The 72089-nt window shown below is 45.4% G+C and overlaps 3 protein-coding genes across 4 annotated transcripts; 1 reads left to right on the top strand and 2 right to left on the bottom strand.

Annotated features, from left to right (window-relative positions):
• Positions 1-30415: 30415 nt before the first annotated feature.
• On the top strand, positions 30416-38315 carry ELF5 (proline-rich family protein). Of its 2 annotated transcripts, XM_087333997.1 has the most exons (9): positions 30416-30547; positions 32637-32730; positions 34976-35061; positions 35171-35220; positions 35323-35386; positions 35513-35594; positions 36160-36554; positions 36897-37466; positions 37740-38315. In XM_087333997.1, the coding sequence occupies exons 1-9, from the start codon at positions 30467-30469 to the stop codon at positions 37941-37943; spliced, it is 1626 nt and encodes a 541-aa protein (XP_087190123.1). In that variant the 5' UTR covers positions 30416-30466; the 3' UTR covers positions 37944-38315. The 2 variants fall into 2 exon arrangements, with proteins under 2 accessions (XP_087190123.1, XP_087190124.1); XM_087333998.1 differs by lacking the exons at positions 30416-30547; positions 32637-32730 and adding an exon at positions 34720-34797.
• Positions 38316-64314: 25999 nt separating this feature from the next.
• Positions 64315-65552, bottom strand: LOC147852415 (galactomannan galactosyltransferase 1-like). Its single transcript, XM_087333771.1, has one exon. It carries the CDS (start codon positions 65535-65537, stop codon positions 64872-64874), a length of 666 nt encoding a protein of 221 aa, XP_087189897.1. The 5' UTR covers positions 65538-65552; the 3' UTR covers positions 64315-64871.
• A 123-nt stretch (positions 65553-65675) lies between these two features.
• Positions 65676-66762, bottom strand: LOC147852414 (uncharacterized). The gene has a single exon (XM_087333899.1). The coding sequence runs from the start codon at positions 66636-66638 to the stop codon at positions 65676-65678; it is 963 nt and encodes a 320-aa protein (XP_087190025.1). The 5' UTR covers positions 66639-66762.
• Positions 66763-72089: the final 5327 nt, after the last annotated feature.

Below are 72089 nucleotides of genomic sequence, written 5' to 3'. Positions count from 1 at the left end.
ACTTTATACCCTCATATCTTGACATCTACTTGTTCGTTTCTCATGTAATAAAGTGCATTCGAAAGCTCTTGAAGACCTCCATCATTTTGTACTTAGATACTTCACTATTATTATTTTATGTGATTCATACTCGATTTTGTACGTTTTATGTGATTTTCACACCATTGCCAAAAATCTTCACGACATCGGCGACGCGTTGTCGCGTTACTACGCGCGTGCATGGAGAAACGAGGCGGGACCACCGGGGTCTTGAACCAAAGAGCATGTGATAGAAGGGGAAAGAGAAAGAGAGAGACTCTCGGTTACGTATGAGCAAAGAAACACAGGGACACGGCCCTGTCAACGCAGAAGACACGAATGGACACAGAGACAGAGAGACACGAATGTTTGTATATTAATGAATGACAAATAAATAATAGAGCACGCGAGCGGTTACAACCGAACAGGCCGGCGAACAGATGCCGATGCCTGCTCGTCTGCGCACGAAAGGGGATAGGATGGAGGTGCTGCCAGAAGCACACAGGCGTTCCTCGAAACAGCGCGAGCCTCCCGAAAACCTGTAGAGAAGAGCGATGGAGAACGAACAGAGGAGAAGCATTCGGTTTCGGTCCGACAACACCTCGTCCTCCTCAATAAATAATAATGCCCTCTTCTCCCCGCATCTCCCTCTCTTTTATAGCTTCAAGAAGGGAGTCGTTTCCCTCATTAACTTCCTACCTACCGAATCTAGCTACCTAGGATATACCTTTGTACCTAATTCTCTATTATATACATTAAAGGGCGCGCACGCGTGAAGAGCCGGTTCACGCGCGCTATGCACTGATTACGCTAAGGGACGGTTTTCTTCACGACATCCACCCCCACCTAACCGCACATCCACCGGTATGCGCCAAATTTGGGTTCTGGTTGGAGAAAACCGGTCCAGGTTCCAGTTCTTCGTCCATCGGTTCATCCTCCGTTTCGAACTGTTCGCTGTCGCTGTCCAGGCCTCTTAGATCCAGTTCGCCGTCGTGGTGCTTCTTGAACGCTTTGATCCGCTTCCCTGCTACCGGTATCGCCATCCTCGTACCGTCAAGTTCCGCCAGGTGATACGTCCCATTGTCGTTGGCGCTCATTACCACGTAGGGCCCGAACCACCACTTTGCAAACTTCCGTGTTGCCCGGTGCTGGTTGTCGAGGTTGCTGTCGTAGACTAGCACCCAGTCGCCTTCCTTGATTTTCTTTGGTCGGAGCCAGTGCGTTCGATCGAACCGGGCTTTGTTCCTCATCCTCGCCGTCCGAAGTCTCTCCGCCGCTCGTTCCACGTCCTCTGGCCTCCGCTCGAGTTGCCGTATACGCGCCGCTAGCAGTTCTTCCCGGCTCATCTCGTCTCTCCAGTCCACTGTCGCCCAAGAGGAGATCGTCTGTTCCATCGGCATGATCACCTTCTGTCCGAACATGAGCTCTGACGGCATGAACCCGGTTACCGAACTGTGGGTTGTCCAGTCCACCCACAAGGCATAAGGTAACAGTCGTGGCCAGTTCCCGACCTGGCCTCCGCACGCCCGGACTAGCGCTTTGACGATCAGTCTGTGTCCGCGCTCCACCTTCCCGTTCGCCTCCGGATTGTACGTTGTGGTGAGCGAGAGCTTGACCTCTAACCAGTCGAACAGCTCCTCGGCTTCTTCGGCGTCCAACTCCCCGCGGTCAGCCACGATCTTCCCGACGCACCCGTACCAGCATATCACGTCCTCGATCAGGAACCGACACACGACTGTAGTCGTTTTGTTCTGCAAGGCTCGGCCTTCCACCTGGTTCGTCAGGTCCTCCCGGGCCAGCACCAGATATCGCATCTGCCCTACGCCCATCGGCATCGTCACCAAATCTACCATCCATTTGAAGTGGATGGTCGGAGGGTATGTAGGGTGAAGCTCATCCCGATGTCGGACTATGGAGTGTATCTGACACCTCTCACAAGTTCTCACGAACCGATGCACGTCCCGGTATAGTCCCGGCCACCAGTACTTCCCCTTTAGTTTCTCGAATGTGGCCCACGTCCCACGGTGTCCAGCCCAGGGGTTGTCGTGGTAGGCCTTCAGCAACTCCTCCTGTTCCTCCTCCATCGCCACTACTCGGAGCGGGATGCCGTTTCTCTTCTTCGGGTGCTTCCACAAGTATCCTTCCCGGAGAAAGAATCGGTATGCTTTCTTCCGGATCCAGTTGGCCTCATTCTTTGTCCATGACGCGTCCGGCGTCATCGTTCTAGAATCCCCCAATCTGTAGCCACTCCCCGTCGTACTTGCTCTCGTTGAAATCGTTAAGCGCCGGAGTGCTCCCCCCCTCGGCTGTCACGTAAGCCGCCTCGAAGAAGTCCACGCCGACTTCCTCATCCTCTGAAACCATGCCGCCCTCGTCGTCGAATCGTGCCCTCGAAAGCATGTCGGCCATGGCATTGTCTTTCCCGGAAATGTGTCATATTTCTCGATCCAGGGACTTGATGTACGCTATCCACCTGAGCATTGCCAGGTCTGGGGTTGCGCATCCGGAAACCATGCCGAGAATCGGCAGGCAGTCCATCTCGATAATCACCTCTGTCCCGATCATATAGTCTTTATCGGCCTTCACCGCCGAAACGATACCCCAGAGTTCGCGTTTAACCTGGGCGTATCCTCGCTGTCGCTCACTGAGGACCTTCACGCCAAACCGGATTGGGAACCAAATGCCATCCTCGTCTTCTTGGTTGACGACCCATCCGATCCCGGTCGGACTTGTATCTACCGTTATGTAGATGGGAGTGCCTTTCTCGTAGACAGCCTTCCAGAGTGCCGGAGCTGCAGCAAGAGCCTCCTTCATCTTTCGGACCGACTCCGTATGCTCGTCTCGCCACTCGAATCTTCGCCCCTTTTTCAGCAACCCGTATAGCGGCTCGACAACGTGGGCGTAATGCGGGATCCATATGTGGTAGAACGCGCATGCTCCTTCGTGACCGAGTTACAGTCGGGCTTCATTGCGGAGATGGCTTCCACCTTAGCCGGAGACGGTTTCCAGCCATACGGTCCGCATAGATGTCCGACGACCATGATCTCTGATTGCCCGAAGGCCGATTTCTCCCCGGAGAAGGTGAGCCTCGCACCCTCTAGCCTCTGCAACACCCTCTCGCAGTCGTCAATGTGTGTCGCCACGAATTTCCGGCATCCGTCCGGTCCGATCGTTTCGTCCTTTTCCTCCACCGAACATCCCTTGATCGGGATGTCGTCCAAAAATGGCATGGTGATGTCCGGGATACAATCCCTCAGCACCTTGTTCATCGCATTCACCATGTGGGCCACCGAGTTTGTCCCTCCTTGTGGCAGGGTACACATCCGCACTAGGCCGAGAGGAGTCCACATCATCGTAATGTCTCTGCTCTCCACGGCTAGTTGGAACTAATCGTACCCCGAGTACAGATCACCGACCGAGTAGATCGACCTTCCGGCGAAGGCCTCTGCGAACTCGTCTATCGTTGGTCCGATTCATGCATTCCGAATGGTCACTCTGTTGACCGGTTGCAGGTCTTGAATGAAGCGCAACGTCCCGTTCTTCTTCGGTACGGTAAACCACCGGTTCGAGTATGGGGCACTCGACGGTTCGAGGATGCCCATATCGACTTTCTGCCTCAACACCTCCATCAGCTCCGGGATGTGAGCTCTCGGTACCGGAATTGGTTTGAGATTCCACGGCACATGCGGTACCGTGAATATCACCATCGGCTTCACGACTGTCGGGTCTACGCACCTGATCTCTTCCGGTGAGAATGCGAAGGCTTTCCCGTGCCTTCCGAGCATTCTCCGAAACCGGTCTTCTTCCGCCGGCAGTAGGAACCCGCCCCCACCGATTTTGAGCTCCCATAGCGTTCTGTCGGTGAAGGTGTGTCCTATGCAGGCCAGATCTCGTAAACTGGGGTCCGACGCGACCCCCTTGATTCGCAACTCGCTGCCCTCCAATAAGGGTGCCGCGACTGGCCTTACCTTCCGGTCCACAGTCTTGTACTTCATGTTAACCCGGGCCATCTGATCCGACTCGAGCCCTCGACTGAAGTCCGCGATGACTTCGTACATCTCTTCTGAACAAACCGGTATCGTCCGGTCCTCTTTAAGGCCCTCTCCGACCACCTCTCGCAGTATTCCCAAGGTATCGTTGAAGGAGACTGCCTCCACGGCTCCGTTGATTTCTTCGCTGGGCCCGAGAACTCCGCACGCCCGAAGTCGCTCTTCCGCCCTTGTCTTTTCTTGGCCAACGACGCCAACTATCGTACACCCTCCGTTGTCGGAGAAACAAAACTTCCTACTTATGGTACAAGGTTTCTTCGGTTTCGCCTCTATCGTACATTTGTGGGGTTTTCCCGGAGTGTCCGGACTATCGCGGCCCCACGCCTTGACAGCCTTCTCTAAAAATCCTCTCGGTTCTCGCCACCGAGGGACTCGCGGTTTCGCTCATGGTTCGGTCGCACCGTCAGGAACTGGACCGAATGACACCCGTCCTGACTCTTGACCCTCGCGTAAGCCGACCCGTTGTCCAGCACCTTGGTCTCCATCCGTGTTGCCGTAATGTACGGTTCTCCTAGTATGACCGAGTGTGAGGACGTCTCCTGCACAAAGAAGTGTTGGTTTATCTCGACGTCGCCGATCTTGACTCGCACGTTTGGGTAGGCCCCGTGTAGTTCCTCAGTGGCGTGCGTCGCCGCCTGTATCTTCCACCCGTGCTTGGTGTTGACCGGCCATTTCCCCTTCTTGTAGAAGTCCATGGACATCAGGTTTATTTCCGAACCGTGGTCCACCAGCGCCACCACCGGTTCCTGAAAACATCTCCGATCTTCACCGGGGTTTCCGTGGTCGCTCGGGCCAAGTGTGGCCTCAAATAGTGGCTCTCCGCCCACTCGTCTTCCAGCACCATGTCCTCTATGTGCGTCGTCCGCACCTCCACCGGCCTTTCCGGTTCTGTCTCCGTCGACAGCCTCTTCCTCTTCACCAAGTCTACGATGGAGTCGTGGAACTCCTTCTTGGCAATTCTGAGCACCTCCCGCAACGACAGTTCCACCTTGCTGTCGAGGATTCGTTCTTCTAGGAACTTTCGTAGGTCCATGGTCCTTTCGATCTCCATGCCCAACCGGTATCCGCCCTTCTTGTGGTTATCCTGGGCACTGATCTCACCGGCCTCGTTCCGTTTCGGCCCGAATCGGGTTTCGTATCTCTGTGAGGGTCCGGCCCCTCCGGTTTTACCTACTTGTTTGTCTTCAACCAGAGCCTCGTAGTTCTAGCAAGTTGCTTCGACGAAACCCGTCTTTTCTTCGACCGGGTTACTCCACCCGGTTACCTCCTGGACCCGCTTCTCCGTTGTCATGAAGAAAACCGTCCACGAGCGGAATCGGTGCACCGGAGCATAGGAACCGGCTCTTCATGCACGAACGCCTTGTGTTGTACATAGGAGAGAATTAGGGACATGGAAGATCCTAGGTAGGCAGATTCGGTAGGTAGGAAGTTAATAGGAAACGGCTCCCTTCTTGCCTATAAAAGGAGGGAGACGAGGAGGAGGAAGGGATCGCGAAGTAAGAGAGGACGAAGTGCTGTCGGATTGTGGGCCGAAGGCTTCTCTCTCTTCCAAACTCCATAGCTTCTTCTGTGCAGGTTTCGGGAGGCTCACGCTGCTCTGAGGAATGCCCGAGTGCTTCTGGCAGCACCTCCAACTTACTCCTTTCTTTCTGTGCGTTTACGAACAGGCATCGGCATCTGTTCGCCGGCCTGTTCGGTTGTAACCGACTTCGTGTTCTTGTTGTTTGTCTTTGTTAATACATACATACATTCGTGTCTCTCTGTGTCGCTGTCCCACTCGCGTCTTTGTGTCGAAGGGCCGTGTCCCGGTGAATCTACGCTCGCACGTAGTGGGTTCCCTTCTCCTCTCTCTCTTGCTCTTCGGTACAAGACCCCCGAGGTCCCGCCTCATTCCACGCATCCGCGAGGAGTACCTCGACATCTTGGTGAACCCGACGTGAAGGAGGCGGCAGAAGAGCAGAAGATGAAGGGGTCGGATCTTGCGGACGCCATGCCTTCAGCAGTGGATCGGATATTGAGCGCACGCGAGGGCTCCGGCACCCTCGACAGAGCCATTGAGGCGGTCGTCGGTACGATCGGCCGGTTCAGCGGAAAGGATGCCACGAAGTATTTGGCGTCCTATGGGGCAGAAATGCTGATGCGGGACATTCCGGAAGAGAGGCGTCTTGCCGGGTTCCCACGAGTGGCAATGCCGAGCATCCATGCGGAGGTGCTCAAGGTGCGGGCGGAGAACCGTACCTGGGAGGAGTTCGAAGGTCGACTCTTAGAAAAATACGGGCTGGACGACACGCTCCGGCTTTCGAAACGGGACTTCATGGAGTGGGTGGAGTCCCCCGGCAAGGGAAGAAACGCGTCGGCACTTCTCCGGGAGTTCGAAGAACGCTTTGTGCGCCTTTCGGCGCTTGACCGAACCGTTCTGGATACGAGCCGGGTCCTACTGTTCGTCAAGTCGGTGGACGAGCGAGACCGGGATCAAGTCGGCTCCTTGCTAGAAACCGAAGACGGGCTGACGACCGACTGAGCTGCGGTTAAGAGAGTCTGTGGCCGTTTCGACAAACGGCGAGAATGGGCTGACAACGGGGTGACCGGTGCGGGCTCTGTCACAGCAAGGAGGCTTGAACCGGCACCGCAAGGGCGAAGGGCAGAAGCCCGGGAGTGGCTCGAAACCGGGTCGGCTCCGATCGGCATGGTCAATGACTCGTCCGAAGGAGCAGCGCTGGAGGAGTTGACGCGGGCGATAAAGGATCTCCAGATCACCCAGACTCGAAGGGAAGGCGGCGAAACGGCTCGTGACCGACAGCCGGTAGCAGGGAACAGGTGCATGTGGTGCGACGAGGTCGGCCACATTCGGAAGGACTGCGGCGATTTCGCAGAGGCGTTGAGGAACCGGGTGGTGTACCTGTGGGAAGGTCGGGTGCACGTCGGCGATACCAGAAGGGCCCTGAACCGGAACGACGGGTGAGGAGGTATGAAGAGACTGATGGAAGAGGCAACGACCCGACACGTGGAGGCCATCCACTACTCGGCGTCGGCCGGCATTCGGGTCGGGGGCAGCGAGGCCCGAAAGGAGAGCAAAGACGGATTCTGGACGGCAATGCTGGAAGGCCTCGCCGGCGCACGGCTGAGGAAAGATGAAGCGGACCGCGCTGAGAGACGGGTCCGCGAAATAACCGGGTGGAGCGACCCGGTCGAGGAGAAGACGTGCTTTGTAGAAGCCGCCTGCCGGAACTACGAGGCTCTGGTAGAAGACAAACGAGTGGGGAAAGCCAAAGCAGCCGGGCCCTCACAACAGTACGAGACCCGATTCGGGCAACGACGGAATGACGCCGGTGGGTCCGGCGCGCAAGATAACCCCAAGAAGGACGGATACCGACAGGGGACGGAAATAGAAAGGACCATGGACCTACGAAAGGTCCTAGAAGAACGGATCCTCGACAGCAAAGTGGAGCTGTCATTACGGGAGGTGCTAGGGATCGCCAAGAAGGAGTTCCACGACTCCATTGTGGACCTGGTGAAACGGAGGAGGCTGTCGACGGAGACGGAACCGGAAAGACCGGTGGAGGTGCGGACGACGCACATCGACAACATGGCGCTGGAAGATGAGTGGGCGGAGAGCCACTATTCAAGGCCGCACTGGGCCCGAGCGACCACGGAGACCCCGGTAAAGATCGGAGATGTTCAGGAACCGGTGGTAGCACTGGTGGACCACGGTTCGGAAATAAACCTAATGTCCATGGACTTCTATAAGAAGGGAAAGTGGCCGATCAACACCAAGCACGGGTGGAAGATACGAGCGGCGACTCGCGCCACCGAGGAACTGCATGGGGCCTGCCCGAATGTGCGAGTCAAGACCGGCAACGTCGAGATTGACCAACACTTCTTCGTACAGGAGACATCCTCGCACCCGGTCATATTAGGGGAACCATACATCACGGCGGCGCGAATGGAGACCAAGGTGCTGGACAACGGTTCGGCCTACGCGAGGGTCAAAAGCCAGGACGGGCGCCATTCGGTCCAATTTCTGACGGTGCGGCCGAACCACGAGCGAAACCGCGAATCCCTCGGTGGTGAGAACCGGGAGGATTTTTAGAGAGGGCTGCCAAGGCATGGGGCCGAGACAGCCCGGACACTCGGGAAAGACCCCACGACTGTACGATAGAACCGAAACCGAAGGAACCCTGTACGATAGGTAGGAAGTTTTGCTTCTCCAACAACGGAGGGTAAATAATAGTCGGCATCATTGGCTGAGAAAAGACAAGGGCGGAAGTGCGACTTCGAGCGTGCGGAGTTCTCGGCCCAGACGAGGAAATCAGCGGAGCCGTGGAGGCGGTCTCCTTCGACGACACCTTGGGAATGCTGAGGGAGGTAACCGGAGAAGACCTTAACGAAGACCGGACGATACCAGTATGTTCCAAAGAGATGTACGAAGTCATCGCGAACTTCAGTCGAGGGCTCGGGTCGGATCGGATGGCCCGAGTTAGCACAAAGTACAAGACTGTGGACCGGAAGGTAAGGCCAGTCGCGGCACCCTTACCGGAGGGCAGCGAGTCCTGGATCAGAGGGGTTGCGTCGGACCCCAGTTTGCGAGATCCGGTCTGCATAGAACACACCTTCACCGACGGAACGCTCCGGGAGCTCAAAATCGGTGGGGGCGGGTTCCTACTGCCGGCGGAGGAAGACCGGTTTCGGAGGATGCTCGGAAGGCACGGGAAAGCCTTCGCATTCTCACCGGAAGAGATCGGGTGCGTAGACCCGACGATCGTGGAGCTGATGGTGATATTCACGGTACCGCATGTGTCGTGGAATCTCAAGCCGATTCTAGTACCGAGAGCTCACATCCCGAAGTTGATGGAGCTATTGAGGCAAAAAGTCGATATGAGCATTCTCGAACCGTCAAGTGCCCCATACTCGAACCGATGGTTTACCGTACCAAAGAAAAACGGAACATTGCGCTTCATTCAAGACCTGCAGCCGGTCAACAGAGTGACCATTCGGAACGCAGGAATCGGACCGACCATAGACGAGTTCGCGGAGGCCTTCGCCGGAAGGTCGATTTACTCGGTTGGAGATCTGTACTCGGGGTACGACCAGTTCCAGCTAGCCGTGGAGAGCAAAGACATTACGACGATGCGAACTCCCCTCGGCCTAGTGCGAATGTGTACCCTGCCACAAGGAGGGACCAACTCGGTGGCCCACATGGTGAATGCAATGAACAAAGTACTGAGGGATTGCATCCCGGACATCACCATGCCGTTTCTAGACGATATCCCGATAAAGGGGTGCCCGGTGGAAGAGAAGGACGAGACACTCGGGCCGGACGGATGCCGGCGATTCGTGGCAACACACATCGACTGCGAGAGGGTGCTACAAAGGCTAGAGGGTGTGAGGCTCACCTTCTCCGGGGAGAAATCGGCCTTCGGGCAATCAGAAATCCTGGTGGTTGGACACCTATGTGGACCATATGGCCGGAAGCCATCTCCGGCAAAGGTAGAAGCCATCTCCGCGATGAAAACCGATTGTAGCTGGGGTATCGTTTCGGCAGTAAAGGCCGACAAAGACTACTTGATCGGGACAGAAGTGATTATCGAGACGGATTGCCTGCCAATTCTCGGCATGATTTCCAGATGCGCGACACCGGACCTGGCGATGCTCAGGTGGATAGCGTACATCAAGTCCTTGGACCCGGAAATACGGCACATTTCCGGAAAGGACAATGCCATGGCCGACATGCTTTCGAGGGCGAGGTTTGATGACGAAGGCGGCATGGTTTCGCTTACCACTGCATACAATCCGGAGGCGAATGGAAAGGTGGAGCGCGGACACGGACCGATCGTCAAGGCGTTAGTTCGGGCATGCGGAGGTCAAGTCGGGAACTGGCCGCGGCTGCTGCCTTACGCGTTGTGGGCTGACCGAACTACGCACAGTTCGGTAACCGGATTCATGTTGGCAGAGCTCATGTTTGGGCAGAAGCCGATCATGCCGATGGAAAGTACAATCTTCTCATGGGCAACCATGGACTGGAGAGACGAGATGAGCCGGGAGGAACTATTGGCGGCGCGCATACGTCAGCTCGAGCGAAGGCCGGAAGACGTGGAGCAGGCTGCGGGAAAGCTTCGGGAAGCAAGGATGAGGAACAAATCCCGGTTCGACCGAACGCACCGGCTCCAACCGAAGAAGGTCAAGGAAGGCGACTGGGTGCTAGTCTACGACAGCAGCCTCGACAACCAGCACCGAGCGACACGGAAGTTCGCAAGAAGGTGGTTCGGGCCTTACGTGGTACAAAGCACCAACAACAACGGGACGTACCATCTGGCGGAACTCGACGGCACGAGAATGGCGATACCTGTAGCTGGGAAGCGGATCAAAGCGTTCAAGAAGCGTCACGACGACGAGCCGGATTCGGATAACCTGGACCGGGACGACGAGCGATCCGAAACCGAAGAAGAACCGACGGGCGGGGAATAAAGGCTGGACCGGTTTTCTCTGTCCCAACTCAATTTGGCGCATGCCAGTGGATGCGCGGTTAGTTGGGGGCGGATGTCGTGAAGAAAACCGTCCACGAGCGGAATCGGTGCGCCGGAGCATAGGAACCGGCTCTTCATGCACGAACGCCTTGTGTTGTACATAGGAGAGAATTAGGGACATGGAAGATCCTAGGTAGGCAGATTCGGTAGGTAGGAAGTTAATAGGAAACGGCTCCCTTCTTGCCTATAAAAGGAGGGAGACGAGGAGGAGGAAGGGATCGCGAAGTAAGAGAGGACGAAGTGCTGTCGGATTGTGGGCCGAAGGCTTCTCTCTCTTCCAAACTCCATAGCTTCTTCTGTGCAGGTTTCGGGAGGCTCACGCTGCTCTGAGGAATGCCCGAGTGCTTCTGGCAGCACCTCCAACTTACTCCTTTCTTTCTGTGCGTTTACGAACAGGCATCGGCATCTGTTCGCCGGCCTGTTCGGTTGTAACCGACTTCGTGTTCTTGTTGTTTGTCTTTGTTAATACATACATACATTCGTGTCTCTCTGTGTCGCTGTCCCACTCGCGTCTTTGTGTCGAAGGGCCGTGTCCCTGTGAATCTACGCTCGCACGTAGTGGGTTCCCTTCTCCTCTCTCTCTTGCTCTTCGGTACAAGACCCCCGAGGTCCCGCCTCATTCCACGCATCCGCGAGGAGTACCTCGACACCGCGCGGTCCACCTCATCTTTCCTTAGTCGGGCACCGGCGAGGCCTTCCAGCATCGTCGGCCAGAACCTGGCTTTGCTCTCCTTCCGGGCCTCGCTGCCTCCGACCCGAATACCGGCTGACGCCGAGTAGTGGACGGTCTCCGCGTGCCGGGCCGCCGCCTCTTCCATCAGCCTTTTCATTCCTCCTCGCCCGTCGTTTCGGTTCAGGGCCCTCCGGGTATCGTTGGCGTGCACCCGACCTTCCCACAGGTACACTACCCGGCTTCTCAAGGCCTCTGCAAAATCCCCGCAGTCTTTCCGGATGTGGCCGACCTCGTCGCACCACATGCACCTATTTCCTGCCGGAGGCCGTCGGTCACGAGCCTGTTCGCCGCCTTCCCTCTGAGCCTGGGCGATCTGGAGATCCTTTACCACCCGTGTCAACTCCTCCAAAGCTGTTCCCCCGAACGAGCCTCTGACCACGCCGGTCGAAGCCGAATCAGTTTCGAGCCACTCCTGGGTCTCTTCCCTTCGCGCCTGTGGTATCGGTTCGAGCTTCCTTGCTGCGATAGGACCCGCCCCTGTATCAGCCCACTCCCACCGCTTGTCAAAACGGCCGCAGACTCTGTTTACCGCGGTCCAGTCGGCCGTTAGCCCGTCTTCGGTTTCCAGTAAGGAGCCCACTTGCTCCCGATCCCGTGCGTCAACCGATTTGACAAATAGTAGGACACGACTTGTGTCCAGAACGGTCCGATCGAGCGCCGAAAGGCACGCAAAGTGTTCCTCAAACTCCCGGAGGAGTACCGACGCATTTCTTCCTTTGTTGGGGAACTCTACCCACTCCATGAAGCCCCACTTCGAAAGCCGAAGCGCGTCATCCAGCCCGTATTTCTCCAGGAGCCGTACTTCGAACTCCTCATCTTCTGCTCCTCTGCTGCCTTGTTCACGTCGGGTTCACCAAAGATGTCGTGTTACTACCCGCGTGCGTGGAGAAACGAGGCGGGACCACCGGGGTCTTGAACCAAAGAGCAGGTGATAGAAGGGGAAAGAGAAAGAGAGAGACTCTCGGTTACGTATGAGCAAAGAAACACAGGGACACGGCCCTGTCAACGCAGAAGACATGAATGGACACAGAGACAGAGAGACACAAATGTTTGTATATTAATGAATGACAAATAAACAACAGAGCACGTGAGCGGTTACAACTGAACAGGCAGGCGAACAGATGTCGATGCCTGCTCGTCTGCGCACGAAAGGGGATAGGATGGAGGTGCTGCCGGAAGCACACGGTGTCGACGTATTCCTCGCGGATGCATGGAATGAGGCGGGACTTCGGGGGCCTTGTACCGAAGAGCAAGAGAGAAAGGAGAGGGGAAGGGACCCACTACGTGCGAGCGTAGATCCATAGGGACACGACCCTTCGACACAAAGACGCGAGCGGGAAACCGACACAGAGAGACACGAAGGTATGTATGTATATATTAACAGAGACAAACAACAAGAAGCACGAAGTCGGTTACAACCGAACAGGCCGGCGAACAGATGTCGATGCCTGTTCGTAAACGCTCAGAAAGAAAGGAGTAGGTTGGAGGTGCTGCCGGAAGCACTCGGGCATTCCTCAGAGCAGCGCGAGCCTCCCGAAAACCTGCACAGAAAGAAGCTACGGAGTATGGAAGAGAGAGAAGCCTTCGACCGATAACCCGACAGCACTTCGTCCTCTCTGAATCCGCGCTCTCTTCCCCCCCTCCTCGTCTCCCTCCTTTTATAGGCAACGAAGGAGCCGTTTCCTATTAACTTCCTACCTACCGAATCTACCTACCTAGGATCTTCTATGTACAACATAAGGCGTACATGCATGAAGAGCCGGTTCCTACGCTCCGGTGCACCGATTCCGCTTGTGGACAGTTTTCTTCACGACAACGGGCGTTCCTCGAAGCAGCGCGAGCCTCCCGAAAACCTGCAGAGAAGAGCAGGTGATAGAAGAAAGAGCAGGTGATAGAAGGGGAAAGAGAAAGAGAGAGACTCTCGGTTACGTATGAGCAAAGAAACACAGGGACACGGCCCTGTCAACGCAGAAGACACGAATGGACACAGAGACAGAGAGACACGAATGTTTGTATATTAATGAATGACAAATAAACAATAGAGCACGCGAGCGGTTACAACCAAACAGGCCGGCGAACAGATGCCGATGCCTGCTCGTCTGCGCACGAAAGGGGATAGGATGGAGGTGCTGCCAGAAGCACACGGGCGTTCCTCGAAGCAGCGCGAGCCTCCCGAAAACCTGCAGAGAAGAGCGATGGAGAACGAACAGAGGAGAAGCGTTCGGTTTCGGTCCGACAGCACCTCGTCCTCCTCAATAAATAATAATGCCCTCTTCTCCCCGCATCTCCCTCTCTTTTATAGCTTCAAGAAGGGAGCCGTTTCCCTCATTAACTTCCTACCTACCGAATCTAACTACCTAGGATATACCTTTGTACCTAATTCTCTATTATATACATTAAAGGGCGCGCACGCGTGAAGAGCCGGTTCACGCACGCTATGCACCGATTACGCTAAGGGACGGTTTTCTTCACGACAGCGTGCTACGGAGGAGTTCATGGTGCGTGCTCGAATGTACGCGTAAAGATCGGTGACGTCGAGATAGATCAACATTTCTTCGTGCAGGAAACATCCTCGCACCCGGTGATTCTCGGCGAACCGTACATTACGACAGCATGCATGGAGACGAAGGTGATGGACAACGGTTCGGTGTACACGCACATTAAGAGCCAAGACGGTTGGCATTCCGTCCAGCTCATGATTGTATGTCCGAACCATGAGAGGAATCGCGAGACCCTCGGCGACAACAACCGAGGGGATTTTTAGAGAGGGCTATCAAGGCATGGGGCCGCGGTAGTCCGGACGTACCGGAAGAACCCCACACATGTACAGTAGGTAGGAAGTTTTGGTTCGCCGGAAATGGAGGTTGTACTATAGCCGGCGTCATGGGCCGGTAGAGGAAGCGAGCGGAGGAGCGGCTCAGGGGATGCAGAGTCCTCTCCCCCGACGAAAAAATCAGCGGTGTCGTGGAGGCGGTCTCTTTTGACGACACCTTGGGCGAGTTGCAAAAGGTGATCGGTGAAGACCTTAGAGAAGACCGGACCGTTCCGGTTAGTTCGATGGGAACTATTCAGTATGGAAGTCAAAGATGAGGGACATGCTCGTGGTTAAAGATCTTTGGTTGCCGGTTTAGTTCGGGGACAAGAGGCCGGACAAGATCAACGCCACGATATGGGAGGTGATGCACATGAAGACAACAGCGTACATACGGTGCTTCATCGACATGAGCCTATACAACAACTTCAATGAAGAGAGCAAGGCTCATGAGCTCTGGGAGAAGATTGACATTATGTTTCAAAACAAAAATGTTGTTAATCAGGTTTCGGTGTTCCGGAAGCTAGTAAGACTCCGGTACCAAGATGGCTCCAGCATGGCGGAGCACATGAATGCCTTCCAGGGGCTGATACACCAAGCAACTTCATTGGAAGTGCCTCTCGCTGATGAGGTACTAGCGCTACTCTTGCTCGGTTCCCTCCCGGATAGCTGGGAGACGTTGGTTGTCACTTTGGGCAACGCCAGGCCGAAAGGGAAACAGTTATCCCTAGCAAGAGTGAAGTCGAGCTTGCTAGATGAGGAGGCGCGTCGGAAAGATAAGGATACGAGCTCCGACTCCAAAGCGCTCCTTACCGAATCGGAACGCGGAAGACATAGGAACCGTAGTCCCCAGAACCGGGAAAAGTCAGGGACACGGTCAAAGTCAAGGGGGAGGCCTACTTGCTTCTATTGTGGCAAGCCAGGACACTTCCAGAAGAACTGTCGGCATTTCCGAAAAGACAAGGAAACCGACGGTACCGATTCGAAGCGGACACCAGACCGGAATGGTAAAGACCGGAGGGGGTCGGACCGGAAGGGAACGGCGGCAATCACGGCAAGTGAAGAAGAGTTGATGCTCATCACCGAGGAGAGTGAGCTAAACCTTGCCGGCGATGAGATGACCTGGGTGGTCGACTCTGGAGAGTCATTCCACCTTACCTCGAACCGGAAATGCTTCTCATCCTACTCAGTCGGTGATCACGGCTGTGTCCGGATGGGGAATGAAGGTACATGCCGAATTGTCGGCATAGGAGACGTGTGGTTGACAACACCAACCGGATGCAAGCTGCTGTTGAAGGATGTCCGACACGTTCCGGAGGTTCGTCTGAACCTGATATCAGCCGGTCGGCTAGATGATGAAGGCTACATGGGTAGCATCCGGAACGAGGTTATGAAGTTCAGCAAAGGGAGCCTGATTATGGCTCGGGCTCGAAAGGTCAACACATTGTACATAATGAATGCCCGGTTATGTCCAGAGGAAGTGAACATGGCATCCGACACTACCGGTGAGCTGTGGCACAAGAGGTTGTGTCACATGAGCGAGAAGGGGATGAAGAGGCTTGCAGACAACAACCTCATTCCATTGAAGAACGTGCACTTGGAGAAGTGCACTGATTGTCTGGCCGGTAAGCAAAACCGAACCTCCTTCCGATCGAGGCCACCGATGAGACGTAATGCACCACTGGAGTTGGTGCATACTGATTTGTTTCAAGTGGACACGAAGTCACATGCAGGATCGCAGTACTTCATGACGTTCATAGATGACCACAGCCAGAAGTTGTGGGCCACACCGTTGAAGACGAAGGATCAGGTGTTATCTGTCTTCAAAGAGCTCCACGCGAGAGTGGAAAGAGAAACCGGCCGGAAGTTGAAGGTGGTTCGAGCAGATAACGGAGGAGAATACCGGGGGCAGTTCGAGGAGTACTACCGCTCGAAGGGAATCCGGCTCAAATTTACCGTGCCGAAGACATCGGAACTAAACGGGTTGGCCGAGAGGATGAACCGGACCATAATGGAGAGGGTCCAGAGTATGCTGGCGCATGCAAAATTACCCAAGAAGTTTTGGGCTGAGGCACTTTCGACGGCGACATATTTGATAAACAGATCACCCTCAGTACCCTTGGACGGAGACACGCCACAGAGAGTCTGGACCGGTAAGGAAGTGTCCTACCGGCATCTGAAGGTGTTCGGGTGTCTCACGTACGTGCATGTAGCTAAGGACCGGAGAGGAAAGTTAGATCCAAAGACCCGGCCATGCATATTCCTCGGTTACGGCGACGATGAGTTCGGCTACCGAGTGTGGGACCCGGTTGACAAGAAGGTATTCCGGAGTCGAGATATTATCTTCATGGAGGACAAGACGCTCACCGACTGGGAGTCGGAGAAGAAGATAATGAACTACGAGTCGACTGGTAAGGATCGATTCTACGATCAACAGACCCAACCGACAAGAGACCGGTCAGCACTCGAGGAACCAGCCGGTTACAGTGAGGATGCCGAACTGGCAGAAGAAGAAGTAGAGGAAGATGAAATCGGATTCGGATGAAGAGCAAATGGAGGAGCCGGTTACCGAAGCCCAAAGATGGAGATATCCTCTCAGAGAGAGAAGGCCCCCCCGGAGATTTCCGGATGCAGAGCATGTGCTGCTAACCGATGAGGGGGAGCCAGAAAGCTTCGAAGAAGTGAAGGATGACACCCACAACCGCAAATGGTTAAGTGCCATGCACGATGAGATGGATTCCCTGCATGAGAACCATACATACGAATTGGTGGAGTTGCCGAAAGGAAAGCGGGCACTCCGTAACAAATTGGTGTACAAGTTGAAACCGGGATATGCCGGCAACCCCCCAAGATACAAAGCCAGGATTGTGGTGAAGGGGTTCCAGCAAAAGAAGGGCGTGGACTTCGACGAGATATTTGCCCCGGTAGTAAAGATGACCTCCATCCGGACGGTGCTGAGTATAGTGGCAAGCATGAACCTCGACGTAGAGCAGTTGGACGTGAAGACGACATTCCTTCACGGTGACCTCGAAGAGGAGATCTACATGCAGCTACCGGAAGGATTCGTGGAGAAAGGGAAGGAGCACCTGGTTTGCCGGTTGAAGAAGAGCCTCTACGGGTTGAAGCAGGCCCCCCGGCAATGGTACCGGAAGTTCGACTCCTTCATGACCGATCAAGGGTACCACAAGATGCAAGCCGATCACTGCGTGTTTGTGAAGAAGTTCGAAGGAGGCGACTTCCTAATGCTCCTTCTGTACGTGGACGACATGTTGATCGTCGGACGGGACCAAGCCAAAATACGGATGCTGAAGAAGGCTCTCACCCGAACCTTCGCGATGAAAGACTTGGGTCCGGCGAGATAGATGTTGGGGATGCATATCATCCGGAACTGGCCAACGAAGCAGTTGTGGCTGTCACAGGAGAAATACGTGACAAAGGTGCTTCAACGGTTCAACATGTCAAATGCGAAACCAGTCGGATCGACACTTTCGGCAAACTGCAGGTTATCCGGTAAGCAAAGCCCGAAGACGAAAGCAGAGAAGGCTGATATGATGAAGGTTCCATATGCCTCTACCGTCGGGAGCCTAATGTACGCAATGGTGTGTACCCGACCGGATATAGGATACGCAGTCGGAGTGGTGAGCCGGTTCATGAGCAATCCCGACAAGGAGCACTGGAACGCGGTCAAATGGATACTCCGGTACTTGAACGGCACTTCGAACATGTGTCTCTGATTCGGCTCCGGTAAACCTCAACTTGACAGTTTTACCGATTCGGACATGTCGACTGATGTGGATACTAGCCGGTCTACATCCGGGTATGTAATGACATATGCAGGGGGAGCTGTTTCGTGGCAGTCGAGGCTGCAGAAGACGGTTGCGTTGTCAACCACAGAGGCGGAGTACATGGCGGTTTTGGAAGCTGGCAAGGAAATATTATGGATGAAGGACTTCATCAGAGAGCTCGGTATCCAGCAAGATGAATACCGGCTCTATTGCGACAGTCAAACTGCCATCCACCTTGCTAAGAATGCGGCCTACCATTCCCAAACGAAGCATATCCAACGAAGGTATCACTAGATCCGGGAAAGAGTAGATGATCAGGAGTTCGCGTTGACGAAGATCCGCACGACCGAGAACGGGTCAGATATGCTGACCAAAGTACTGATACTCGACAAGCTGGATGCATGCCGGAAGCGGATCGGACTAGTAAGACATCCCATGCCGGAGTGAAGGGGGAGTTTGTTAGGAAACAGGTCCCTCCGGATGGGAAGTGAGAAGAACAGTACCAAAACCGGATGTGGTAGACCCGGCTATAGAAGACCCAGTGGGAACCGGATGAAGAGTACCCGGCAAGAGCCGGATGGTGAAGACCCGATGTGAAACCAGATGAAGAGTACCCGGCTACGGAAGACCCGGTGGGAACCGGATGAGGAGTACCCGGCAAGAGCCGGATGGTGAAGGCCCGGTGAGAAGTGCTCACCGGATGAAGAGACATATTCGTAAATATGTTTCTGAGAGTCCATCGAGGCTATATTTGTAAATAGCCGAAAAGTCATATTAGTATAAATATGACTTAGGGCAAATAGATGAAACAGTTGTTGTCATTCTTGTTGGTGCAAGAATAGAGAGCGCGTAACAGTGTACAGAGAGAGAAAGAGGTCGTTGCCTCTGTTGTAACCGCCGCCTATGGCGAAGATTGTGAGCACGAGGTCGTTGCCTCCGTGAGCTCACTGTTGTAATCATTGTGACATAGTGATAGTTTGGAGTTTGTGGACTCCCATGGTTTTTCCCTCTCAGGGTTTTCCACGTTAAACATCCCGTGTACTCTTCTCTCCTTTGTGTCGCGCGTTTCATTACTCGTTTTCTGTGTTTGATTTTAGACTCGGTTGTGGCCGAGCGTTGTTCATCGGGAACGTGAAGTTCCTGTCACCGTGGAATCTCAAACCAATTCCAGTGCCGAGAGCTCACATCCCGAAGTTGATGGAGCTCCTGAAGCAAAGGGTGGAGATGGGCATCCTCGAACCGTCCAGTGCCCCGTATTCGAATTGGTGGTTTACGGTGCCGAAGAAGAACGGCATGCTGCGCTTCATTCAGGACCTGCAACCGGTCAACAGGGTGACCATCCGTAATGCAGGAATCGGACCGACCATAGACGAGTTCGCGGAGGCCTTCGCTGGAAGGTCGATCTATTCAGTCGGTGACTTATACTCGGGGTACGACCAGTTCCAGCTAGCCGTGGAGAGCAGGGATATCACGACAATGCGAACTCCTCTCGGCCTAGTACGGATGTGTACCCGACCACAAGGCGGGACGAATTCGGTGGCGCATATGGTGAACACAATGAACAAGGTGCTAAGGGACTGCATCCCGGACATCACCATGCCATTCTTGGAAGACATCCCGATAAAGGGGTGTCCGGTGGAAGATGCGGACGAGACTATTGGGCCAGACGGATGCCGGAGGTTCGTCGTGAACCACATCAGCGACTGCGAGAAGGTGTTGCAGAGGCTCGGGAGTGCACAACTCACCTTCTCCGGAGAAAAATCGGCGTTCGGGCAGTCGGAGATCTTGGTGGTCGGACACCTGTGCGGGTCTTACGGTAGGAAACCGTCTCTGGCAAAGGTAGAAGCCATCTCCACAATGAGGGACGACTGCGGGTCGGTACGGAGGTCCGCAGATTCTTGGGGGCATGCATGGTCTACCACATCTGGATTCTGCACTATGCGCATGTTGTGGAGCCGCTCTACGGGCTATTGAAGAAAGGGCGTAGGTTTGAGTGGAGGACGGAGCACACGGAGTCGGTTCAGAGACTAAAGGAGGCGCTTACGGTAGCACTGGCCCTCCGAAAAGCGGTTTACGGCAAGGATGTCCCCATTTGCATGACGGTGGACACGAGCCCGACCGGGATCGAGTGGGTAATTAGTCAGGAGGACAAGGACGGCGTACGATTCCCGATCCGGTTTGGGGCAAAGGTATTGAGCGAGCGGCAGCAAGGATACGCCCAAGTTAAGCACAAGCTTTGGGGTATCGTTTCGGTAGTCAAGGCCGACAAGGACTATCTAATCGGGACGGAAGTGATCATCGAGACGGACTGCCTGCCGATACTCGGCATGGTTTCCAGATGCGTGACGTCGGACCTAGCAATGCTCCGGTGGACAGCGTACATTAAGTCCCTGAACCCGGAGATACGACACATCTCCGAAAAAGATAACGCCATGCCCGACATGCTTTCGAGAGCAAGGTTCAACGACGAAGACGGCATGGTTTCGGATGACGAAGAAGTCGGCGAGGACTTCTTCGGGTCGGCTAACGTGACGATGAGGAAAGGGGACACTCCAACGCTTAACGAATTCGACGAAAGCAGGTACGACGGGGAGTGGCTCCAAATCGGGAGGTTCCTACGGGCGATGACGCGGGACGTAGCGTGGACGAGAGAAGAGGTGAGCCGGGTACGGAAGAAGGCGTACCGATTCTTCCTACGGGACGGGTGCATATGGAGGCACCCAAAGAAAAGAAACGACATCCCACTCCGAGTAGTGGTAAAGAAAGAAGAACATGAGGAATTACTGGCGGCATTTCACGAGAGTCCCTGGGACGAGCACCGCGGAACATGGGCCACATTCGAGAAGCTGAAGGAGAAGTACTGGTGGTCGGGGCTGTACCGGGACGTGCATCGGTTCGTAACGACTTGCGAAAGCTGTTAGATGCACTCCGTAGTCCGACATCGGGAAGAGCTACACACGACCTACCCGCGTACGGTCCATTTCAAGTGGATGGTAGACTTGGTGACAATGTCGATGGGAGTAGGACAGATGCGATACCTGGTGCTTGCGCGGCAAGACTTAACGAACTAGGTGGAAGGTCGTGCACTGCAGAACAAGACAACCGCAGCAGTATGCCGGTTCCTAATCGAAGAGGTAGTGTGTCGGTACGGGTGCGTCGGGAGGATCGTGGCGGACTAGGGAGAGCTAGATGCGCGGGAAGCTGAGGAGCTATTCGACCGGCTAGGGGTCAAACTCTCCCTCACTACGGCATACAACCCGGAGGTGAACGGGAAGGTAGAACGTGGGCACGGGCCAATCGTAAAGGCGTTAGTGCGTGCATGCGGAGGGCAGGTCGGGAATTGGCCACGGCTCCTTCCTTACGCACTATGGGCGGACCAAACTACGCACAGTTCGGTGACAGGGTTTATGCCGGCAGAGCTTATGTATGGACAGAAGCCGATCATGCCGGTGGAACGGACGGTATCTTCGTGGGCGGCAGTAGATTGGAAGGACGAGATGAGCCGGGAGGAGTTGCTGGCGGTGCGGATTCGGCAACTCGAGCGGAGGCTGGAGGAGATGAAAAGGGCGAAGGAAAAGTTGCGGGCGGCAAGGGAGCGGAATAAGACCCGATTCAACCGGACCGCTTGCGACCAAAGAAGATCGAGGAAGGTGATTGGGTCTTGGTGTAGAACAGCAGCCTTGACAATCAGCACAAGGCGGTGCGAAAGTTCGCGAGGAGATGATTCGGGCCCTACACGGTGACGAGCGCAAACGACAACGGCACGTACCACCTCGCGGAACTCGACGGGACACGGTTAGCGGTACCAGTGGCCGGGAAGCGGATCAAAGTGTTCAAGAAGCGGTTTGAAGACAAGCTGGAGCCGGCGAGCGAGAGCGACGACGACGATCGGTTCGGGCCTGGTGAAGAATCGGAGACCGACGAGTGAAGCCGATTTCTTCGGTATCTACCCGTCTCTGGCGCATGCTGGTGGATGCGCGGTTTGGTGGGGGTGGATGTCGTGAAGAAAACCGGCCATAGGCAGAATCGGAGAAAAAGGCACATGAACCGGCTCTTACATGGGAGGACGCGAGAATTGATATTTTGTACATGATTCATAACTAGGTCGGCTGATGTAAATACTAGGTAGTACACATCTATTAGGGATTTTGTGCGTATCTCTATGGAGAGGGGGCAGGGAATAGACTATTTAAGGAGGGAGAGAAGGGAGAAAAAGGGATCGCGCGTTGGCGAGGAGGAAGTGCTGCTGCAGAACCGAGTGTTGAGCTCTCTCTCCTCTGACCGTTGTTCTCTGTGGGTGCCGGGAGTTCGCTGCCTCTGCTTTGTGGACAGCCCGTGTGATTCCAGCAGAGGCTCCCCCCCCCCCTTTGTTTCTTTGAGTCGAGTGGCTGTCGTCTGTGTGCGTGAGTAGGACCCTGTGTTAGGTCCATTACCGGTTTGCCGGTTGTAACCGTTCGATTTGTAAGCTACTGATTATAGTAATCGGATTCCTGTTTCTTGCTCTTGTTTTCCTTCTATGTATCTGCAAATCTGTCTCTCTCTCTCACTCTCTCCTTGGTCCAAGTCCCCCGTGGTCCCGCCTCTTCCTACACACGAACGCGAAACTTCGCAACAACGCGCGGACCCGGAAATACCATGCATAGATTATCCCTATCCGTTCAGTTTGTTTCAGTGACAACATTCCTACCTTTACCACCTCCTCTCATACATGCGGGTGCAATTACCATGTCGTCAACCGATTGAAACTCTAATATTATCTCTTCTGACCCTGTTGGAGGAGGGGACCCTATCTTATACTATCATCCTTCTCGGTTCCCCGTTTATCTAGAGGTTCATACTTTTATTCCGTCAGGACTTGGTATCATTAGTTATATCGTCTCCACTCTCCCCAGAAAACCTGTCTTTGGTTATTCAAGCGCTAGGCCACATGAGTGAAAAGGGAATGCATATCCTAGCCAACCATGAACTTCTCCCAGAAGTGAAAGGAGTACACTTGGAGAAGTGTGTCGACTGCTTCGTTGGAAAGCAGAACATAACCGCATTCCACAGAAGACCACCAAGAAGAAGATAAGTCACACTGGAACTAGTACACACGAATGTGTGCTACGTAGATGCTCCATCGCATCGAGGTGGACAATACTTGGTAACGTTTATTGATTACTATAGTCGGAAGCAATGGGCCTTCGCATTGAAGTCGAAGGATCAAGTATTGTCAATGTTCAAGGAGTTCCAGGCAAGAACTGAATGAGAGTCGAGCCGGAAGTTGAAGGTTGTCCAAACTGACAATTGTGGCGAATATAAAGGGCAGTTCAAAGAATATTGCAAGGCCCAAGGTATTCTAATCAAATATAGTGTACCAAAGACCCCTGATCTAAACAAGCTTGCAGGGAGGATGAATCGGACGATAATGGAAAGAGTGCATGCTAAGCTGCCAGAAACATACTAGGCGAAGGCGATGTATACAACTATTTATCTAATAAAACAAGTCTCCCTCAGTACCATTGAAAGGTAATGTCCCACAGAGGGTGTGGACAAGAAAAGAAGTCTCCTACCAACACTTGAGGGTGTTCGGATGCTTAGTGTATATGCATGTGGCTAAGGATGAGAGGTCGAAGCTCGACAATAAGTTGAAACCACGCATATTCATGGGATACTCAAAGTACGAGTTCGGCTATAGGTTGTGGGACTTAGTCGATAAGAAAGTAGTGAGGAGTTGAGATGTAGTCTTCTTGGAAGATGAGAGGATTGAGGATTGGAAGCAACAGAAGTCAGAATCGACTTCCCAGTCAACTCCCACTACCACCGACATAAGGCCAAGTGAACCGACACAGTCGGCACAGCTGAATCCAAGTCGATCGACTTGGAGCAACCGACTAACACAGATGAGTCGAAGTTGGCGGACCTATTGAAGTCAATCGAGGAATACGAGTTGGAATCAACTAACCCTCAACGACCGATTGACACATATGAAGCTGAGCCAAGAGAAGAGTCAGCAAAGATGTCTAAATTGGAACCGACAACGAGTGGAAGGAGATACCCACTCAAAGAAAGGAGAGCACCTACAACATATGCCAGTCAATACATTCTCTTGACTAATGAAGGTGAGCGTGAGTGCTATGATGAAGTCATTGCCGACGAGCATAAGGAGAAATGGTAGAGTGTGATGCAAGACAAGATGGACTCCTTGCACGAAAACTATACTTATGACTTGGTGGAGCTACGAAAAGGTAAGAGAGCACTCAGAAATAAATAGTTCTACAAGGTAAAGACTGGAGAAGTCAACAACACACCCAAATATAAAGCCTACATTGTGGTGACAGGGTTTCAACAGAAAAAGGGTGTCGACTTTGACGATATTTTCGCACTAGGCGTTGTCATGATGATTTTCGGCTATGGTGTGAAACCGAGTGAGACGAATAATACAAGGATGTGCAACATTGCACATACACTTAGCAAATAAGACTAAGGCCTAGTGGCAAATAAGCAAAGTTTGAACCTTGCACCTCTAAGATACAAGATGTTTGCCTTACCACTAGGACAACTATCACATAGTTTAGATTTTATGTATTTCCTTTTAATATACGAATTATAGATGAAAGAACCATAGAAATCCATGTGCACAAAACCATGGTTCTAAACCCATGGATTGTGCATGTCATAAGCAAAACCGTGTCCCCAAAACCATGGGTTCTAAACCCATGGTTTTGTGCATCAAGAGCACTATAAAAACCCTAGTGGAGCTTGCGTAAAGGGGGGCTCAATATGTGATATCACCAACACCACTATCATCAATATACTTATATTTGTCTTTATCTTCGTCATATTTTTCTACTTCTCAAGTGTACAATCTTTCTTCTTCTCAAGTCAACAAATTTCATCTAATCTCACATTGATCGTCATCTCTTCGATAATTCTATGAACATCCTCCCTAGTCCAAGACCCCGGTGGTCGCTCGAGTAGCACACGCACACGCGAATCTTCGCGACATCATTTGGTGAACCTGACGTGAAGAGCAGCAGGGGAGGACGAATATGGATGGTGAATATCTCATGGAGGCAATGTCAAAAAGGATGATGGAGTTTCTGAGAGAAGGGAAAAGACGAAATGAAGCCCAACAAGCCATCAACAGGGTAGTCGAGCGAGTGAGCTATTTCAACGGCGCCGAAGTCCAAAGTTTTCTAAAAGTCTACAATGCGGAGATGGATTCAAGAGGTGTGGACGAAGCTATGAGGCTGGAGTACTTTTGTCGGGTGGTGTCTCAACCGATCTTCAAAGATGTAAACGAGCTTCTAGAAGCTCATGATTCGTGGGCGACTTTCGAGAAGGCTCTATTGGAGGAATATGGCTATGAGAGACTGAAGGGACGAGATCGACGCAACTTCGACCAATGGGTGACATCGGCGAAGACCCACCAAGGTGCGACACAAGCATTCATAGACCTCGAGCGTCGTTTTTCTCAACTCTCGGAGCGGGAACAAAGTTTGGTGGGGGTCGATAAGGTCCTTATGTTCGTGAAGTCAATCGATCGAATGGAAAGGATGGCCATCAGCCTCAAACTCGAAGAAGATGACGGTGCAAATGGCCTCATCGAGGATTGGAGCAAAGTGGAAAGTGTATGCTGACTACACGATAAGGGGCGAGCGAGAATATCGACGACAACAAGACGGCCCATGAGGGACAATCAAAGAGGGACGAGATGCAGCAATGCGCCACCAACAAAAAAAATGAAGCTTAAAAGGGAGACAAAACCGAGGCGAATGGTGATCAAGGAAGAAGAGACCTCCCAACAAATGCGGGTTAATGAAGTGGCTGATACAAAGGCTCAGGTTCGGTATGACGGTACCGAGAGAGAAGGTGTGAAACAAGTCACCTTCTTGTCTTACGAAGAAACAATGACCAAGGAGGAGGCCGATGACTCGAGGATAGTGAATGCCACTTCGAGGGAGGATAAATGTTTCGGAACACGCATTGTGTACGAAACATCAGGTGATGAAGGTGCAAGCATGAGAAAAGCTTGCATGATAGAGGGAGATAAAGTGTTTGAGTTCGAAGTGATTGAGGAGGTAGCCATGACAAACGACATCGAGTCAGAGGTGGCTATGGACGAGTCGACGGTGGATAGCCATGCTGAGACTTTCTCCACACTTGTTCCAAAGACTTCGGCGGTTGCGCCCGTGTGCCAACGTGAGATCGGAGAGACAGTAGGTGGCGACGGGAAGATGAAGGCCCAACACAAGGAGGAAGAAGATTGAGGACGAAAGGATATCCCCACACCTATTCTAGAGAATTCAACAGTTGTGCACGTGCGCCAACGTGAGACCGGAGAGACGGAATGTGTCAATGGAAAAGCGGAGGACCGGAAGGGCGATGAGGAAGAAAAAGTAAATGTGCATGAACGAAGGGATTCCTTCACACTAGTTCCGGAGACTTCAGTAGTCGAGACCATGTGTCGACATAAGGCCGAAGATAAAGGAGGTGGCGGAGAGGAGACAATATGGCTCGAGGCGAGCATACACGGAGGGAAGGATGTGGCCGATGAGGAGGCCAAGGATGAAGCCGTGGTTGAGTTTGATGGAGAGGCGGCATGCGGGAGGGAAGGAAGAGTCGAGAACCGGTCGAACCAGAAGACGATCTAGCCAGGATTCTGGCCCAAACGAAGGAAGATCCACATGGGAGTCGATCAACCGGGGCCAACCCAGCCGAAAACTGATTCGGCGGAAATCGATCGGACGATCCCGATCCAAAAGGGGGCCGACCCGGCCAGAATCAATCGGTTGAGCCCGACTCGGCGAAATGCAAATGCAGACGAAGGCCAAACCAGCCGAGAAGCGATCGGCGGAGACCGATCTGGACAAGGGCAAACCCAGCCTAATTGGAGATCGCCACGAACGATCTACAACACCCAGTTGAAGACGGTGAGCGCAAGGAGTGGCCAGGAGTCCAATCGAAGGACACGCACGGTGGAAGAAGGAAGAGCGGTTGGATCAACGACATCGTTTGGTAGATCTACTACAACCGACCGGGGAAGAAGGTGTGAGCGCCGGATATGGTGGATCGGGTGGCTATAGTGGTTCGGTTAGAAAGATTGAGCATACTCGAAGTGGAAGACGAAGTCAAACGAGGTCGACGAGCGTGCGGAGGAACTCGGTTGATCACCATTGCCAAAGATCTCACCTCTTCACCTTTCTCGGCACATACCGGAGGATGTGCGGGTTTGGTGGGGGTGGATGTCGTGACGATTTTCGGCTACGGTGTGAAACCAAGTGAGACGAATAATACAAGGATGTGCAACATTGCACATACACTTAGCAAATAAAACTAAGGCCTAGTGACACTTGAGTTCATCACCGTTGCCAAAGATCTTACCTCTTCACCTTTCTCGGCACATACCGGAGGATGTGCGGGTTTGGTGGGGGTGGATGTCGTGACGATTTTCGGCTACGGTGTGAAACCAAGTGAGACGAATAATACAAGGATGTGCAACATTGCACATACACTTAGCAAATAAAACTAAGGCCTAGTGACACTTGAGTTCATACAGAGGGGTGCAAGCAAGGTTTGAACCTTGCACCTCTAAGATACAAGATGTTTGCCTTACCACTAGGACAACTATCATATAGTGTAGATTTTATGTATTTCCTTTTAATATACGAATTATAGATGAAAGAACCATAGAAAACCATGTGCACAAAACTATGGTTCTAAACCCATGGATTGTGCATGTCATAAGCAAAACCGTGTCCCCAAAACCATGGGTTCTAAACCCATGGTTTTGTGCATCAAGAGCACTATAAAAACCCTAGTGGAGCTTGTGTAAAGGGGGGCTCAATATGTGATATCACCAACACCACTATCATCAATATAATTATATTTGTCTTTATCTTCGTCATATTTTTCTACTTCTCAAGTGTACAATCTTTCTTCTTCTCAAGTGAACAAATTTCATCTAATCTCACATTGATCGTCATCTCTTCGATAATTCTATGAAGATCCTCCCTAGTCCAAGACCCCGGTGGTCGCTCGAGTAGCACACGCATGCACGAATCTTCGCGACAGCGTGAAGATGACATCCATCCAAACTGTTCTGAGCATTGTTGTGAGCATGGATCTAGAGATCGAACAGTTGGATGTCAAAACAACATTCTTGCACGGGGAACTAGAGGAGGAGATCTATATGTAGCAAACCCGAAGGCTTTGAGGAGAAAGGAAAAGAGAACATGGTGTGTCGACTAAAGAAAAGCTTATATGGCTTGAAACAAACTTCATGCCAATGGTACAAGAAATTCGAGTCCTTCATGCTCGAACATAGGTTCAAGAAAACGCATGCAGATCATTGTGTGTTTGTCAAAAGGTAAGCTGAAGGTGATTTCTTTATTATCTTATTATATGTGGATGACATGTTGATAGTCAGACAAGACACGAAGAGGATAGTGAGCTTGAAGAAAGCTTTAGGCAAGTCGTTTGCCATGAAAGATCTTGGCCCGACCAAGCAAATCTTAGGGATGCACAGTTCGGGACAAAATCGAGAAAGTGCCATGTTAGAGACAAAGCTAGTTGGCTCTATGTTGCCGACTAACTACTAGCTGAATGCTTAGCAATGCCCAAAAGGGGAGAGAGAAAAGGTGGAGATGAGGAAAGTACCATATGCCTCAACTGTCGGCAGTTTAATGTATGCTATGGTCTGCAAAAGACCAAACATAGCATTTGTTGTGGGGGCAAAAAGCCGATATATGAGTAATCTAGGACAAGAACATTGGGCAGTCGTCAAATGGATACTCAGGTTACTTGAAAGGCACCTCAAGGGTATGCCTAAGGTATGGTGTCGGAAAACCTATGCTCGAAGGGTTTACCGACACAGACATGTCGGGGGATGTGGACTCAAGTAGATCCACTTTAGGGTACTTGATGAACTATGCAGGAGGAGCAATGTCGTGGCAGTCACGACTTTAGAAATCTGTGGCCTTGTCGACCACAGAGGCAGAGTATATATAATATGATAGTGGCAGAGGCCGAAAAAGAGCTTATTTGGATGAGAAACTTTCTTAGTGAGTTGGGAATGAAGCAAAGGAAGTACTTGCTTCATTGTGATGGCCAAAGCGCCATACATCTAGCCAAGAATGTTGTGTATCACTCCCGAACCAAGCATAGACAAAGAAGGTATCCCTGGTTGTGGGAGAAAATGGAGGAAGGAGAGTTCACCCTTGTGAAGATCTATATTGACGACAATGGATCCGACATGCTGAAGAAGAACCTACCGATGGACAGACTCAAGAGTCTATCGAGTGAAGTCAGGACTGATCGACTCCACCCATAGGAGTGAAAGGGGAGTTTGTTAGGAGTATGTCCCTCATTTGGGAGGAGCTGACTGTTTGACTGAGTAAGAGCTGACAGTCGAAGACAAGGAGTAGCCGACTGGTCGGGCCGAGAGCCAGCAATCGATGTCATGGAGAGTCGACTGGGCGAGTCTACTTAAAGGGAGTCGACATGAAGAGCTAACAACAGATGATCCAGGTCGAAGACAAGGCCGACTAGTCGGGCTGATTGGACAATCGACATAAGAGTCGGCTAGTCGAATTGACTAGTCGACCATTCGACTCATTAACCGTTATTGCTATTAGTTTAATAATAGGAACATAAGTAGTAGAGGCCACATTTGTAAATAGCCCATTCAGGGTATAAGTATAAATATACTTAGGGCAAAACCTAGTGTGTAGAATAGACAATGTAGAACGAAGTGCCAATGAGCCTCTGTTGGTGAGTGTGACAGAGAAGAGAGAGTGAGCGGCGCCATAACTAAGTGAGCTTAGACGCCAAGAGCCTTACGTGGCTGATACACTTTGTTTGGAGAGTGTTGTATTTTTGTCTCCTCTTGTTATTTTGTTGTATAGTGGAATATCTCTGTTCCCGTGGTTTTTTTTTTCCTATTTATTGTTTTCCACATAAATCACCGTGTATCGTGCATTTGCTGTTTTCTGTCTTTCCGCGACATTGTGTTTTTCCTAGTCGGTCTTTCTCACGAATCATAGGGAACAAACCCAACAATAGCTCTAGAGGGTTAGAATTTTACATGGATGGTGATCTAAAGTCCTATGTATTTTAGATGGATTCTTTCTTGGTGGGGATATTATGGTTTGCATCAGATTGCCCAATTAAATGCAACAGCGGTGACAAGGGATGCCTTGATTCCTGAAGTGAAGTGCTGCTTTGGGGACTCCCTAAAAAAAGAAGGAAGGGCACAAATTTTAACAACACATATAGATAGATAGATAGATAGATAGATAGATAGACACGCGAAGGAGGGAGGGGTAAATTGTAGATTTTAAAGACACAGCGTTCCGAGCCACGGAAGGAAAGAAAGAAAGAAAAGAATTTTAGATCCATCCAGCCCTCCACCCCAAATCAATGAAATAAATATATACATATATGTACATATACATATACATATATGAATCTATGATATACATATAGATTGTAAGCAGAAAAGGAAGAAGCAACAATTTCGTGAGACGCAACACAGACGAGCGGGCTTTTTGTTAGCAGGGAAAATGAAGACGACGAAGGGCGGGAAGGTCATGAATCCTACAGATGCCTACAGAAAAGAGCTTCGAAAAAAGGAACTAAAACGGGTTCGTTACCTTTAACTCTCTATTCTTCGTTGCTTCGTTCCTTTATTTTTTTCTTTCCCCTGCTTTGCACCCTTCTTAGGGTTTTCCTTTTTGTGTAATCGTTGTTATTTTCTGTTCCTTGCTTTTCCTGCTTTGCACTGCGCGTACCAATTTTTGTTTTGCAAACTAAAATATATGGAAGTGTCTTTTATGGTGCCTTCGAAATTCCGTTGGTCGTTTGATACGTACCCCATTTAGATTTTGTCAATTCATAGGTTCTCGAAGCATTTCCTTGCTTGTCATTGTAGACATGATGAGGGTAGGCTTGTTTTATGCACAATTTGATGTTAGAGAGAGAATGGTTTATAAGCTATGTAAACCTTGGATTTGTATATGTAGAATGTGCTGTCATCTGCATGAGAGGTAAGAACTGACTAAAGAGGGTGTGTTATAAGGATTAAACTTATACGTAAACTTATGTGTTTGAACTGATTTTATTTGCAAGAGAGACAAAGACTGAGCTGTGAGAGACAATGATGAGGATGCTATTTTTACACCCTAGATAAGACTTTATTATCATTAACCGTGGTCATTATGACATTATGGAACCAAAATGATCACGAAATTTGTGCACTTAATAAGTTACACTTGATGTTCAAGAACTTAAAGAGAGCTGAATTTTGTTTGTGAAAAATGTGTTTTTCAACTTGTTCTCATTTCAAGAGTTAGAGAGGCAACCTGCTACGATATTGGTAGATCTTCATGAATCTTTTCTGACATTTATTTTTGCAAATGTTTATTATTTCTTGTAGTTCTTGTTTGTATATAATTTCCATCTCTCTAGGATCTCTCGTTTTTCTTGCTTTATGACTTCCACATAGACTGGGTTATATAAACTTTATGGGAGAAGACATTAATAATGCTACCTGTTTTTCTTGAAGAACAAGGATGTGAGATTGTGGGATATATCATTTAGGACTTTTGCTTTATTCTGTGGGAAACTTCTACAGTTTTAGCTTTCAACGCATTTGAACCTTCTCCATTAGGTTGTATATCACTGTGCTTGGGCTTCTTTCAGTTGTGCTTTTTAATCTTGCTGTTTTTTCGTTTGCTGTGCTGAAGTTCTATTTTAAATAATGAAGGGGTTTGTGTCTTGGAGGTAGGTATGACTGTTGCCTAGTATCATGGCATGCCTAGCGTCATGGAGGTAGGCATGAGTGTTTCCTGGTATGATATCATGCTATTGACTGTTGACCAATGTGCACATCATGACTGAATTAGAATCTGGCTTCTTATTTCTACTGGATGTGCTACATATATAAGAATTCTAAAATAAGGATATATATGGTCAATAACATGAGTAGGTAGGGATCCAAAATAAGGATGGTCAATAGGATGATCATATATGATACATGCTAGGGGTAGTACATGAAAAGTTATTATTTAGTCACACTTGTTTATCTTTATGTAGTATATCATATAATTTGAAAATAAGTGGAACCATAGTTTTGTTAAGTATGTCATCACTGAAAAGGTCAAACCTTATTGTCCAGATTTGTTTTGGAGCATGGTTGGTACCATTGTCCATTGCTTCTAAGTTTTCACCACATGTTTTGGGATGGAATTATTATGAGAAGCATATGTAAATATATGATATCTTCCAAGTTTATATTATGTCTTTAGCCTTAACTTCTGGGAAGGTGGTGGATAGCCTTGTGTGACATGATATTTTATAAAATTTCATTAGGGGGCTCTAACACACTTAGAAAAGGGATGCACACATGTATGCAAATGCATGCAACAGGGAAGAAACCAAAAACTGATTTGGAGAATTCATATATGGTTATTGATAAACATTCGGCTATATGGAAAAGGAATACCATGTTCTGGAATACTAGAGATGGAGTAATTCCAGAAATTAGGAACACTATTTCTTTGCTAGGGTACTTGTGGGATACATTTATTCTTGTTAAATATTGTGACAAACCACAGCCCCTCTACTAGTGGGACTTGTGGGATAATATATATTCTTGTTAAATAAGGGTACAAGATACAATGCCTCTACTAGTGATTTTTATATTTCTTGTTTCATTGTTATTTTGTTTTCCAGAATAAGAAGGAACGGAAAAAGGTGCGTGAAGTTGGTATCCTTAAGAAAGACCCAGAAGCTATAAGGGACCAAATTCGGAAACTTGAAACTATGAGTAAGTGTCTTCAATTAATTATGTTCTGGGAATCCATCTCTCTCTCTCTCTCTATATATATATATATAGATAGATAGATATGTATGTATATATATATACGGGCAGCAACATTTTTTTTATCTTAATTAGAATCTTTAGTCAAAACAATGATGATTTAGTTTGTATGAATGAGCATCCTGCCATTCTACTCAGTATTGAAATAAAAACCTGATGCCGAAATATGATGTAAAATTAAATCTATGCACAATCGTAAATGTCCAGCACTTTTCCACCTCAAGGATAAATGCATGACACGTAACAAGCTTATGGGTACTTGGGTGAGGCTTACCTGCCAGTCTCTTATAAGTAAAATCAGGTTGGCAACTTTAGCAGCTTACTGAAATTGGACCAACTTTCCATTTAAGGGGCTGATTTAGGTCGTCATTGATTGGCAAGAGTTTCTCGAACATTCTTTGTAAACATCGCGTCATCACTATCTCCAAAAGGTTCATAAAACTGGGTTTTGTAACATCCACAACTGCAGACATTGTCTCTATCCCCTTGGCATGATAAAGATATCAATATCTGTAGACATTTTACAATCTCCTTATCATATGCATGCAAAACACTTGACTCTTTGCATTCTGCAAGGTCATCCTATGGTCTTCAGGTTTTCAAATCCCTTTGAGTAAATTAAAAAACCCACTATTGCAATCTTACCAAAATTGCTTTGAGGATATCATATACATGCAAAACACTTGACGCATTGCATTCCCCAAAGCCATCCTGATTGTGCCAATGTATGTTTCCTCTTTTCCTTTGGTCATCAGATTTTCAAAACCCTTAAACTAAAAAAAACCACTGTTGTAATCCTTCTAAAATTTCTTTGAGGATATCATATACATGCAAAACACTCGACTCTTTGCATTCCTCAAAGTCATCCTGATTGTGCCAATTTATGTTTCCTCTTTTCCTTTGGTCTCAGATTTTCAAAACCCTTTGGGTAAAATAAAAAATCACTATTGCTATCCTACTAAAATTTCTTTGAGGATACTTCAAGAAAATTGCTTCATATCTCTTGGTAAAACCAATCTAATGCATGGATGACAGTTTTGATTAGACAAGATTGCAACTGTACTATTATGCCATAATCGTGCTTTTTGGTTATTTTCTATTCATTATGTGTCTATATATGTGTATATATTTGCCAAACTTACTCATCCATCAATTGTATTTGAACAAGTTTAAGTTTGAGTCAGCTCAGTGGTTACATGCATTTAGTGTCATGTTTTCCCTTAATATGCATTCACTCATGTCTTTAGTGAATGTCAACTTTCAATTTGAAATGTATTTGATTGTAAACCTTGGAAGGAAATTAAATGCACTATGTCTAAGTTTGATAGTTCTTTAAAAATGATATTGGTATGTATGCATATAACACTACTAATTTGATTATTTTCTTTAAAACATTTCTGTACTTATGTGATTCTGAAATTTAATTTCCTTCGGGGTACTTGTTTACCATTATATTTAATTCTGTTCTCTATGCATTCAAGTTGAGATTCTGGCCCAAGTTTCATGCAATATTTTAAAGCCACAAGGACCACACAATCACTCACCTAGAGCTGTACAAGGTGTTATACGTTATAGTATGTATGGTTGCAGTCCGTTTTAGTGTAATTACTTTGTACAGTACACTACCTAGTATGAAGTGTTAATTTGCATTCGAGTTATTTCAAGGTTTATGATAAAATCTCTTTTCCTTGTTCTTCTTGGTACTATTGATGATGAGTCCTGACAACTGGTTATTGAGGCAGTGGAAAGAGTTGGTAATGATGGATACACTTATATATTTGAAGGTGTTTATCTGAATAAACTCTTTCATTACACTTGGGAAGTGATTGTTCCCTTGCTACATTCTCATATTCGTAATATCGGCTTTGTGACTCTAATGGATTGAATTTGATAGTAATTCTTCTTGCAAATGGTAGTGAACACGTTTGTTGGCTGATGCTGGAAACCACTCATTTCTGCCTTGGATATAGAGCAGCATTAAACGGAATCCACACTTATTAGCCTGTGTGCTAGGTGGGGCTTCAAGATTTGTCTACTTTCACAATGAGGTGTCACTGCACTCTTAATGTGTTTTTGACACACAATTTATAAGGTGGTCTAGCAGTTTGATGGACAAATTGGGCAGCTTAAATATGGTTAATGATATTTGCCATGTATATGTCATGTTTAAATTAACTGACTTTTGTAACAGAGGCTGATGGGGCTTTGGATAAGACTAGGAGACACAAAAAACGACAACTTGAAGATACACTGAATTTGGTGATGAAAAAGAGGAAGGTTTGTTTCTTTCTTGTTACCTAGTTATTCATTCTCAACTTCAGGTATTTCATTGCAATTTATGTTCCACATGTTCCATCACGATTAATGTGGGTGGAGCTTTCTCTAGGAGTACGAAGAGAAAATGCGTGAGAAGGGCGAAGAGCCTATAATGTTCAGGTGATTGCTTTTTTTTCTCTTTTTCTGTTTGTCATTGGAGTGGGTTATAACAACTTTGAAATTACCTTTCACTGTATCTTAATGATGATTGTTTTCTATTAGTCATTTATCTGCACCGCGAAGAACAGCCGAGGAAGAGCTAAAGGCAAAACAGATGAATCCAGAGGTATTCTTGCTATAATGGCCTCCTTGCTTTGGTGATTTATGCTATTATGTGATTTACTCTGCTACCTTCAGTTGGTTTTGGTGATATGCTATTTATTAACCACATGTATTATTTTCTAATTTTCAGGATTCTATTTACTTTCATCCTACATTAAACCCAACAGGGGCACCACCCCCTGGAAAACCTCCAATGTATAAATCTAACGCAGGTATGCTTGATTGAATTCTTTATATCAAGAGATTCTCACTCCTTATGACCTCTCTATGCATAGCTTTTGAGCAATTCCCTTTGGTTGATTGATATCTTGTCATCAAGTAGTTTCCAGCAACCTTTTACAGTATTCTACTCATTCCTTCTGTTAAGAATGTCTTTGTAATTGATAGACCAAGTTAAAGTAAAAAAAGGTGAAGAGGTTGGATAGAGGAGCCTGATCCTCCTGATCACCCCCGAGATATGATCAAGACATAGTTGCAATGAAAGCCTAGACTGCACCACTAGTGTCTCAAGACTTTAGCCTTTTGACGTAATGTGTCTATGAGGGTAGCTAGGCCGCTTGAATAGGTATGCCTTATTAAAAGACTTCATTCATTGGTGGTCAAGATCATGATAATTCATGCACCTATCATTCCCTCTATCCATCACGTTAGTTCCTTTATAATAATAGTGAACATACCCGTCACTTTATGTTTTGCAAATACTAGTTACCTACCCTCGCATATGTTATGCGTACATAAATAAAATAATCTGCTTACATAACACCTTCTAATATGCAGGTTCAAGCAATCTGCTTTCAGAAGATGGAGACATGGATACAGAGATGATTATACCGATTCCGCCTCCACCACCATTGCCGATGGCTGAAGGAGGAACTTCTGCTGAAGAGGCAACAATGATCCCATTGTCAGTTCCGGTGCCACCACCACCTCCTGCTCCACCTCGTCCAGGTGGCTCAGCAGCTCCATCTTTACCCCTGCCACCACCACCTCCTCCAGGGCCACCTCCAAAGGTTCGATCTCAAATATTATTGCCACCACCGCCTCCTCATCGGCAAATGCAACCTCCTCCTCCAGGTACAGGTGCAGGAACAACAATAGGCATTTTACGAGCTGTGAGACCTCCAGGGATTGATGATACCAATGAAAAGATGAGTGGGAGTGCTCATGATTGGGTATGTTTTTATCAAATTCTCAGAATCATGTTTTACTTACTACCCTGAAAAGAAAATGATTCATGTAATATAAGGAAAATGGGTTACAAAATATTGTTTCAAGTAGAACCCAGAAAAGATAGAAATTTGATTAATTGCTCTTAAAATCCTTGATACTTGTCTTCAGAGTGAATAACGTTGCTAAATTTACTGAAACATGAAAGCGAGGGACAACATTGTAAAATATTTTTTAAAGAACTAATGCACCATAACTAAATCTGTCTATTGTTTGGCTCTTTGTATCTGTTGATATGATGCATAATATTGCTCGTTGCTTTACCCAAAATTTATATCTGGTTTCAGGTGTCTCCCCCTACTCAAGATGGAAAAACTGAACAAAAGAATGAAGAAAGTCAGGATAATAAGGGTGCGCTACCACCACCAGAGAGACCACTGCCACCACCACAGCAGTTGGTGCAAAAACCTGTCAGTTCTCTACCATTGCCGCCACCACCTCCACCTCTGGGCATGATGAGGTCAATCAATTCTCATGAAATGCTGCCACCTGGCAGCATTTCGAGACTTCCTCCACCACCTCCACCACCTGGCTTGAGGCCTCCACCTCCACCTCCACCACCACCACCTCTCACAGGACAATCTTTTCCGCGAATGATGCCGAATGGTATACCTATGGTTCCTTCACAGCCTCTTGGACTACCACTGCCACCCCTGCCACCGTCTCTAACAAGGCCACCTATTGGAATGCCTGGGGCTCCTCTTATGCCACTGCCCCCTAGAGTAGTGTCGATGGACAGTAACCCATCATTGGATGAGGTTGGGAAAGCTTCTTTAAAGACATCCTTTGTAAAATCTGCTGCTCCAACGGTTGTGAAACGACCTCTTGCTCAACACACTCCTGAGCTCACATCAATGGTAAGCCCTCCCTCCCTCTTTTGATTTTCCCGACACCTGACTTTATTCATATTACAAGAATATCCTGAAGTTTTCATAAATGACCAGAATACTCCATTGTAATGGTACACTTTGTACTACTACATTGGGGTAATCTGCTATTTTATGAAAACTTCAGAGTATTCTGGTAAATATTCTGCAATCTATGGGATTTTGGTGTGTTTTCCTTTTTTTTATAATAGCATTTTTTAGTGGGAAATATTATTCTCCTTTCAACTATTTTTGTAACAACAGGTTCCAGCTTCAGTGCTTGTACGAAGAGAGAGTGTGCATAAGACAAAAGCTAAACCCTCTATGGCTTCCTCCCATGCTGTGGTCAATGTAGCTAAAATTTCATCAGCGCATCCTATCCCAAAACCACAAAGTATTGATGATTCTTACTCAGCATTCATGGATGACATGAAAGCTCTTGGTGCTTTTGATGGTGATTTCTCTTGACAAGTTTATAGTAATTAACATTTGAACGAGGTTTAAGGATTCAAAATGAGTTGATTTCTTCAAAGCAGTGATTTACTCAAGTTTTGCCCATGGGAAATGTATAGTTCATTGGTTGACATTGGTGATCCATTGGGAAAAGAGACAATCATTGTAGGGCACCGTTGAAGATACCCTAGCTAGTACGATATGATTTCAGAGTGAAGTCTGGGATGTGCCTACCTAGTCTTATGGAATACATACTCCATTCTGTAGGCCTAATACTGCTGCACTATGTGCTTGTGCCGAACTTCTCTAATCATGTTTCTAAGTGAACAATCTTATGTTCAAGCTCAGAAAATATCAATGGAATTTACTCCAGATCTTTGTTCCTCATTATTTATGTACTTTTAAGAAGCTATTTTCATGTTTCAAATTTTTTGTTTTGTAGGGCAGTACATGGAGCTTCTGAATTTTCTTTACTGTACTTTTTTTCAGTTGTACATAAATCTAAAGCTGTCAGGTATCCATGGAATTTTTGTACCATGAAATTTTCTGTTGTTAGATTGTCAGTCCCTATGTGGTCTTTACTGTCTAATGCAGAATAAAATCAAAGAATAATTGATCAATAGGAAAGGTAAGTTTCAACATGGGCAATAATAATGATGACAAAATCATCCATAAAATGTAAGATCTTTGGATGTGCATTGGGGCCAAGAATTGTCATCCTATTTAACAGTTTATGTTTGATCAACCAATTATGTGATTCATTGCTTAAGAAAACCTTAATCCATGTGAGAAAGTGCTTTTTGAACATCTATTGACATGTAAAACCTATCAAATTGCATAATCTACACATTCGCAATTTCCATCAATGTCAGATTATGAGCAAGTGCCACTGCTTCTTACAGAAGATTTTTTAAGGCTCATAGCAAAAGGTAAATGATCTTGGATGCCTTGAATTCCAGGAGGAAGTCACTATTAGTAATTGAAAGTAGAAGAAGCCCTTTGATAATGGTTGGTTGAAATTGCCATGCCTACCCAATTTGTAGAATGTGCTGAATTGAAAAGTAAAACCTTATTTAACCTACACAGATTCAAATAGTTGTAGCTTTTCGTTATATGTTATATTTCATTAACTTTCAATTTATTCAAATTATACTTAAATAAAAATTACCATAATCTAAGAAAATTGGTCTTTTTCACTTTTGCATTGGATATATTCCCCTTTGATGAAGAAAAAACTATGCTTTATGTAATATACTCAATACACATTTTTCTAAATGTTGGATACTTTGTAATAAATTTCCCATTATACTTATGTTGAATAATTTTCTATTCAAATACCCCACCAAGCGATGTCAATACATATGAGGTAATTATTGATCTGATGGAAAGAAATGAACAATTACTGGAAAATGGTGAGAAATCAAATGAATGCTTCCATAAATATTATTGTTAAAGAAGGGTCAAAGAATGAAGGGAATATGTGGACAACCACTACACTCGGCAACATTAGGCATTAGCTACCACACAAACCTTCATGAAGATCTGGGGTATGGAGTGAATGATTCACCCATTGATGGATCACACATAGAAATCAACTTAATCTCTAATGAATTTTATTGGAAGGGAGATGTCTAATCAACACCAACCACTAAGGGGAAAATTGGGTAGGCTTGTCCTAGTGTGAGGTTGACAATTGAGGATGTGTTAGTGGATCAAAACTTTTTTGTCCCAGACACCACTTCCTATTTGGTGATCCTCAAGGAGACATAGATAATATCTACACCAACTAAAGCACAGATCCTTGGTAGTGGGGTTGTATATGCATTAATGAGAGTTCAAGGTTATTGTTTGCAATAAGGATACCTAGCCTTATAGTAGGAGTTTGATTTTTTAAAACTAGTCTTTTAGGGTATATGGCCAACATAATTTAAGACCACTCAAGTCTCCAAAATCTTGTAGCAAGAGACATACAACAATAAGTATAGTGTGGGTTTCTTCCAATGGTGCATTTAGTGTGGATTAGCGTGTAGTGTCCCGGAATAGATCCTACCTATAATATGGGTAATTCTAGTAAACTCTATCATTATATACTTTTGGGAGTATTTTATCGAGACTTTGTACAAGTTGCTAAAGAAAAGAAATAAGTTCATAACAATGACCAACGAGTGTGAATTCGTCCACTTGGTGCTCACCAACCAACTCTAATGACAACTAGGAAACGTCCTTTGTCATGAAGTCATTTTGGGTTGGAGGAGATGCTAGGAGTTTCAGAAGTCACATCTACAAGCTCAACATGAGTTAACTCTCAAAGTCAACATTTAATTCCAAGCACAAGAGTTGAAACATGAGAAACTCAATTGTCCTAAGTTCCTTATTTTGATCTTTTGGCCTAGGACAATGGGTAGTGGCATGCATCCAATGAATGTGCCACTACCCATTTAATTCCAAGCACAAGAGTTGAAACATGAGAAACTCAATTGTCCTAAGTTCCTTATTTTGATCTTTTGGCCTAGGACAGCAGAATCAGTTTTCAAAGTTGAGATCCACCCGAAAGAATGGAACAATCCTCTTACCCAAGAGATAGAGCTGACACCCTTACAAGTAGATGAGCACCCAGAGATTGTGTATCTCAAAGATAGTACTCACTCCAAGAAGCTAGAACCCCTCCAACCATGATATTGTCCAACTAGAACAAGTAGAAGTCCAAATAACTCCACAACAATCAAGGAAAGATGAAAAGAGGAAGAATCAATACTCCATTGAGCTTGACCGCACAATAACTTGTGGATCATACTACTACAACACTGCTATAAAATAGGGCATTGTCATGATGTGAGGTGCTCATGAGAGGAAAAGCATCAAACTCAAGATACATGAAAGGTTAGAGGATAGGGAAAAAGTATGACAAGAAGGACATGAGACAGGATGAGGCTTGAAACAATAATAAGATGCAACATAAAAAGCAAGAGCTTACTTTAGAATGAATGGACAGAAGGATAGACATTTTACTCACAGTAGGTGCCCTAGGAAGATGAGTGAAGGTGCATGGTAAAAGAAGGATTGCTATTTTTATTTGAATGAAGAGGTCTCGATGCATATAAAAAGAACAAGAGAGGCTAGTGTTTGAGGGAGTGATGTTAGCGTAAAACGGAAGCGCGACCGAGATTTTGATCAAGCTCAGAGTTGCCAATCAAGAGGGCATGTGAGACCAACAATGACAAGAGAGGTGTGGACATCATTTGTGGGACATCCCCTCCTGAACCTCTCTACCTGCAATTCATATATTCTTCAATCTTACTACTTATTGCCATAAAAGTCACTCTATGTGGCCGGGCTCAAAGGTTTCATCTCGTTGTACCTAATTAAATTTGTGAACATTTGATGTATTACCTTATTCTAATATCTATATAAATTTATTTATGGCAATCCTATTGTTTGTGTTTATTGTGATTGAACAAGGATCATGAAGATACAAGAATTTTCTCTATAAATTGCGGCAATAGGAAGAGGTTCCAATGAGATTTTTAGAACATAAATCTGAGCTCTTAATGAAACGTTACGAGGAAAAAAAAGACGTTCAGATGACTGTAGGTGAGTCCTCGTAATCTTTTATCTACAATATAAACCAACAAGTAGGACTACTTAAAAAGGTATGCTTTCATAAAGAAAATCTTGAACCACAAATTTACATTAAGGAAATGGGCCTTAAACTCTTGTATGCCACCTCTTCCCAAGTGTGAAGCATGGCTCATGCTACACGAATTGCAATGACTTTCTATTTTAGGACACAAACTCACCAAATTAGTGATACAAAGGATATCTAAGCCATCTTGAGTACCGTCATTTCCATTCGAGCTACCGTGGTATATAGCTCTCTGAGACAACGTGAGGTTGGATTTTGCACAAAGAAGCGTTAGACCAACTCAATGCCACCAATTTTAACTTTAACTTGTACATTTGGGCAAGCTCCATGAAGTTCTTCTATTCCTCTCATTGTCGCTCACATCTTCCATCCATGTTTTGTGTTGATCCGTCACCATCCTTTTGGTAGAAGTCTAAGGACATAAAGATTAATTTATGAGCAGTGGTTGATGAATGCCACTATTGGTTCCTTTATATCCCCAATTCGAACAGATGTTTCTATTATAGCTTTGGCCTAGTGTGGCCTTCTACAGTGACTATTGACATATTTTTTCTCAGTCTTGTTGAACCCTTCCATCGTGGTAGCACTCATTGTTGATGGGCCTCAATTATTTTTCCACAATAGATTGCCTCTTCCTCTTCACTAGATCAATGATAAAATCATGGAACTCCTTCACAATCCTCATGCTTTTTTTGCAAATTATCAGAATTTCACACAATTGTCTAAAATCTGCTCTTCCATTACCCACTTCAAGTCAGTGGATTGCTCTATCTCTGAGGCGAACCTTGCATGATAGGGCCCTCTCTTTCTTTCCCTCTTTAGTTCATCATTGGGGCCATCATTGATTCTTCTCTTCTTTGAACCACTTCTTGAGTATGATGTTTCCTTGAATGATAGGGCTCTCTCTTTCTTTCCCTCTTTAGTTCATCATTGGGGCCACCATTGATTCTTCTCTTCTTTGAAACACTTCTTGAGTATGACGTTTCTTTGAAGGCCGTGCTTGTTTGTTTAGTCTTTTTTTCTCTTTTCCTCCATAAGAACATAATTTGGACGTATATTGTGTTTACGATGTTATAAAACGGAAGAATTGGGAGCCAAGAGAGAAATAGTTCAGTAGAGAAGAACTCTGTTTCTGAAAAAGGGGGGGGAAACACAGAGAAAACATTGGCTCAGGCTGTATACTCTACCTCACACACTATGTCTCGGAGGGGTTTTTTACTCACACATACTCCAAACTCTCTCCCCACACACTACTAAGTGGAAGACCAGTTTTGGCCTTTTCACACTTAGCATGTATGGGGGATACATGTATAACAATCTCCCACTAAAAGGCCTAAACTAGTAGTACAAATAATGGAAGGTTGAGCTCTACAAGACCTAGACCTATACCTCCCACCTGATGGGCATGTTACACAATGTACACGACAAGTGAGTAACGTAAGGCACTAAGTGACCCCCATCAAGTGACAACAATGCTCCAACGCATCTTGTGGTAAGGCCTTGGTCAATGCATCTGTACCATTTTCGCGAGAAACAACCTTCTCAAAGTTAATGCAACCATTAGCTACACATTCCCGAATGAAATGGTATCGCATTCCAATATGTTTGGTCTTCGCATGATATACCGTATTCTTAGCCAAGGCAATGCCACTCTGACTATCACAAAACAACTTGGGTACAAGCTGAGGTATACCCATGTCATAAGCTAGTCGAGAAAGCCACACTACTTCCTTACATGCCTCACTAGCTGCAACATACTCTACTTCGGTAGTTGACAATGCAACACATTCTTGAAGACGAGATCTCCAAGCAATGACACCTCCCATAATCTGAAAGATGTACCCTGAAGTAGATTTCCTATTGTCAGTGCATTCGGCATAATCCGAATCTGTGTATTCAATGATAGAGCATCCCCTTTACCTAAACAAAGGCACTTATCCTTAGTGCCACTCAGATATCTCAATATCAACTTGAGTGCATCCCAATGTTTCTTACCAGGATTTGACATGAATCGACTTACTACTCCCATTGCAAATGCAATGTTTGGTCTAGTAGCCACCATGGCATACATAAGACTCCCAACTGCGGATTGATAAGGAACCTTGGACATGAATTCCTTCTCCTCATCAGACGTGGGGCAATCACATGTGCTTAGTTTTACATATGTAGGCAATGGAGTGCTCAACGGCTTTGCATTCTCCATATTAAACCGCTTGAGCACTTTCGATATGTACTCAGCCTGAGACAAGTAAATGCACCGTGTTGAGAATCAAGCTCAACTTGGTCTAGTGTGTGAACTCACCTTGAGAGTGAATAGACATTCCAACGGTCAAGACTCACCATTACGTCACCACTTTGTATTCTAGCATTTAGTATGAGTCATAGAATCATATTCTATGACACATAACTTATGAGCTTTCACATTCCCCATGCTCCATGAGTCTTGTAGTTAATGAAGAGAGAGGGTGACTATATAAAGCACCCTCTTCCCACCTTGTAAAGTGTTGAGTCTTTCTCCTTTGTTAATATACTTTTATCTTGGGTATTCTCTGTGTCTTACTCCTTGTCTCTCTCACTCACTCACACACTCTCTCTCATACACACACATAACTCACATCTCTTCCGCTTCACAAGAATCATATTCGATTTGGTAGCTCGATCTAGCCCATTCGCCTCATCGTGATTGTGTGTTGTGCTCCACGCCGACGACCAAGAATCGGCTCATCGCTATCGTAGCTTCGCTACATAGCTCGAATTCGAAGAAGAAGAAGAAGAATCAACATAATGAATACTCAAATGGGGAGCGCTCTCCCTACTGAGAAGTTGGATCGAAACAACTTCGCATCTTGGGAGTACAAGATTGTTACGGGCATGGCCATTTAATATCCCGTGGTGAGAATTTACCGTAGTATTCTATACACATGGATAAGTGTGAGGGTTAAACGAGAGTGTAAAGAAGGGGAGGATTACTTTTAATCCTCGGGATTGAGACAACCCATTAGGTCAAGTGTGAACTTGCCTGGGGGCCTTGGGTATCGCTATAAATAAGAGGTCTAGCGACCCTCATTTGATCATCTTTTTGACTACATCGAGACTCTGCTCTTGTGGTGGGTCAACTCTTGTAGCGAGCGCGCCAGCACCAGGTACGAATCGACGCCACGACGGTGGTATGGGACGCCGATCGAGGCTCGAGTCCGTCTCGATCCCTTCGCTCGGGGGGTGGTCGGGTGGATCGACACCCTTCTTCCTCTTTCTCCTTTCTATCTATCATTTGTTTATCCTTATCTTAAGCTTACTTTAGTACTTAGATCTCTAATATTTGGTATCAGATTTATGTACTAATGTTTCTTTGTTTTTCATTTGTGTTCTGATTGATGTTGATCGATAGATGTGCGGTCGGGTCGGCCTTGATCCAGACAACGATCAACAAAGAACTTTGGTAACTCTTTCCATAATTTTTCTTTCTATTCTCTCTTCTCCCATCTAATCATGTGTTTAGTTTATATGTAATTTTTTTCATAAAGTCAATGATGTTGTAGTGGTCTTTAATTGATTATCTAAAACGTTTACATATGTGCACGAGGTCAATACCTCGTTTGACATATTAATAATATGTGATGAGTGTTGTATGCGTACGAGGTTAATACCTCAATTACGTATTACGTTCACGAACATATGTTACGTTTGCGTATGAGTTGTTGATTTGTTGTAAACGATATGCGGTTGGTCTTGTATGCGTAAGAGGTCAATACCTCAATTGCGTATTACGATGATCTCTTATTTGTGGATGTTTCGTGTGTGTAGAGGTATATACCTTGATTACGTATCTCGATCACATCATTTGTGGCTATTTAATATAACGATATGTTAATATAGGCATATGTGGTCACGTATATACGTATTTGATCGTATATATGTGATAATATACATATGTGTATATAAGTTATTACGTGATTTTAAATCGAATGTTTTCCTTTCCGGGAAAGGATGTTGGTGGCCGTCCTCACATTTTTGTGAGAATGGTGTTGTCACCATCCCTTTTTCAACAATTTTTTATTGTTGACAACCCCGTTGATGACCTCGATTTCGTTACGTAAAGAAACGCCTATAACCATAATGATGTTGAGTACGTAGGGCTTGACCCATTTCAAGTGAGGTCACTCCAATGACACACGTATCCAACATCCCTCCCTCGTTACATGGATACGATGCCACCATGAGCTCGTTCTTACGAGAGGCATTCGTAATGACTTGACCATGTGATGGGCCACGTGAGCCTACTACGAAACGAGGGCTCATTTGGCTTGACCTTTACGTTGCACTTTGGCGTATGCCATCGTAATTACGAGACTTGAGGTTAGGTAATGTACCAACATGGTTGTAGTAAATGAGGGTGAAATAAGGACTCTTGACATATATGTTTCTTTTAAAAAAACATCTTTGGGCAAATGCCTCGCATATCTCTTAAATGCATGAAACATTAAACATTCAAGAAGAGCAACCTACTTGGTTGGCTGAAGTGTTTAATGCATTTGTTCTCGAGGTCTCGAGTTCAAATATGACCAAGACCATAGAACATCCTTGATACATATGACTATAACACATGTTTAGACTTAAGGTCTAAGTGCACCTCGGGGTCCTCGTAATAGGACTTAAAGAGCCGAAACCACATATGTGGGCACCGAAACATAGTTTATTGTTAACATTTTTTTCGTGTATAAACTATTCATGACGTGAACATACATGGTTGAGCCTCGGGGAGCCACCATGAAAAAATCGATATAGAGATCAGGGAAAGACATTAAATTGTCACCCCCATGGTTTTTAAAACACCTTTGTGTTACCATAGTAACCTGATCTTGAACCTCATCTCATACGTCTAGAGGGGTATTGACGTGAGATCATGATATCGATTAATGTTTGCCCATGATATGTTTACATCACGACATGATGTTATGACTATCTCTCTGACCTTATCCAATTTCTTTTCCAGAAATAATCTTTAATGGCTCAAATTAACGACTCGATGTCATCCGCTCAAGCGGAAGGAACTCAAGGGAATCCTCCTGGACAAATGTCCACTGAGATGTATTTGGCACAAATAACCCAATACCTTAGTTTCACCGCTCAACAGATGACCGAACTTCGGCAATCTCAGAGTGCTCTTGAGGCACGTGTCATTAGTCTACAACGTGAGACTAATAGACCTGATGAGCGACAAGGTGAACCATCATTTGTCGTTAAGCCATTTACGAGAGACAAAAAGGAAAGAACCGAAGAAGCAATCTGCACATGGCTGGGACGATGGGAGTCTCATTTTGAGCTCTATCCTACGCCAGATAGTACGAAGATTGCATATGTCGGCCGAGACCTCGGGGGTAAGGCCGCCGCCTGGTGGCATGGGCTCCGTACTATGGGGAAATTGCCCGATACTTGGACAGATTTTGTCACGGTTTTTAAGGGCCAATTTCTGCAACCTCCCTCTCGAACCGAGGCAGCACAAGCTTTAATGAACCTCTCTAGCAGGAAATTTTCCTCGCTAGAAGACTATGTTCACCATGCTAGAACCCAAATCCAAAAATTGGGTCTAGAAGGGGACAATTGGTTGATAGCTTGTTTTGTCAATGGCATCCCCAATTTGGACTATCACTGGATAGTGCATGATAAGGATCCAAAATCCTTTGAAGAGGCCGTTGAAATAGTTCTTTGCTATCAACGCACTTCGAAGAAGGACCATAACAAACCCAATGAAGCTCCCGGGACTAAGCAGTCGCAATTTGTTGTGAAACGCAAGACACCCAACGAATTCCTGGATCGCGATTGTAAGAGACAACATCCTTTTTGCGTATTCTGCAAAAAGAAGGGTCATACAAAAGATCAATGTCGAAAGCTCCAACGGAAAGAGCACGACAACAAAGCTAAAGCTGCAGACCATGAAGGTCAGATTCCTAATGTCCTTCAGGTCTATAGACACCATTTAAGTAATTTTCAATGTTCTTTCCCTCACTATGTATTGGGTCCCAATGATTTACTACTTGCAAACGGGTATATCAATGGATCTCCCGTACAATTTTTATTTGATTCGGGAAGCTCACACAATTTTGTGAATGATCGTTTGGTTCAGATATGGGGAATCCAACCCACCGTAAGTGATCACACCTACACGGTGCACTTGGCTGATGGAAGAGTACAATACATCAACGGGGCGATTCATTCACTAGGAATTTCTATTGATACTTATATAGAGGAAGTAGACTTCCACGTAATGAATCTTTGTACCACGGATGTAATACTGGGTTATCCCTGGTTTTATAATAAAAACTCTTCTTTATTTATTGATTGGGTTCGTCATTCCATTTCTTTTGTCCTGAACGATTGTACGCATTTTATTCAATGTGTACAAAAACAATCCCTCTCGATTGTTTCCTCGTGTCCATCAATATCCGAGTTGTCTTGTTCTACATTATTTTATTGTGTACTTGATATGGACATTCACATTTACAATATCGATAATGTCCCGGTTCAATTAACATATTTTGAACAACAACAACTTGATGAAATCTTAAATGATTTTCATGATGTTTTTCCAAGTGAACTACCTGATGGGTTACCTCCTAAACGTAATATAGACCATCGTATAGATAGTGTACCTGGTGTTGCACCAATAAGTATACCTCCGTATTGCTTAAGTCGATCCGAAGAAGATGACGTATCTAAGCAACTCAAGGACTATTTACGAATGGGTTATATACGCTATAGTAAATCTCCATGGGGTGCACCAGTTCTCTTGGTTAAAAAGAATGAGGGCACATGGCGTATGTGTATTAATTACCGACGCTTGAATAAAGTGACAATCAAGAATTCGTACCCATTGCCCCGGGCTGACGATCTAATTGACCATCTCCAAGGAGCTCGGTATTTTACGAAACTTGATCTCCGTACTGGCTACCATCAAATACGAATAAGTGAGGACGATGTTCCTAAAACGGCATTTCGTACGTGCTATGGCCATTACGAGTTTTTGGTTATGCCTTTTGGTTTGACCAATGCTCCGACTACTTTTCAACAAGAAATGAATGACATTTTCCGAGAACAAGTTGGAAAATTTGTCGTTATTTTCTTGGATGATATTTTAGTTTATAGCTGTACATTACAAGAACATGCTAGACATGTTCGCTTTGTTTTACAAATATTGTGTGACAAACAGTTTTATGCAAAGATCTCAAAATGTGAGTTCTTCAAGAAATCAATTACTTATCTAGGACATCTCATAACTGAACGAGGAGTTAAAATTGATCCTTCTCGCATTGAGAAAATCAAGCTTTGGCCCACTCTTCGGAATATTCGAGAAGTTCGATGATTCCTTGGTTTTGTCGGGTTTTTGCGAAAGTCTCTTCGTAATTACTCCCAATTGACGATGCCGTTTACTGATCTTTTAAAAGGTCAAACGCGTAAGTCTACAAAACCTATTGTGTGGAATGCTACACTAGACCTCGCCTTTAAGGAACTCAAGGACCTGGTTTGCAAGGCTCCTTCACTTCTTTTACCTGATCCTTCAAAACCTTTTGAGGTTCAAACCGATGCAAGAGATTATGTTATAGGTGCTATCTTGTATCAAGATGGTAAACCAATAGCATTCGAGAGTAAGAAACTTGATTCTGCTCAATGTCGGTATACCGTTCAAGAAAAGGAATTATTTGCAGTTATACATGCGCTCAAAACATGGCGCCATTATCTTTATGGAAATCGCTTTGTGGTAACTACGGACCACGAGTTCTTGAAATATCTTTGTGACTTACAAGACCTGAAAGGTCGTAAGGCACGATGGGCTGATCTCATCCAGGACTTTGATTTTTCCATACGATATCGTAAAGGTTCCATGAATACTGTCGCTGATGCACTAAGTCGCATCCGTGAAGTTAACATGCTTAGCTTCACTGAAATAACATCAGATCTTTATGATCACCTTCGAGGAAAGTATCCTGATGATAGTTATTTTGCAAAATACTGGGCAAGAGTTGAGTCTGGAACAGACACCACCACATCCTTGAAGGAATACTTCCACATTGCTAACGGTTTGCGCTACCGTAATGGGAAGGTTTGTGTTCCAGATTTACCCGAGGTCAAAAACATGATTCTTTTTGAATGCCATGATGCACCCTCGGCAGGGCACCCTAGAATACATCGTACACTCGTTCTCATCTCCACTGAATTTTATTGGCCTAAGATGCGTCCTGACATACATAGCTATGTGACTAAATGTCACCAGTGTTAGGTTAACAAAGCCGAGCGACTTAAAGCCGCAGGACTTTTACATCCCTTGGACATTCCCAATAATAAGTGGGAAAGTATATCCATGGATTTTATTGTTAGCCTTCCTCGCACCCAAAAAGGTCATGATGCCATCTGGGTTGTCGTTGATCGACTAACTAAAATGGGCAGATTTATTGCTACTAAAACCATTGTAACAGCTCCTGAATTGGCTTACCAATTCGTTGACGAATTGTTTCGTTTTTATGGGTTACCGATGGATATCGTGAGTGATCGAGATCCAAAGTTTACTAGTGACTTCTGGACGCAAGTCTTTAAGAAGTTAGAAACTACGTTAAGCATGAGCTCCACGGATCATCCTCAATCTGATGGACAGATAGAACGAGTAAATCAAATTATTGACGACATGCTTCGAGCATACATTGGTGCAAAACCAACAAAATGGGAACGTTATCTCCCAATTTTGGAGTTTGCTTATAACAGCTCCAAGCATACGTCGACGGGATATAGTCCTTTTATGTTGATGTATGGTTTTCAGCCACGAGCCCCGATTGATGTTAATATACATCATGATGAGTTGCGAAGTACGCAAAACTTTCTTCCGGATATGCAAGATATGTTGCATATTGCACAAGATAATATAAAAACAGCTCAAGATAGAGCGTGTTTTTATGCCGATCATCATAGGCAACCTCGTGTATTCAACCCTGGACAGAAGGTATTTTTACGTGTACCTCACAATTCTAAGTCATTGTCTACGGGTAAGTGCGCTAAGTTAGCCCCACGGTTTTGTGGACCTTTTACAGTCCTCAAACGCATTGGGTCATCAGCCTATCGTCTTGCTCTTCCCGATGGTGTTGGAATTCATCCAGTCTTCCATGTGAGTCGTCTAAAAGAACTTCTAGGTTCTGGCGACAATACAGTTACAACTGAAACTCTGGTTACTTCTGAAGAATTATCTTCTAAACCACATGTACCAGAAATAATTCTCGATGTTAAAACAAAAAAATTACGTACTAAAGAAATCTGAGAATTTAAAATAAAATGGATGGATAAATCAATAAAAGAAGCCACATGGGAACGCGAAAATACTCTCAGAACTAATTTCCATAACTTTCCATTGCAAGAGTGCAATGTCTTAAAGATGGGGAGTATGTTACGGGCATGACCATTTAATATCCCGTGGTGAAAATTCACCGTAGTATTCTATACACATTGATAAGTGTGAGGGTTAAACTAGAGTGTAAAGAAGGGGAGGATTACTTTTAATCCTCGGGATTGAGACAACCCATTAGGTCAAGTGTGAAGTTGCCTGGGGGCCTTGGGTATCGCTATAAATAAGAGGCCTAACTACCCTCATTTGATCATCTTTTTGACTACATCGAGACTCTGCTCTTGTGATGGGTCAACTCTTGTAGCGAGCGCGCCAACAGCAAGTACGATTCGACGCCACGGTGGTGGTATGGGACGCCGATCGAGGCTCGAGTCCGTCTCGATCCCTTCGCTTGGTGGTGGTCGGGTGGATCGGCACCCTTCTTTCTCTTTCTCCTTTCTATCTATCATTTGTTTATCCTTATCTTAAGCTTACTTTAGTACTTAGATCTCTAATATAGATGCACCAATACCTTCTCGGACAAGGCTATTGGAGCTACATCAAAGGAGAGCATGAAGACAGTCCCGCCGAAGCGGCTCCCGGATACGCGACATGGGAGCAAGCCGCAAGCCGCAAGCTGCAAGCCGCAAGCCGCGTGATGTATTGCTTGGCGACATGTGTTCATGATCACATGCTCGGCTACATTTGCGAAGCCAAGACGCCAAAGGAGGCATGGGAAAATCTACGAAAGATTTTCGTGGCGAACACAACCGCAAGAAGGCTTCAACTCCACCAAGAGTTGAACAACATTCAACAAAGGGACATGTCCATCACGACATACACCTCGAAGATCAAGGAGCTTTGCGGTTTGCTCGGCTCAATAAGAGTAAATATCGACGATGATGAGATGGTGCAAATATGCCTCGGCAGCCTCGCACCACGGTTCGGCGCGATGCGAATCGCCGTTCTAGCACGGGAGAAATCTCCCTCCTTCTTCGAGCTCCAATCAATGCTATTGGTCAAAGAAAACCACGTGCGTACAAGGAGCAATGAGTCGGAAAGCCACATGCTCTACACGCACTCGAACGGAGGAAGAGGATGCGAACGGTCGAGAGGCCGATTCGGCCAAGGACAAGGCGGACGAGGTCTAACCTATGATAACAACTCCCAATTTCGGCCGCAAAATGGAAGCCAACAAGGAACCTTGGCAAGAAGGGGGAGCTTCCACTCCGGCCCGAGCTGTCAAAACACAACCAAATGCAGATATTGCGGAAAGCTCGGCCACCACGAAGAAGAGTGCCGAAAGAAGATGCGTGAATCAGCTTCCAGAAGCTGACAACTCATGAATTACGCGCACAATCCTGACTACGAGGAGTATAGCGGAATGTACAGGCACAACTCTGACTACGAAGATTGTTGCAGAATGTATGCACGCAATTCCGACCGTGGCGGAATGTTCATGATGAAACATAGAGCAAACTCTATGACGGCCTCTACCTCAACTAGTGTCCTCAATCCGGAGGACGTATGGTTTGTTGACTCCGGAGCCTCAAACCATATGACATCTCATAAAGAATGGTTTCTCGAACTTCGAGAGCCGGAGCGACCCGGTTATGTCGAAACCGGAGATGACACTACGCACCCGATTCAACACATTGGCAATGTTCCGTTCTGTGAAAGAGGTAAGCAAACATACATTAAAAATGTCTTGCATGTTCCCACCATCACGAAGAATTTGGTCTCGGTCGGCCAAATGGTTGAGCAAGGGATGCAAGTATGATTCGACCAAGAACGGTGCTTCATCGAAAAAGAGGGCCGAATCATCGCGCGCGGAAGAAGAGAGGGCCAGATGTTCATTCTTGATTCACACGAGATGAAATCCGCCATGTTCGCAAAAAGCACGAAAGCCGACTCCGACATAGAGTTATGGCACAAGCAAATCGGCCACATCAATCTCAACAAACTCAAAGCAATGAAATCGAAAGGAGTCATCATCGGACTCCCGACATTTAAAGAGAAGGAGATTGAAGGTGTATGCGAAGTGTGCCAACTCGTCAAGCAACACCGACACCCATTCCCGAAAGAGCGGAACGTGAGCAAAGGTCTACTCGACGTAGTCCATTCCGACGTATGGGGTCCGGCTCAAACGACGACATTCGGTGGAAGAAGATACTATGTGACCTTCATCGATGACTTCTCTAGGCACACTTGGATCTATCCGATGCGGCAAAAGAGCGAAGTGTTCGGACATTTCCAAAAATTCAAGAATGAAGTTGAGAAAGCCACGGGCCATCATGTACGATGCCTTCGATCGGATGGCGGCAAGGAGTACTTCTCGGACGATTTCACGGCGTATCTCTGAAAGGAAGGAATTCGGCGAGAATTCACTTGCCGACACACTCCGCAACAAAAAGGAGTAGCCGAGCGCAAAAATCGGCACATCCTGGAAGTAGCGCGGGCCATGATGAACGAGAAGCATATGCCCAAGTCATATTGGGCCGAAGTTGCAAATACGACCATTTACCTAATGAACCGGTGCACAACATCCGGAGTGCTTGAGGTCACTCCGCACGAAAAATACTTCGGAAAGAAGCCGGATTTATCGCACACCCGGATATTCGGCGCGATAGCGTACATGCACATCCCCGATGAGAAGCGTCAAAAGCTTGACCTGAAGTTGGAGAAATGTATCCTCGTAGGATACTCATTGGAGCAAAAGGGGTACAAGTGCTACAACCCCTCAACTCAAAAATCTCGAGTAAGTCGAGACGTCATTTTTGATGAGTCCGCATCCTGGTACGCACCAGAGACAACTTCGACTCCGACTCCGCTCGACCTGGAATCCGCCGAACAAGAAATAGAGGAGGAAGATCGCCTTACACGGGTGTTCGAAGAAAGTCTGATCACGACCCGATTGAGCGGACCACAAGAGCCTTTGAGCGATCAAAGCACATCACGGCCTAGCCCGAAGATGGACAAAGGCAAGGCGAAAATGGCGGAGTACGAAGACGATCGCTTTGACGACGATGAGTTGACTCACTCACTCGACAGTGAGTTTGGCAACTTCGATGTACCAATCGAAGCTAAGAAAGCCCTCATCTTTGCAAATGAAAAACTCCGCCGATCCACTCGTGAAAAGAACCCCGTAAGCCGATTCGGCTACAACGATTATATGGCATACCATTACGCCTTTATGATGAAGGTAGCAACAGTACGGGAGCCGGAAACCATTTCCGAATCCGCGAAGGACCCACGATGGATCGAAGCAATGAACGAGGGGATGCATGCATTACGCAAGAATGAGACATGGGATCTCGTTCCCCACTCATCGCACAAGAAGGCAATCGGTTGCAGATGGATCTACAAGGTGAAGTATAACGCCGATGGCTCTGTAAACCGCTACAAAGCTCGACTCGTAGCGAAAGGATACGCTCAGACACATGGCGTCGACTATGAAGAGACATTCACCTCGGTGGCAAAGATGACTACGGTACGGACCGTGATCGGACTTGCCGCGGCAAAAGGGTGGCACCTCCACCAAATGGACGTTAAGAACACCTTTCTTCAAGGCGAATTAGAAGAGGAGATGTACATGATACAACCACCCAGTTTCAACTCGAGCACCCATCCAAAAGCTATATGCTGACTCAAGAAGCCACTCTACGGCCTCAAGCAAGCACTGCGTGCTTGGCATTCGAAGATAACGCAATATCTTCATCAAATCGGCTTCTGTATGTCAAAATCGGACAACTCCCTCTACATATGACACAATTCCGCAAGTCCGATCGTCATCATCTTATATGTGGATGACCTAGTCATTGGAGGTGAGCATCTCGTCAAAATCAATAAGGTCAAATCCCTCCTTCCGACAAGTTCGAGATGACAGACATAAGGAGCTCCACTACTTCCTTGGCATCGAGGTAATTCAAACTCCAACTGGAATCATGATCTCTCAACGACACTACATCCTCAAGTTGTTATACAAGTTCGTAATGGCTGAGTGCAAATCCGCGGCAACCCCGCTCGATCGCAATCTCAAACTAGATGCGAACTCCAGCACCAAAGCGTGTGAGCCGACTCAGTATCGGCAACTCATCGGTAGTCTCATCTACCTCACGATCACTCGACCCGATCTCAGTTATCCGGTCGGTCTACTTAGCCAATTCATGCAAACACCGCGTGATACTCACTTGGATTGCGCTAAGATAGTTCTACAATACGTGAGCGGCACAATGGATTGCGGCATCCTCTACAAGACCGCGATGCCAATACGACTCGAGGGGTACACAGACGCCGATTGGGCCGGCTACAAAGCCAATAGAAGATCAACCTCCGAATTTGTTTTCTCCCTCGGCAGTGGAGCAATATCCTCGAGCAGCAAAAAGCAACCAACCGTCGCTCTTTTGAGCACAAAGGCGGAATACAGGAGCGCGGCAGTGGCCGCATGTGAAGCCGTATGGCTCAAAAGGATACTCAAGGATCTGGGTGTACCCATCAAGGATTCGACTTCCCTTTACTGCGACAACATGAGCAATATCTATCTAGCTCAGAACCTGGTGTTCCACGCGCGGACAAAGCACATCGAAGTGCACTATCACTTCATTCGAGAGCGCGTTCTAGCTGGCGATGTCGACCTACAACACATTAGCACCAATCTTCAAACGGCCGACATCTTCACTAAAGCCTTAGGAGCCGACAAGCTATGGCAATTCATGACCAATCTCGGGTTGACGATCCCTGACTTGCCAAGCTTGAGGGGGAGTACTGAAGACACTACGCAATAACACGTAGATTCCGCAACCGCACACTACGCAATAACGTGTGGATTCCGCAACCACGCAACGAAGCCACGAAGAGCCGATCTATCGCACAAAGCCGCGAAGAAAGACGCAAGCCGAAGCATAGACTTCGCAACTACGCACAACACAAGCTGGAGCATGGATTCCGCAACTCCGCATAAAGCGAGTCGACGCGGACTCCGGAACGTGAGTCGGAGTGGATTTTAGATACCGTCTGAAACCGACCCGACTTGAGCTTGAGGGGGCGTGTTGAGAATCAAGCTCAACTTGGTCTAGTGTGTGAACTCACCTTGAGAGTGAATATACACTCCAACGATCAAGAGTCACGATTATGTCACCACTTTGTATTCTAGCATTTAGTATGAGTCATAGAATCCTATTCTATGACACATAACTTATGAGCTTTCACATTCCCCATGCTCCGTGAGTCTTGTAGTTAATGAAGAGAGAGGGTGACTATATAAAGCACCCTCCTCCCACCTTGTAAAGTGTTGAGTCTTTCTCCTTTGTTAATATACTTTTATCTTGCGTATTCTCTGTGTCTCACTCCTTGTCTCTCTCTCTCTCTCTCTCACTCTCTCACATACACACACATAACTCACATATCTTCTGCTTCACAAGAATCATATCCGAATTTTGACACACCGCTTACTCCTATCATGAGTAATACACATACCAAGAATATGTTTTGCGTCTCCCAAATGCATCATGTCAAAAGCTGGCTCAAGTTTTTCTTCAACAAGGATAACTCATCCTTGTTTTTACCAACGATAAGCATATCTGTTGAGATACAAGCTGTTACGGGCATGACCATATAATATCCCGTGGTGAGAATTTACCGTAGTATTCTATACACGTGGATAAGTGTGAGGGTTAAACGAGAGTGTAGAGAAGGGGAGGATTACTTTTAAATCGTCGGGATTGAGACAACCCATTAGGCCAAGTGTGAACTTGCCTGGGGGCCTTGGGTATTGCTATAAATAAGAGGCCTAGCTACCCTCATTTGACTAACTGGTTGACTACGTCGAGACTCTGTCTTGTGGTGGGTCAACTCTTGTAGCGAGCGTGCCAGCACCAGGTACGACTCGACGCCACGACGGTGGTATGGGATGCCGATCGAGGCTCAAGTCCGTTTCGATCCCTTCGCTCGGGGGTGGTCGGGTGGATCGACACCCTTCTTTCTCTCTCTCCTTTCTTTCTATCTACTTAGATCTATCCTTATCTAATGCTTACTTTAGTACATGTCTCTAATATTTGGTATCCGAGCCTATGTACTAATGTTTCTTTTGTTGGTCTTATCTTCTCGATGGATGGCGATCGATCGTTGTGCGGTTGACCTTCATGCAGACAAGGATCAACAAGGAACTTCGGTAATCTTTCTTGTTATTTTTTGTCTATTTTTTCTTCTCCCATCTAATCATGTGTATGGTTAATGTGTAGATTATTTTCATTAATCAAATGATGTTGTAGTGGTATTTAATTGGTTATCTAAAACGTTTACATATGGGCACGAGGTCAATACCTTGTTTGACATATAAATAATATGTGATGAGTGTCGTATGTGTACGAGGTTAATACCTGAATTACGTATTACGTTCACGAACATATGTTACATTTGCGTATGAGGTCAACACCTCAATTTTGTTGTAAATGATATGCGTTTGGTCTCGTATACATAAGAGGTCAATACCTCAATTGCGTATTACGATTAACCCTTATTTTTGGATGTCTCGTGTGCGTGGAGGTATATGCCTCGATTACGTATCTCGATTACATCATTTTTGGCTATTAAATATAACGATTTCTTTAATATAGGCATATGTGGTCACGTGTATACGTAGTTGATCGTATATATGTGATAATATACATATGTGTATATAAGTTATTACGTGATTTTAAATCGAATGTTTTCCTTTTCGGGGAAAGGTTCTTGGTGGCCATCCTCACATTTTTGTGAGAATTGTGTTGTCACCATCCCTTTTTTCAACAATTTTTTATTGTTGAAATCCCCGTTGGTGACTTCGATATTTCGTTACGTAAAGAAACGCCAATAGCCATAATGATGTTGAGTACGTAGGGCTTGACCCACTTCATGTGAGGTCGCTCCTATAACACACGTATCCAACATCCCTCCCTCATTACATGGATATGATGCCACCATGAGATCATTCTTACGAGAGGCATTCGTAATGACTTGACCATGTGATGGGCCACGTGGGCCTACTATGAAAAGAGGGCTCATTTGGCTTGACCTTTACGTTGCACTTTGGCGTATGCCATCGTAATTACGAGACTTGAGGTTAGGTAATGTACCAACATGGTTGTAGTAAATGAGGGCGAAATAAGGACTCTTGACATATATGTTTCTTTTAAAAAAACATCTTTGGGCAAATGCCTCGCATATCTCTTAAATGCATGAAACATTAAACATTAAAGAAGAGCAACCTACTTGGTTGGCTGAAGTGTTTAATGCATTTGTTCTCGAGGTCTCGAGTTCAAATATGACCAAGACCATACAACATCCTTGATACATATGATTATAACACATGTTTAGACTTAAGGTCTAAGTGCACCTCGGGGTAATAGGACTTAATAGAAATTTTCCTCGCTAGAAGATTATGTCAAACATGCTAGAACCCAAATCCAAAACTCGGGTCGAGACGGGGACAATTGGTTGATAGCTTGTTTTGTCAATGGCATCCCCAATTCGGACTATCCCTGGATAGTGCACGATAAGGATCCAAAATCCTTCGAAGAGGCCATTGAAATAGTTCTTCACTATCAACGCACTTTGAAGAAGGACCACAACAAACCCAACAAAGCGCCCGGGACTAAGCAGTCGCAATTCGCTGGGAAACGCAAGACACCCAACGAATTCATGGATCGTGATTGTAAGTGACAACATCCTTTTTGCGTATTCTGCAAAAAGAAGGGTCATACAAAAGAGCAATGTCGAAAGCTCCACCGGAAAGAGCACGACAACAAAGCTAAAGCTGCAAACCATAAAGGTCAGATTCCTAATGTCCTTCAGGTCTATACACATCATTTAAGTAATTGTCAATGTTCTTTCCCTCACTATGTATTGGGTCCAAATGACTTATTATGTGCAAACGGGTATATCAATGGATCTCCTGTCCAATTTTTATTTGATTCGGGAAGCTCACACAATTTTCTGAATGATCGTTTGGTTCCGATATGGGGAATCCAACCCACTGTAAGTGATCACACCTACGCGGTGCTCTTGGCTGATGGAAGAGTACAATACATCAACGGGGCGATTCATTCATTAGGAATTTCTATTGATACTTCTATAGAGGAAGTAGACTTCCATGTAATGAATCTTTGTACCACGAATGTAATACTGGGTTATCCTTGGTTTTATAATAAAAACTCTTCTTTATCTATCGATTGGGTTCATCATTCCATTTCCTTTGTACTGAACGATTGTACTAATTTTATTCAATGTGTAAAAAAAACAATCCCTCTCGATTGTTTCCTCGTGTCCATCAATATCCGAGTTGTCTTGTTCTACTCTATTCTTTTGTGTACTTGATTCGGACATTCACATTTACAATATCGATAATTTCTCGGTTCAATTAACATATTTTGAACAACAACAACTTGATGAAATCTTAAATGATTTTCGTGATGTTTTTAGGAGTGAACTACCTGATGGCTTACCTCCTAAACGTAATATAGACCATCGTATAGATATTGTACCTCGTGTTGCGCCAATAAGTATACCTCCTTATCGCTTATGTCGATCAGAAGAGGATGAGGTATCTAAGCAACTCAAGGACTATTTACAAATGGGTTATATACGTTATAGTAAATCTCATTGGGGTGCACCAGTTCTCTTGGTTAAAAAGAATGAGGTCACATGGCGTATGTATATTAATTATCGACGCTTAAATAAAGTGACGATCAAGAATTCGTATCCATTGCCCCGGGCTGACGATCTAATTGACCGTCTTTAGGGAGCTTGGTATTTTACGAAACTTGATCTCCGTACTGGCTACCATCAAATTCGTATAAGTGAGGACGATGTTCCTAAAACGACATTTTGTACGCGCTATGGCCATTATGAGTTTTTGGTTATGCCTTTTGGTTTGACCAATGCTCCGGCTACATTTCAACAAGAAATGAATGACATTTTCCGAGAACAAGTTGGAAAATTTGTCGTTATTTTCTTGGATGATATTTTAGTTTATAGCCGTACATTACAAGAACATGCGAAACATGTCCGCTTTGTTTTACAAACATTGTGTGACAAACAATTTTATACGAAGATCTCAAAATGTGAGTTCTTCAAGAAATCAATTACTTATCTTGGACATCTCATAACTGAACGAGGAGTTGAAATTGATCCTTCTCGCATCGAGAAAATCAAGCTTTTGCCCACTCTTCGTAATATACGAGAAGTTCGATCATTCCTTGGTTTTGTCATGTTTTTGCGAAAATCCCTTCGTAATTACTCCCAATTGACGACGACGTTTACTGATCTTTTAAAAGGTCAAACACGTAAGTCTACAAAACCTATTGTGTGGAATGCTACACTAGACCTCGCCTTTAAGGAACTCAAGGACCTGGTTTGCAAGGCTCCTTCACTTCTTTTACCCGATCCTTCAAAACCTTTTGAGGTTGAAACCGATGCAAGCGATTATGCTATAGGTGCTATCTTATATCAAGATGGTAAACCAATAGCATTCGAGAGTAAGAAACTTCACTGTGCTCAATGTCGGTATACTGTTCAAGAAAAGGAATTATTTGCAGTTATACATGCACTCAAAACATGGCGCCATTATCTTTATGGAAATCCCTTTGTGGTAACTACGGACCACGAGTCCTTGAAATATTTTCGTGACCAACAAGACCTGAAAGGTCGTAAGGCACGATGGGCTGATCTCATCCAGAACTTTGATTTTTCCATATGATATCGTAAAGGTTCCATGAATACTGTCGCTGATGCACTAAGTTGCATTCGTGAAGTTAACATGCTTAGCTTCACTGAAATAACATCAGATCTTTATGATCACCTTCAAGGAAAGTATCCTGATGATAGTTATTTTGCAAAATACTGGGCAAGAGTTGAGTCTGGAACAGACACCACCACATCCTCGAAGGAATACTTCCACATTGCTAACGGTTTGCTTTACCGTAATGGGAAGGTTTGTGTTCCAGATTTACCCGAGGTCAAAAAGAGGATTCTTTTTGAATGCCATGACGCACCCTGGAATACATCGTACACTCGTTCTCATCTCCACTGAATTTTATTGGCCTAAGATGCGTCCAGACATACATAGGTATGTGACTAAATGTCACCAATATCAGGTTAACAAAGCCGAGCAACTTAAAGCCGCAGGACTTTTACATCCCTTGGACATTCCCAATAATAAGTGGGAAAGTATATCCATGGATTTTATTGTTAGCCTTCCTCGCACCCAAAAAGGCAATGATGCCATCTGTGTTGTGGTTGATCGACTAACTAAAATGGCCAAATTTATTGCTACTAAAACCATGGTAATAGCTCCTAAATTGGCTTACCAATTTGTTGACGAGTTATTTTGTTTTTATGGGTTACCGATGGATATCGTGAGTGATCGAGATCCAAAATTTACTAGTGACTTCTGGACGCAAGTCTTTAAGAAGTTAGAAACTAGGTTGAGCATGAGCTCCACGGATCATCCTCAATCAAATGGACAAACAGAACGAGTAAATCAAATTATTGAGGAGATGCTTTGAGCATATGTTGGTGCAAAACCAACAAAATGGGAACGTTATCTCCCAATTTTGGAGTTTGCTTATAACAACTCCAAGCATACGTCGACGGGATATAGTCCTTTTATGTTGATGTATGGTTTTTAGCCACGAGCCCCGATTGATGTTACTATACATCATGATGAGTTGCGAAGTACACAAAACTTTCTTCTGGATATGCAAGATATGTTGCATATTGCACGAGATAATATAAAAACAGCTCAAGATAGAGCGCGTTTTTATGCCGATCATCATAGGCAACCTCGTGTATTCAACCCTGGATAGAAGGTATTTTTACGTGTACCTCACAATTCTAAGTCATTGTCTACGGGTAAGTGCGCTAAGTTAGCTCCATGGTTTTGTGGACCTTTTACAGTCCTAAAATGCATTGGGTCATCAGCCTATCGTCTCGCTCTTCCCGATGGTGTTGGAATTCATCCAGTCTTTCATGTGAGTTGTCTAAAAGAACTTCTGGGTTCTGGCGACAATACAGTTACAACTGAAACTCTGGTTACTTCTGAAGAATTATCTTCTAAACCACATGTACCAGAAATAATTCTCGATGTTAAAGCAAAAAAATTACGTACTAAAGAAATCCGAGAATTTAAAATAAAATCGATGGAGAAATCAAGAAAAGATGCTAGCTGGGAACGTGAAAATACTCTCAGAACTAACTTCCCTAACTTTCCATTGCAAGAGTGCAATGTTTTAAAGAGGGGGAGTATGTTACGGGCATGACCATATAATATCCCGTGGTGAGAATTTACCGTAGTATTCTATACATGTGGATAAGTGTGAGGGTTAAACGAGAGTGTAGAGAAGGGGAGGATTACTTTTAATCCTCGGGATTGAGACAACCCATTAGGTCAAGTGTGAAGTTGCCTGGGGGCCTTGGGTATCGCTATAAATAAGAGGCCTAGCTACCCTCATTTGATCATCTTTTTGACTACATCGAGACTCTGCTCTTGTGGTGGGTCAACTCTTGTAGCGAGCGCGCCAACAGCAAGTACGATTCGACGCCACGGTGATGGTATGGGACGCCGATCGAGGCTCGAGTCCGTCTCGATCCCTTCGCTCGGGGGTGGTCGGGTGGATCGGCACCCTTCTTTCTCTCTCTCCTTTCTTTTCTATCTACCTAGATCTATCCTTATCTAATGCTTACTTTAGTACATGTCTCTAATACAAGCTCAACATTGGGTGCGTAAACCAATGCATAGACTGGGTGCGCAGTGAGAGAGTGTGGCGGTGCGTAAATAGGGAGGCCGTTGGACAAATATTCCGCAGAGGAATATATTTTGGGAGCGCATTGTCATTGATCCATCATTGTGTTTCGCCTTGCCCTTAATTCTTTGAATCTCTTCTCTTTTCAATTTTAGGAACATGTTCGTCATGTTCGAAGTACCATCATTTCCATGTCTAGTGTTGAAGGTGTCCCATGAATCTGGTATGGCACCCAAAATTCAATCAAATTTCATACCTTCATCAAATTTATTACCTGCCGATAATGCTTGCTCAAGGGGTAAATTCCATTTCCTGATAAATGTATCAATTGCTTCACTTTCTTCCATTTCCAATGTGACAAGGTGTCTTAAGGTGTTAATCTTTGTTGTTCTGTCTGAGGGTTCGTGGCGTTCATTCAATGCATCCCATATTTCTTTCGATGTTCCCAAATCTTTTACTAAATTTATGCATGACCAATTCCATGCATGCATCTAAATCTTTAGTTTTCCATTCTATTAATTGAATCTGGGATGGTAGTATAGGTTGTATTAAATACCTTTCACAATGTCGATTAATTGTGCTCTTTCGAGGATAAGACTCATCCTTAATTTCCACATAGTATAATTTTTGTCATTGAGTTTCTCCATGGTGTATTTTCGTGCTATTTAATATTGACGTTGTTTTGTTTGTAACTTGAACTTGTTTTAGAATGCATCTTCTTAGATCTTCCAGATCGATCTTCTTGATGGTTGTGCATTAATTCCTAGGACACAACTTTGATACCATGTAGGAATTTAAAGTGCTATCTAACAAAGTATAACACTTTGATATATATGACTTAAGTTTGATTAAGAAAGAGAGACAACATTGTATTCATTGTAGATGTTACATTTTATAGGCAAAAGAGATCATAGGGAAGTTTGTAATGGGAATGTTCATTGTGATCACATCTCACATGAATGGACGTTTGTAACCGTTAAGTGTGAACAAAAGTCACATTAATAGGTGGTTACATTAGTTATTCTTATTTTCTTTATTTATGATATTGTGGTTTGCATGTGTTCCTTTGTGCCACCCTTTTAGCACGCCCTTTTAGCTAAGCCAACCCAAATCGGTACCTTTGTATCAACTATAAATTGAATAAGAAGTAAGGAGCTAAAGCTGGTTTTGATCTCTAAAAATTGAGTAAGAAATAAGGAGCTAAAGCCGGTTTTGATATCTTATGTGCATTTCAAAATAACGTCTTGTTTCTAATATTACTATTCTAACACTCACATCATCCATCCATCCTCCTATAACTTGATACACCTTTGGATCACCTTAATAATGATGCATACATATACTATGTACAGCCACTAATGGCAAATTACTTTATTTGGTGTTACCCTTGGATGAAAAGACCATTTTCAATTCTGAAAGGCTTAGCAAATGTGGTCAACTTGAGCATTGTAAGGAACACATGAGATGTTCTTTGAACCATAACAAAATTAATTATCCATAACTTTATGAAGAAAGATTGAAGTACTAGATGAGGATAGCTAGGGAATGATCGGAGAGAGAGAGAGAGAGGAGAAGAAGAAGCACCGGGTGGGAGAGTGATTGTGCTATCCGTTGAGACTAGAAATTCGTATGCTGGTGAGCCATGATGATGCATGCAATCTACACATTTTCGGTTCAGGCTTAACATCATGACCAGACATGGAGGAAGACTTTGCTATGTGGGACAATACATACATATATATGGTTCAATAAATGCAAAGGTTCACATTAGACACAAACGAAGAGTTAACAACACTCGAAGGATGTGTCCGATATAGAAGCAAATTCAAGAAAGGAAGGATGCCCTCCCTATAATATGGGATTTAACCAAACTTGACAAATTATGGTTCCATGAGGAAATCGTAAGATTGCTTGAGGTGTGTGTCATGGCACTAAAAATATATGCTGATGGTTGAGATGTAGTAGTCTTGTCATCAGCAGCTCATAACATGGCCCCGATGGATTAGTTGGTGAATTTAGCAAATTTAGGTTGGTTGCCAACCCAACTAATAATAATGTATGTGAGAGGGAGGGAGGCATGCATGCATGCAGTGCGAGGAGTAAGTAAGTAAGTAAGTTGAAGGAATGAATGCAGCTCTGAAAACCATGTTTCAATTAAATTAGGCCAAGGTGGTGTAGAGGTGCTGGTGTTGCAGGCCAACAATGGAGAGGAGTTGGTTGTCGGCGAAATGGAAAGCTTGTTGAAAAGCAGACAAGCAAGGCTGGGAGAGATGGGCTGGAGATACACAAAACTCACAACCACTGAAGTGCACAATGAAGGGCCATGATGTCCTCCTCCTCCTCTTCCTGTGCTTCTTCTCATCATTGCTTCTTGAAGAAGAAGAATCTGAAGGTTGTTGTTGTTGTTGTTGTTGTATGATCTTCTCATAACTCTCCACAATGAAGTCCCCACGGCCATGTAAATAGTATCCATCCTCCACAAATACTTTTCCTTGATCTTCTCCATTGCTTTCTGCTAACAGCTCCACCAATGAATCCTTATACCTCATACTACTACTAGAGCCTAATGGAACATTGTCTGGTATTATTATATTAACGTTGTCCTCCTCCTCCTCCTCCTCCTCAGATTCAATCTCTCGCTCCCTCTCACCCACATGTAGCTGCTGCCCTGCACCTAAATTTGTGACCATCATCTTTAAATCCACGGTCTCTTCCTTCATCATTTCCTTCCACTTCGTCAGAAACTTCAACGACCAATCCGAATTCTTCACTAGAAATATAGTAGGATTTATAGAATTCCAATCAGATCCTTTGATTTCCTGCATGTAGAAGAAACTAAGAAATCAATTATAATGTATGTACACTAGTAGTAGTACGGAAATCTTGCATCCATGCATAATGTAGATTTATACTAAGTCTATACACTACGCTCAGAATTATCGGTTAATTTGGTGCACCGTCAGTTAAATTATGTATATACATGAAGGTCGAAAGTTTTTATTACTGTATGTATAATATATTATTATTAGTAGATTGAATATTTCATGAAATGAATGAGATTCAACTTGGTTTTTAAATTTTTTTTTGTTTTTTAGGACCTTGCTTAGAGAGGTAGGAACTATGAAATGTTTGGCCCATGCAGTGTAAGTGTGGAAAGGAAATGCGAAGGTCAGATTCGTGAACAGGGCTTGGGTATCCATCCACAGGAACCATTGTACAGAGGGATGGGAGTGCATAAGTGTGAGGAGGACAGGTGCTGGTGAACCTCCTGCGGCTCCCCAACTTTCCAGAATGTACCTCACACTGCAACCATGAATATTGCAATAGTCCACCTTGTTTTTGTAAGCCTTTGTGAGGAGGTGGGTGCCGATAGATGTGGAGCAAGAGCCTCCTCTTCCTCCTCCTCCTCCTCCTCCTCCTCCTCCTCCTCCTCCTCCTCCTCCTCCTCCTCCTCCGGTGATGAGCATGAAGGAAGAAGGTGGAGGTGGAGGTGGAGGTGGAGGTGGTTGCTCCTCCTCCTCCTCCTCCTCCTCCTCATTATAAAGCCCTTCTAGCGCATGCAAGACTGTGGCAACTTCAGCGATGCTGGGGTTGCTTCTTTTCTTCATATGGATGGTGCCACCAAAACCAAGAGGAACAGGAACAGGAACAGGAGTAGTAGAATGGGCAGACAGGCGACGTCTAATATTAAGGAGGAGGAGGCTTCTTCCCACGGGGGAGTGGGAGGGGGATACGTGTGAACTGCCGCCGCCGCCGCCAGCCATCCCCATGAGAAGAAATGCAACGACAAGGAATGAGAAAGCCAGAAATGTTGTGACGATGAAGGTTTGTTGTGTAATGGACACGCTGCTTCCAAACACTGAAAGTGGAGCTACCATAGTGCTGCTGGTTGATTGAGGTCGAGAATGATGAGGATGAAAATGCATGGTTTGTTTATTATATTGGTTTATCTGCTGTTCCAAATTGATATGTTCAGATCAAGCGCTATTTCGTTCGTAGTAGTAAGTATAGTATACATATAAGGAAGAAAGATGAAAAAGAACCACCACCAACACTACTACTACTGCTGCTGCTGCTGCTGTTGCTGCTACTACTACTACATGATGCAGTAGCAGTATACATACATACATACATACATACATACATATGGTAGGTAGGAGGATCACATATCAATAAAGTGCATTGACAAACAATGGTAAGAGCGGAGACGTCTTCAGTCTTGTCCTTACTATATGCTCAAGTTGTGAAGCTGAAAATAAAAAAATGTATTATGACATACAAGAAGACCACGTTACAACATCGTGTGTGTTTTTTTAATTCACCTTCTTCTTCTTCTTCTTCTTCTTCAATGTCATGTGCCTTGGAAGTAACAACGAATAATAGGATATACATACCTTGGAAGTATCAATTCATCTTCTTCAGCAATAATAGGATATACATACGATCAATTCATCTTCTTCAATGTCATGTGCCTTGGAAGTAACTACGAATAATAGGATATACATACCTCGGAAGTATCAATTCATCTTCTTAAGCAATAATAGGATATACATACGATCAATTCATCTTCTTCAATGTCATGTGCCTTGGAAGTAACTATGAATAATAGGATATACATACCTCGGAAGTATCAATTCATCTTCAGCAATAACAATATATATTATAAACAAAAGGTAATTTGAATGGGGAAAGGAGAAGAGTGCACGCCACTTGATCACAATGTCTTTTAAGAATCCAAAAATTGGGGGAGATGTGAACTAACTAACTTAATGGGCTTAGGAGGAGATGACAGGAAGGGGGATTGTTAAGGATGACAACCTTGATTATTACATAAATTTTAGAAAAAAATAGACACGGTCTTTTGAGGACACCTCCATGTTCTTGAAAACTCTACTTGATGTCTTATTGATAACACCAACTTAAAAAGTTATTAATTATATGCTTCAAATATATCTATATGTAAACTGAAGCCGCCAATATTTTTTTTTAAAGGATTTTCTTCAATAGTATTAAGAAAAAACGCCCAAAGGCTACAACTTAAACCTAGCTACCAAGGAGGTTACAACTTTTCTTATACAACGATGTAAAATACTCCTAGTACCAAATATCAAACTTTGTAGAAGATGTTTACATTTGTTGATATTCAAGAAAGAGTCCATGGAAATCGATATTGCCATTGAGGCTCTTGAGTTGACATTGTAAACAAGGGCACCTTTTTCCATAAGTGAAGAAGCTTTTTCCTTTTCTTGTTCACAGTATCTGGGGAACCCTGCATATTATCATACTGGCACGGACTACTACTAGCATGTTCTCCCATACCTCAAACAACACATCTGAGAGATGAATGTCTACCGCATCATAAAGTTGGTTACATCGATATTTCCATAATGCCCATAACATTATTGTGGTCCTTGTTTTCCAAATTTGGATAGATCGCACCTACTTTCGAGGTTGCTGGAAGGGACTAACTAATATCAATATTCTATTATGTATTTTCATTGCCTCATGAACATCGTTTGTCTCATACAACATCAAGCTGGAATGTAATACTCCCCATATCGCTGATCCCCATGAGAATAAGCAACCTACATTGATTGTTAGGAATAAAGACATGACGTTCTTCCATACTTGTTGAGCAAAAGAACAAGACCATAGGACATGCTTGGTAGTCTCCTGAGGTTCATGGCAAACGCTACATTGCCGCAAATTGGGTGCTACATTCCCTTCCAATGAATGACCAACTAGTAGTGTCATATGCACTAATAACCATCGAAAGAGAATAAATTTAGTTGGGCCCTTGAATGACTAGATCCATTTCTAGTAGGTTCTCAAATGCAAATTTGAGAGACCTCAATTGGTCCAATGTTTCTGACCTGCTGGTATCATTACATTCCTACAGAGTAGTAATGATCTTCCCAGTTTTACTGATTACTGAATGAAGGGGGTTTTTACGATCTTTTCCCCCAAGGAGTGTGACCAAAGCCAACCCCCCGGATCCCATGTTAATCTTGCAACAAGATCTTTTGCGTATAACCACAGGATATCACACATATGAGCAATTGACGGATAAGGATCAAGGACCCATTTCTTTCTAGTTTTAGCAACCACTCTGACTAGTGCACTTCTCAAGTCCTGTAGATAACTGCAATCAAAGGTATAAGATTGCAATCTATTGTTGTCTAGGACCTCAAAATAAGAAATGCAACCATTAGGTGGAACGCCCTTAATAACCATCAATGTATCATTTGTGAAGCATCCAAACCATAGATGTTCCTGCCTAGGTTGGAAGGTTGTAAAAAATGAAGAATATGTTGTTGATAAGGTAGCTGTCGTTATCTTGGCACCATGAACTGATTGTAGATGTGCAAGTTGATCTTCTTGTGACATTTGTTGAAATTGAGTTCAAGTTCTTACAGACGCAACTAGCCCATTATCCAATTTACCCCAAGCAAGGTGAGTTCACAAGCCCAATACTTTTCCTGCATTATCCCGAAATAGAGAACTGGCAAGCATAGGTTGATTAAGTAATGCATCCCGGTAGAAGGTTTGTCCTTAAGCAAAAATGATTTAATTGCATCCCACGCTCTTATGATTCCTAGCAGAAAACTATTGGATGCAAGATTCCGCCTTGGCGTTTTCACGTCATTCAAGAACAACCACTTTAGAGAGGGTGACCATGCTCCTCCTGTGTTAGGAGTTAACTGCATTAACTGATTTAAAAACATTCCTTTCCAAGCTTCTGATCCTGGCAACAATCCTCTGATAACAAACTTAGTCAAGAGAGCTCTTGACTGCATCAAAGGATCTATCAAACCCAAGCCTCCATTGATTTTAGGTTGAATCAACACATTCCAAGCAACTTTGGCTACTGTAGGAGAGCCATGTTCCCCCCTCAAAAGGAAATTACGGATCAAGCTTTGCACTTTTGTTATTGCTGATCTAGAAAATGGCCACATAGATGCTATAAACCACATTGATGCCAATAGTACTGTGTTTGCTACTAGAACCCGGCGCACAAAAGACAATTGTTGGGCATCCCAATACAATAATTTACGTTTTATTGATAATAGTAACGGAGATAGCATTGCTTCTGGCCTTAAATCTATTCCAACCATACATCCCAAATATCGAATTGGCTCACCATGATGAAGCCATGGGAAAGCAGGACCTGGATACCACTCAAGATGAGTTCCTGCACCCACCCAAAGGCCAACTGACTTATTCCAGTTAAGTGATGCACCTGTAGCATCTGAGAAAACCCGCAAAGCATTTTGTACACAGACGAGATTAATCTCCTCGTCAACATAGAGGGTTGTATCATTTGCAAACTCAACATCCACTACAGTGGATTGTGTAATAGGTAATACTATACCTTTGATACCAACAGTTGACGATCTTAGGTAGGAGGACAAAGCGTCCCCAAACAAGATAAAAAGAAATGGGGCAAGAGGGCATCCTTGCCTAATAGACCTGTAGATAGGAAATAGTGGCCCGTATTCTCCAGCAAACAAAACTGAACTAGAAGCATGCATATAAAGGGCTGAAACACCTTTTATCCATGTGGCAGGAAAACCTAATCTTGACAGCACTGCCTCAAGAAAGTCCTAATCAACTTTATGATATGCCTTTTCAAAGTCAAGCAATAATACTGCAAGTTGTTGTTTATGTTGCTGAGCTAATGCAACCATTTCCTAGAACAAAAAGATATTATAAAAAATACTTCTATCTTGCTGAAAGCCATATTGTGTGTCATGAATAATAGACGACAATACAACTTGTAGTTTAACAACAATAGTTTTTGCCACAATCTTATACACAACATTAAGCAATGTTATTGGCCACCACTTGGAGACTTCATCACATTGAGCATCCGACTTAGGAATCATATATATGATTCCTTCTATCCATTCCGCTGGCATATTACCCATTGAGAATATTAAATTAATTGCTCTAGTAAGGAGAGGACCAAGAAAATCCCAATAATTCAAATAGAAGCCAATTCCTATTCCATTGTTTCTCGGACAAACATCCTTACCTAAGGATTTAGCCGTAGCAAAAACCTCCTCAGATGTAAATGGTTGTAATAACTGAGAGGCCATTCCATATGTAACCTTTTGTTGAATAGTTGCAAGAACAACTTGTTTCTTGTAAAAACTATCTCAGAGACATCTAACGTATAGGATCCATCAAGCTACTTCAAAGACATCTGACAATTACTTATGATAATAATCCGAGACTATACTTCGCATCTCAGAGACATCTGGCGTATCGGATCCATCAAGCCGCTTCAAAGAAGTAATAGAAGGAGGTCTATTTTTCCATTTAAACTGATTGAAGAATTCCTTATTGACCCGATCTTCCCTTTGCGACCAACGAGCAACATTACGATAGTAAAAGAACATCAAGCATGCTTACTATTTTTCCCTTAAATTGTTGTTTACTTGCAGCAAATGACAACATAACATAGATGAAGTTGGATACCTTTCCATCAATTGTTGTATTGCTGCAAGAGCACGACGTAGGTTGGCAATTTCTGAATTGCAGTGATAAACAGAGGCTGAAACTATTTTTGTGAATAGGATCTTTGTATCGAGTATGGCATGAGCCATATTGCTAAGTAAACAGTCATCCGAGAAATTGTAATTTGACCATATCTGAGTGATTGACATCCGATGATTATCATCAGATAACAATGTAGGAGGGATACACGATTACCTAGAGTATCGCCTCTTAGTAAATGTAACATGTAACTTCAGAGGGTCGTGGTTAGAGATAGATGATCCCAATTCCTATGGATCCACTTGCTTCCCAAAAAACACTAATAGCATAAAATCTATCTAGTCGAGACAAATTTGTAGCAACCAAACTCCCATCTGATCTAGAAAACTAAAGGGATCCTTGTATACGTGAAAATGAATGCACCTTCCATAAATCTAGCAAACCATAGACAAAACAAAATTAGTCCCAACACTTAGCTTCCCATCCTGAAATTGTAGTAGTTATACCTCCCATTATGTCAGCAACATCCTCGATCATATTAAAGTCACCTCCCACCAACCAACAATCCGCTAAACTCGCATAATCAGAAAGAGATAGCCATAACTTTGCCTTTTCTGCTGTAGAATTAGGGGCTGTTACCGGCCGGCAAGGAGTCCAAAATACGGAGTGAAGGAATTAATTAGATATGGTTGTAAATGAGCATAGTGTGGACGGACGGACTAGAAACGGTATGCCGTTCCAGATCCGGACGGATCCCGAATAGGTGCGAGAGGCACCGTTTTGTACTACGGGCCGGAAACCTATTTAAAGGCCCGGACCCCATTGTAATGACAGCGGATAATTAGTAGAGCTTATGTTGTTTATACTTCTGTCTTGAT

The sequence above is a fragment of the Azolla caroliniana genome, unplaced genomic scaffold (genome assembly GCF_043228905.1).
Source record: "Azolla caroliniana isolate FFs.n. ecotype wild unplaced genomic scaffold, voAzoCaro1.0.p SCAF_18, whole genome shotgun sequence".
Taxonomy (NCBI): Eukaryota; Viridiplantae; Streptophyta; class Polypodiopsida; order Salviniales; family Salviniaceae; genus Azolla; species Azolla caroliniana.
This window is presented reverse-complemented; position numbering and strand designations above follow the sequence as displayed.

What these genes read in the sequence shown, in the direction of transcription:
- LOC147852414 (XM_087333899.1), bottom strand. Translation starts at nt 66,638, where the DNA reads ATGCATTTTCATCCTCATCATTCTCGACCTCAATCAACCAGCAGCACT.
- ELF5 (XM_087333997.1), top strand. Translation starts at nt 30,467, where the DNA reads ATGAAGACGACGAAGGGCGGGAAGGTCATGAATCCTACAGATGCCTAC. An exon ending in TCGGAAACTTGAAACTATGA is followed by an intron (nt 32,731 to 34,975) that starts GTAAGTGTCTTC and finishes CTTTTGTAACAG; the next exon opens with AGGCTGATGGGGCTTTGGAT. An exon ending in AATGTATAAATCTAACGCAG is followed by an intron (nt 35,595 to 36,159) that starts GTATGCTTGATT and finishes TCTAATATGCAG; the next exon opens with GTTCAAGCAATCTGCTTTCA.
- LOC147852415 (XM_087333771.1), bottom strand. Translation starts at nt 65,537, where the DNA reads ATGCAGGAAATCAAAGGATCTGATTGGAATTCTATAAATCCTACTATA.